This window comes from Seriola aureovittata, chromosome 17 (genome assembly GCF_021018895.1).
Source record: "Seriola aureovittata isolate HTS-2021-v1 ecotype China chromosome 17, ASM2101889v1, whole genome shotgun sequence".
Taxonomy (NCBI): domain Eukaryota; kingdom Metazoa; phylum Chordata; class Actinopteri; order Carangiformes; family Carangidae; genus Seriola; species Seriola aureovittata.
The window spans coordinates 7,855,036-7,927,124 of NC_079380.1; the positions used below are offsets into that span (position 1 = coordinate 7,855,036).

The 72,089-nt window shown below is 41.6% G+C and overlaps 1 protein-coding gene across 1 annotated transcript; it reads right to left on the reverse strand.

The window, feature by feature from the left end:
- Positions 1-15,941: 15,941 nt before the first annotated feature.
- mybpc2a (myosin binding protein Ca) lies at positions 15,942-44,654 on the reverse strand. The gene is made up of 26 exons (XM_056402468.1): positions 44,533-44,654; positions 44,264-44,412; positions 42,706-42,823; positions 42,417-42,465; positions 38,676-38,732; positions 38,431-38,600; positions 38,037-38,169; positions 34,773-34,897; positions 31,977-32,082; positions 30,706-30,875; positions 28,643-28,808; positions 28,021-28,127; positions 27,911-27,940; positions 27,053-27,192; positions 26,652-26,811; positions 25,598-25,702; positions 25,237-25,425; positions 24,965-25,099; positions 23,907-24,074; positions 23,409-23,497; positions 22,178-22,373; positions 20,872-21,011; positions 19,097-19,256; positions 17,698-17,834; positions 16,648-16,834; positions 15,942-16,329 (listed from the first exon to the last, which is right to left on the reverse strand). Exons 1-26 carry the CDS (start codon positions 44,588-44,590, stop codon positions 16,295-16,297), a joined length of 3,279 nt encoding a protein of 1,092 aa, XP_056258443.1. The 5' UTR covers positions 44,591-44,654; the 3' UTR covers positions 15,942-16,294.
- Positions 44,655-72,089: the final 27,435 nt, after the last annotated feature.

Genomic DNA, 72,089 nt, shown 5'->3' on the forward strand with positions numbered 1-72,089 from the left:
TGTAGAAAATTTCATAGCAAGCCATTAAATAGTTGTTGAGATATTTCAGTTTGGACCAAAGCGGCGGCCTGATCTACAGACTGACAAAGGAAAACATTCAAATGCTGTATCATTTGAATGGGTTTACATTCAGACCTGCGAGGTTTGCACATGACTATGCAATATGAAAAACTGATGACCTATCTTGGACTTTCTCGTGAGGACTTGATACTTATATTTGCTTCAAAAGACTTAAAAACAGCTCCGCTCTTACATCACTTCTCCGTCTTACCTAATGTATTCAATAATCCAAGGCATGATGATTTGTCCTTAGTTATTTTTTGCCATTTATATCACATCCATCTATAAACTGTACTGAACTATAACTATTTCAAACCATGCATATTGTTTTGCTGTAGTGTATTTCCCTTCAAGCAGCTTTTACATGTAAACCAGGAAGCATTTATTCTTTTTTTTTTCAAAGCTGGTAATCTAGCAATTTAGCTTTTCTATTTTTTTCTCCAAAAACTCAGTAAATTCTGTAATCAGATTATTGTAATCCAGTTACACATGTATTACTCCTCCAGCCTTTGTGTGGGTGTGTGCTTGAGAAGCAGCCGCAGCAAAAAAAAAGAAAGAAAAGAAAATGCAAACAAGCACTGTCCTCTTTTGCATGATGTCTCTGCACAATCAATGTTAAAGCGTACAAGTGTGAATTGCATGAACATCGTGCAATTTATTTTTTGTTTTTTTAAAGTGTGACATGTTCTCTGCATGGGTGCATGAGCTTGGGTGCATAGTAGAAGACCATCAGCGAGTGGAAAATGCAAGTGCTCTTTCTACAGGAGTGTTGGAACTTCAAAATGCTGATGCGACACCATCTCCATTCGCATACGTACATGCCATGCAGGCTGCAGTACGCAGTCGCACTGAGTAGATTATGCAAAACCACCTAACAATTCTCATTTTCACCTCACTGACACGAGTATGTACATGACTCAAGGGCAGAGCAGCAAGTACGTACTTAAGATTGGAACAGACTGCATGAAATCCGGGGCAATTTATAGGTGACAAAACAGTGAGGCTAAAGCACGCAGCTCAATCACGAGGCTCTATTCCTCTCTCAGCTCTAGTTATGTTAAAATAGTTGTGATTGAAGGGGGCGAAGGCGGGCAAGGTTGGCCGGGGGAACTGTGAGGGGAGAAATGCAAGCTGATGGAAGTTACAGGGATGGAGATTTGAGAAGGAGGAGGAGGGGGGGGAAAAGAGGGGGAAGGGAGTCCTAATGATGAGCGGCAAACAAGTTTCCGTTTTTCTGCCTCTCCTCCTCATGAAAAGGCCAATTCTTGCAGTTGGCTGGAATCTAAGTGATTTGCCCCCCCCCCCCCCCCCTCCTCCCCGCTTCTCCCCTTCTGGGGCCTGTCGCATGTCACTCTCCTCCTCGCTGCCATTTGTCTCTGGTTTTCTGCTCTGGTGCTCATGCTGGGTCGTCTTCGTCGTCGGTGTAGTTACTCTGCTTCGTCTGGAGGTCAAGGCTGGCATTAGTCCTGGATGTGAAGGTCAGAGCGAGAAAAAGGTGCCTCTGTCTTCTTTAATTCAGTCTGGTGTGATGAACGGTGCATGTCACCCTTCCACAGCCCCCACCCGCTCTTCCTCCACATCGCCACTCTCCCACTCTGCAGTGATACAGTTGTAAAGTGTAACCTTGGAGACAGGGGCTAATCATCCATCCCATAGCTACCCTTTCAATCCTTCTCCCTCCACCTCACCACCTCGCTGTCTCTTTACACCTCCCCTCCTCGCCTCCGCCTCCCACCTCCTTTCCACTTTTCCCCTCCTCCTCACCGCAACAGGCTTTCTTAGGTTTTTCATTGGGTTTACAGTATTTTCTCAATTATCTGCCTACCTCTTTACCTCCCTTCCCTCCTCCTTTACCCCCCCCGTCCTCCCCTCTCTTTATTTGTCCTGTGGAAGGACGTTTGTTTTCCTGTGGGGGTAGAGGGGAATCGACATCGAGAGATGAGTTATTGATTAGAAAGCAGGTTGCAGGGGAGAGGTAATGCGACTCGGAGAGAGAGAGAGAGTGAAGACAGAATGACACGTACAACCTATGACACATTCTGCATACTGTATCAAGGCAGCATACCCACGCATGCCGATGTAACATATGTGCAATGTGGCGTGTGCGCGCTGTTACAGGCACTAAATTAAAGGTGACACAAATCATCACTGTTGTGTGAAAGTGAATGTTTAACAGATTAATGGATATGTGTTTGTGGAGAAATCAAAAAATTAGATTTCGCTTCAGAGATACTGATCATGAAATCTTATTTTTTAATGGGTTTTAGTGATGTTAGTGGGAGGAGACCAAAATGACTTTGCAGGTGATTGGATTGCGCCTACTGACGTTCACTGAGACCTCAAAACGAACCATATTTAGATGAACATACCACGCACAGCCAGTCAGTGGTCTGTTCATCTAAAAGTGGTTCATTTTGAGAACCATCTATCCTTGGGTTTTTTTTTTTTGTTGTTTTTTTAAATAGGTTTAGCAAACTGAAAATTATGGCGGCTGTTCCTGAAATGTTGGCAAATCTCACCTAAGAATCAAACTCAAAACCCAATGCTGCCGGTTGTCGTTATCATAAAAAACACTTTCCATAATTTGACGATTTCTGTGGGTCTAAGCTGAGAGGCTCAATCTGTTCTCAGTGGAGGTTTTTCTGACTAAAATCTTGCTGCGAAAACCGAAATCACAAGATTCAGAGTGGCTTAGCGAAGAAAACAAGTCCGTTTATTTCAAATCCAGAGAGGCGGTACATTGGAGAAACCATTTTCCAGCTGACAATGACACATGTTAACCGCGCTGTTAAGCAGGGCCTCACATAATTGAAAACGTACACACTTTCAGCCACATGTGGCTCACGTACAAGGGCAGGTATGACACCAGCAGTTTGCAGTTAGACCAAGCAGAGAATATGTCATCCCAGGAGAAGGTCAAAAAAATCCAGCAAACAACACAAGATGTAATTTATAACAAGGATTTACCCAGGGACACTATTTCATGCACAGCTATCCATGAAGAGATGTCTTTTTTTTCCCTGAGAGCAGGCATATGTTCTGTCAGACACCGGTGGAGGCGTCAACGTAACACCAGTCCACCAGCCAAAGTGTGTGTGTGTGTGCAGTAAAAACAGCTCTTTAAGGAGGTGCCAGAGCTTCCTGTGTGGTGTGCAGTGTTTGCAGCATGTTGACTTTTGATATGACGCTATCATGCTCTCCAGTCTGGACCACTGCAATGGGCTTGCATCCACACACCCGTTTCCACTGAGCTAGTCAAACCTGAACATCTAACAGGACTCTGACAAAGGAGATGAAAGCGGTTCAGCCGGCCGGATAGCAGCCTGCTATCTCGGATAATTATCTCTGATATTCGCCATTCCAGACGAAAGCAGAACAACCGGGAGACAATCTGTACAAACAAACACGATGCGATTATGAATGCATTACCATCCAGCAGACAGGCAATCAACGCGCAATGACTTGTCACGCAACCCTGCAGAATTAAGAGTCCTCTCAGGTTTCTCACACATCAGGGAGGATTGACATGCAAACAGCAGAGCTGCGTAGTCTAGTCGGCCTCACCTCAATCGTCCCCCACCCCCCACCCCCCAACTTGCTCGTACTCTTCTCTCTGTGTCTCCTGGTTACATAAAGGTGCTGTGTTTGTTCCACCAAGGTGAACTGACTGGCTTGATGGCGTACACCGAGACACTCGTTGCACATCTCAAAAGCCGTCTACTCTCCGGCGTGTAACCTTCGCTTGTGCACATGGTCACCGCCGCTGCTGCCACTTCCTCCCATCCCTGTGCTGCAGTGCTAAACGATTCAAGTAGTTGCGGTAATGACTTGAGGCAAGGAGGCAATGGCTGAGGTGAATCTCTCCCTCTCCTTCTCTCTCAGTCTCATCAGCGTCTTCAATCCATCGATTAGCTACAGAGGAGTAGTGACAGGCAGGAGCCACTGCGGTCCTGCAGGATTGCCTGTGTGTGTGTGTGTGTGTGTGTTTGTGTGTGTCGGCCTGCGAGTGTGAACAACAGATAGGGATAGAGACAGCAGACACGGGGGCAGAGCCTGTAGTCGTGCACACCTATGCGTTGGAGTGCGAGAGCCTTATTTACTCCAGTACCTGGTTTATTGAGTCAACCCCCGCAGTCAGGCTCCAATGCAGCTGCCTGGCCCCTCGGCTCAGCTGCTTCTGCCACCGCTACGTGCTAAGTTACCAGGCTTTTGCTGCGTTCATGTGCCCCCCACCCCCCCACCCCCTTTCAGTTCATCCCAACCACAAAAGCACCACTCTTGTGCACATGCAAACGTCGTTTACCATGCAGGGGCACCCCACCTCTGCGCCCACGCCGCACACATCGGACCTATTTACGCATGGAGCGGCGGTGGCGGCAGTGGTGCCTAATGAGACAACATTATTTATAGTCCGGTGTGACAGCAGCGGCCTCGCCATTAGACTGATAATGAGTCATTGGGATATTGATGGATGCTTGTCTATACTGGTATTCACCAAGGAACCGTTGACACTTCTCTGGGTTGCCGTGGATACCAACGCTGCCTGCTAAATGACCCAATAATAATAATGATAACAATGACAGCACTATGTGGAGATTGAGTTTTAAAACCACAGGGAGAAGGACGCCGGCTGGAGCGTGAGAGTAATGAGGATGGAAAGAGAGCAATACAAATGAAAAGAGGGAAATAAATGTGTGTGTGTGTGTGTGTGTGGGGGGGGGGGGGGTTGTATCAGAGGTTTACATTCGGCTGGGTGGGTAGGGGGGCAGAGGGGGGGGCACACAATCGATGATCAGTGAAGTAGTATTAGCATTGTTCATACATCCCCCCCGACACACACACACCCCATCCACCCAACCACCCCCACGTCCCCACCACCCCCTTCCTCTTGCGGCCTCTTTCTTTCTTGCTGCAGCGTTGCCATGGCGACCGAGAAATGTGGGAATACCTCTGTCCTTCAGAGAGAGAGAGAGAGAGTAAAAGAGAGAGAAGAAAGAGATGGAATGAGACATAGGGCGTGAGGAAGGAAGGAAGGAGGGAAGAAGGGGGACAGGGGAACAGACATCACTCACTTGCTGAGCGCACATTAAAGCCTTGTTTAGCCCTTGAAGGAGCAGCTAAAGTATGAAACATCGTGATCTTACACACTCGTGTACACACATAAACAAATGTGCGTCAGAGTCGGCGCCCCGCTAATGCATTCAGCTCCCTTCACTGGCTCCGCTTCCATGAAAGAGAGTTAGTAGAAAGTGTTTTCAGTTGAGTTTGCGTGCGCAAACACACACACACATATACTTTGCTCTCTGACACACTCTTCTTTGCTTGCAATCTCTCCATCACACACAGAGACACACACACACAGGCGTGATTGTGATCGCACACATGTTAATCAGTGACCAGCCAGGCTCCTATGTATTTACCTGCTCTCGAGTTGTGAGGCTATGGTTACTATGGCGACCCATCCAGACTGAAATAGTCTCAGTGCCATTTGCTTTCCATTGCATGGCATGTTCCCCTCACCTTGTTTACCCTAAATTCTTCCCCTGAACCCCCCACCCCCACCCACCCCCGTCCTCATCCCATGCAGGTGAGTGGTCCATTAGGGAAACCAGAGAGGAGGCCCCCCACCCCCCAACCCCCCAATCTGTTGACGCTCCTGTCGTCCCCTTCTCCTGCATCGCGCTCACCTTCCTGCCAACCTGCTGCAAAGATCCTCCTCAAATTCATTTTATTGGCAGCTAGCATTTCCATGGAAACATCTCGAAACCATGGAAACTATTTGAACGGAGCCAAACGCTTTCAAAACTGCTGCACTCGTCCCCTCGCTCTACCTCTTTTCTCCCTCACACTATCCGTACTCTCTCCCTTTCCTCCCCCCCCAATATAGACAATACTGTTGTCGCAGTCTACCTATACATGTGTGTGTATATATACTATATATATATATATATATAGTATATATATGTAGGCTACTGTGTGTGTGTGTGTGAGATAGTCAAGTTTTTATGCAACCCAACATGCCATTACTCCTGGTTAAACCTACGTCATGCATGGATTTGAGTTTTGGCTGTGGGTCTGTGTGAGCCGATTGTCTTTAACACACGTGTGTGTGTGTGTGTGTGTGTGTGTGTGTGTGTGTGTGTGTGTGTGTGTGTGTGTGTGTGCATGTTTGCATCTGGGCCTTGTGCACTCTCTGCAAGAACCAAACATGATTATGGGCTAGTACCATGATGCCTAAGCCTCCTCTCCTCCTCCACCACTACTTACCTCCAGCTTGTCCTCTCAAGTGTTTCAGCTGCATGCCTGTCTGTCAACTTCAGACTCCTCCCCCGGGATGCAGCCTGATGATGTGAACTGGAGTAAAACTGAACTGACTGGGGGTCCAGTCACAGCAGCCCTCTCCTCACTGGGCTCCTGGCCGTTGCAGCCACCAGCCTCCAGCCAGATGAAAACCCCCACACCTAAATTTAGATTCTGGTTTCATTTTGAAGCTGCAGTGGGTATAGTGAGTATACGTAGTCCTGAAGATTATCCCAACTTCATTTGCAGTGTTTGTGCAAATTACGTTTTTTTATTATTTTTTTATTACCTATTTTTTTTTATTGTGTCCTAGAAAAAACATTGGTATAACATTACAAAATCAGATATTTGTGACAATTAAATTATATATACAACACAAAAAAAGTTTAAACCAGCAAAGAACAAGAAAACATAAATAAATACAAATACATAATGAAGCAAGTGTTTTTAATTTAAAGAGAGAGGACAAAAGAAAGAGATTTCAAAAAAGTGGATGTCAATAATCTCTATTAATAAACAAATTGGCCTGTCGAGGGTCCCAACTTAGTTTTGATGTTGCGCGTGTGCACAATTTTCCCCATTGAAAGAGAAGAAATTAGGTGAAGATGATTGTGCTATGTGTGTGTATAGACATGTTATATGATTTCTGGATATTTAACCTGATCAAAATCTAGTTGCCGAGTTCATCCTGCATGTTAAAGGTGCACTGTCTAGCATGCGAAATGTGTAGTTCCAGTGAAAGGCAACAGAACGCTGATGCAGACTGTCTAGTCAAACATATTTACTGCCTCATTTACTGACCCTGATAGATCCCTGTTCAGAGGAGACACGATAGCAGAGAGTCTAAACAGCGTGAAGCGTTCTGTAGCATGTGCCATGGTTTGTGTTTGTGTAATAATTCATTGGAGCTTTTCCAAAAGTAAAAGTTTGCTGAAAGGGCCTCACAACTTGACTGGCCTCCATGACTACAGTGAGCTGGATCTGACTTATCATCTAAGAGCTATTAAAAGTTGTTTATTTTTATTTTTTGAGGCACATATCAGAGCAGCTCCTTTAACACCGAGGCTTTTGAACGTGACATCGCTGACTGAGACAAGAGATGTGAAGAAAACATTTACACAAAAAATGCAACCAACAATGCTTTGTTTGACTTCTCTTGCGTGCCAAAGATGGAAGAAAGAAGAAGAAGAAAATAAAAAGTGCCATAACTGTGAAATTTAATCTGTCCTATTTTAGATCCGTCGGTAATAATTGATATCTCGCCACAGCTCTGATGCGTCAAACAGCTTTGATTTTATCTGAGAGATCTAATTGTAAGGCTGTGGTCATACAAGCGCAGGGAAACTAATAGCATCACTCTCAACACGAAACTGGGCAGATAAAATAATTCCCATCCTTAATGGTAGCGAATGAAGTACAGATATCCCTTCAATGTTGAGCTGCCCTTGTTGTCCTCATCAAAGAAACATATATAAAACATTAATCACTCTTCTTCTTGAGTCTTGTCTCCTCCCACACTTTCCCCTTCAGTTATTTTTTTATTTTTTTTATGTACTGTACTTTTCTCTCTGCTTGCAGTTTTTCCAACCCTAGATTCCTTAAAATAAAGCATTTCCGTTCTATTTTTTTCTTTTTTTTTCTCAGCAAGTAAAGTGAAATTAGCGTAATTGTTTTAATGGGAAGACCTCAAGGCATTTTTTTTTCCTCCACCCTGTGATAGCAGATGAGTCCCTCTCACCTGAAGTGTGAGGCTGGCCCCAAAATCAGAGAGAGGAAGCAGGAGAGAAAAACTCATGGTAAAAGCAGAAAAATATAACAAATAGTCCCTTTAAAAAAAAAAAAAAAAAAAAAAAAAAAAGCAAACAATACCCTAAAATAATAATACTATTACTAAACATAATGCAGATGAAAGCACAGGCACATATGCAATTTTATTCCCCAAAGACCTGCTCAGGATTTGCTCAGTGGGGGGAAAAAAAACAATTACAGTGCCATGAAATGAATAAAAGGTATATTCAGTTATCTGAGTCCTTTGAAGATGGGTGAGGACGAGTAAGCAAATCTAATTCAAGAGCGAGGGTTTTCCGTCGCAGAGGAGTCAACGAGAAGAAGGAGAAAAAAAAAACTCCCAAAGTGCAGAGATTAGTAGTTAGTGCTGCCAGTTTCTTCTTCTCTGGAGTTGTGTGTGTGTGAGTGTGTGTGTGTGTGTGTGTGTGTGTGTGTGTGTGTGTGTGTGTGTGTGTGTGTGTGTGTGTGTGTGTGTGTGTGTGTGTGTGTGTGTGTGTGTGTGTGAAGGAGGAGGGGGTGGGGGTGGGGAGTTGTAATGTAGACCGATCCGGTCTATGACAGACTGGGGAGACAACTTCAGCAGGTGCAGGATTGCTGGGAGTTAATGATGAGGAGCCAGCAGAGGTGAGGAACATTATGATCAAACACATGCAGAGAGAACAAAATGAACACATTGTGGGGGTGGGGGTGGGGGTGGGGCTGACAAAATGAAAGGAAGCGACCCCAACAATATGTGAATAACAAGGAGGACGACCACTCTGCTGCCTTCAGAGCAGCTCCAGTCCTCCCTGTGACGCTTTCATGCTGTTTCTTTGGACTGCGTGTGAAGAGATTGTTGGAGCCGGTTTTCAAGTGGGAAAACCTCTAGTTGTGCGAGGGAAGAGAAGAAGAGTCTTCATGTTTAGATCTCAGACGATGCTGAGACGATGAGACGATGCTGCCCTTCATGAAGCTTTCTTCAAAACGTGTTGTTTCCTCTGGCAGAAATGTCCACAGCTCTCTGAGTCATTGAAAATTCAAAATATTTTTATTTTCTCACAGAGTGTCATGTGGTGAGCACTGTCTGGCCTCCCACAGGGAAACAGACCCTCTAATTTTTTCTCAAAGTGCCATGAACTTTTTTCTGCCCTTGTTAAGAGCAGTCGGCGTCAACAGACACCCTTTCATCCACTTCAATTGATTTTAAACTAGATGTTTTCTTTGGTTTCTCATACAGTTGAACTGTCAAACTTTACGTCACTGTGATCAAGACTGCAGCCATACTTCTCCTATTTAGAGTGGCACAAGCTGCACATCCACTAATTATTATAGTATATAATTGTTAGAGTATGTTAACAATTTAGTCATTAGCTCAACGATGTATCCATTACTTTAGGACAACTGTTTTGACTGTCTAAGCCATTACTTGTAGGGAACTGTTATAGCTGTCACAATATGTTTTTTTAGTGTGTGTGTGTGTGTGTGTGTGTGTGTGTGTGTCTGTCCAAAAACCAGGAGCCTACTGTTCAGTCCTTGTGAGGTGCGACAGCTTTGTGTACACCAAAACTCTGGACCCCACCAGTTGAAATGGTGTTTGAGGGTTAAGACTTGGTCTCAGAGTTAGGGTTAGGTCAGGGTCGGGCATTCAGTTGTGATGCTTGAGGTCATGGTAAGGGGCTAGAGAATGCATTATGTCAATGACGTGTCCCCACAAATAGTAGTTAGAAAATGCTGTGTGTGTGTTTGTGTGATCTCTATTTCTTCAAATTATTTGAGCTACACACTCTTTCCACACACCTTGCAGAACTACCCTTTGTTTTTTGTGGACTGCGGTCCAATCCACACTGGCGTGCAGACTGATCCATCTGTGATATATGACCACAGATTACGTCTCAGTACTCAGTATTTACAAAGTCTTGTCATGCATTTGCCTTGTGTAGCTGTGTGTGTGTGTGGATGCAGTAGTGTCTTGTGGAGTGTGGAGACATTATGATGGAGCAGTGTTTGCACCCGAGGCTGCATCTGCCATTTGAAATGGCCTCATAGTCCTTGTCTGTTACATGACCATGCAGATCAATCATCAGACATTATTCCAGTGCATAACTGACCCGCAGTTGCTGTTGCAGATCCACCATCACGTCACAGTTGACAACAGATACCGGTCTGAAGGCATTCTCTGTCTTTCGCCAAGAGAAAGGGACAAAACAACAAACCAGAATCTTTTTTCTTTAATTACATTTTGTTTTCGTTAATCCTCCTTCTGAAGATTTGTCAAGATCACCATACGCTTTTCACTGGAGGAGTTCATTATGTGGTGAATTTTTAGGCTGTAGTGTCTAACTGTGCAGCAGCGATCTTATTAAGTGTCTGTCTCGTCCACTCTTCGTCTTTATCAGCGCAGTTTATCAGTGTTTTGCATATGTTTTCATTATCTTCAGACTGCTATTGCTTTCACACTGCGCAGATGGATTTACATACACAATATGCGGCTCAGTTGTGTGTGCCAACACATTATACACCTACACACATATGCGTGCATGTGCGCACCCACACACGCTACTTATAAAGAACCTTCTGCTGGCTATGTTTACTGCCTAAACCCGTATTCTCATCTCAACATAGCAACCAACTTTAAAGGGTTAAACTCTAAGTCCTAAATCCAGTCCTCATTCTAACACCTTTTTTCTATCATATTAATCAATACTGAACCAAATTTCTAATTCAGCAGACATGTTCATCACAGTGAGAGCAATCAGTGCTCTGGAGGAGGCTGGTGAGACTGTAAAGGGGAACAGTGAGGAATGAGACGCTCCATCACAAATCAGCTGCTACAACTTTGGTAAGAATAGTCAGACGTGTTACCAGTATATGTTAAACTCCAACAGGGTTGAGTCTGTCACACATCTGTTAGATTTTTTTTTTTTTTTTTAAATGCAGGTTTGATCTTCAGCACGTGAGTCATCTTTCTGTGCACAAATGCATTTTGAAAATCAGCTAAAGTTGGGGTCGGTCAAATCAAGAGGGGATCTTCCAAAGTTTTTTAATACAAAATTTCTTCTTTGAGTCTCCATGCTGAGCTGCAGTAGAACAAAATTAACAAAGAGATAATTTTGTGCAAAAAGAAAAAAAAGAAAGAGACTGAAGATGAATTTGATCAGACTAACTCGGACACTTGAAGCCTTTTAATAGCTTTGGGATTCATTTTTGTTTAAAGAGAGGACTGTAGCATCGTCCCCCTTCACTCACACTGAAATTGCTTTTGGAAGGGAAGATTACAGCACCTAATAACCCTTTCAATATACATACGTCTGTGTGAGTATTGTTTTAAGACAGGCTTACAAAAAACAAAGTGAACCTGTTGTTTAAAACGAGCTTCAGCATCTCCAGGAAACACGATGCTTCTGTCTGGTTTGGAGCAAGTTTTTTACAAGTGAAGAAGTTCCCGTGGTTTTTGATCATAAGTGAGGGTATTAGGTCATCAGGAGGTTGTTGTAGGAGCAGCAGTGGTAACGGTGTTGTATTAGATTGTCATGATGAAGAGGGAACTGACACAGAAAGCAAAGATTTGGATTAACTGGCTGACTTATGTTATACAGTCACGAGCTCTGGGTAGTGATCAAAACACAAAGAGCACAGACACAACCGTCTACAGTGAGTTGACTTCCTTAGGGGTCTGGGCTCAGCTTTGGGGACACGATGAAATAAAGTCTGATAAGAACTACTACTCCTTGCCACTGAAAGGAGCTAATTGAGGTGGTTTGGTTTACGTTTTCATTTAAAACGGCATTAAAAAAAACCCAAAAAACAAGCATTTTAGCCCTGTTTCAGAAACAATATCCGTCCACACTAACATCTGAAAACACATCACATTCACGAACACTGGGCATGTGCGTGCCCGTGTAAACAAGAAACAGATTATCTGCTTCACAATCGGTTAGTTGCAGAAAATACTATGAACAAGGAGCAAAGGCAGTTGCAGCGTTAAAATCTGAATATAAATGCGCGGGAGCGTGTCTATGTTCCCACAACCCTAACCCTAATTTTCAAAAATTTCTGTGAAAAAAAAGTTCTAAGAAATGTGGGAACATAGGGCTGACCCCAACTGCGCAACAGCTGCTAACAAAGACAACCGGGTCAGTAACACTTGTAATTCATTATTCCGTGTTGCATTAGCCACTCATCACTGATAAGACCCAATCAGGAGGCGAACGTGAGTGTCTGCGTCATCCTTTTCAAAAATCTGTGTTTCTGCCCGTCCAGACTCAAACACGACTCTGAGGTTTTGAAATTAAAACAGGGTCAGCAGCATTTCCAAAAGTCTCAGTTCGAGGGGTTTGAAAAATCCGGGGTAGTGTGGACGCCAGGTGTAACCGTAGCGGAAGTGATGCCTTTTAAAACTAAAACGTACTGTATTAGCGTGGATGTAGCCTGAAAGAGGAGACTCCCGAAAACACACATCCCATAATAATGCATCCCATCTGGGTTGAGAACACCTCGGGATACACCAGGAGGAGCTGAAAGCTGTGACTGGGGGAGAAGGATGTCTGGGCTGAATTGTTTAGCCTGCTTCCCCTGTGACCTGGACCGTGTTCAGTGCTGATATACTGAGAAAAATGCAGAAAAAATAGCAGACACAAACCTGATCCTTCGTCAGTTCTGCCTCATCCTAGAGCTCGGCATCATTTGCTTTGTTTCATTTTGAAAAAAGAAAACGTTTACATGTCGTTTTGTATTTAACTGCACTACGGCTTCAGTTTCTTGTTTATGTCATGTCTATCCAGGGACTGTATAAAAGCTAATAAACCAAGATCTGACAGGTTGTCCCTGTGGCCAATTGCGACGTCTGCGGTTCACCTCCGGCTAGGAACCACTGTTGCATCACCCTTGCTCTCTCATGTTTTTCCATCTACAGTATCAACTACTGCACAAAGGCAAAATGTTGAAAAGAAATTATGATTTTTTTATTTTTTTTATTTAATAGGATTTATTTAAGACTTCAAAACAAGCCCCTCCTCCAACCCAACGCCAATCCTAACCTTGACTATAATCCTGCCGACCCTGAGCAGCATCTTGCGAAAATGCCCTCCGCTCGACGACACCGAGCCTCCCTCAGCGTGGACGAAGCTGTCTGTTCCCATCAGCCGCACGCAATCCATGAAGTTGTCATTATTGTGAATTGTGAGGGCATCTCTCTCCTTTAACGCCTCCACCCCCTCAGAAACATTGTGCTCATTATATGGGCTGTGAGCTCAGGGAGGGTGTAGGCTCCTTAATCAATGAACACGATGACACATGGTATAAGTCACACAGGTATTCAATAGGGCACACCATGGCAACTGAAACAAAACAAAACAAAAAAAACCAAAAGCAGCGCAACAGGATGAAGACAAAAAGTCTGTGAAAATGTGGTGAAAGGTACAGTACTGCTCAAAGTAGGTGGATGGACGTTGTGTGCAGTGCAGGGAAAACAGGTAGACGGTCCCGTATATATATGTGTGTATTCTCCCTCTGTTTCATTTAGTTCTTATACTGTAATTACACGGATGAGACTCACTGCAAGGCTCTTTTCCTCCAGTGCTCTCCCTCTCTCCCTCTATCTCTTCCTCTCTCACTCCAAGTCTGTGATTTCATGTATAATTACTTGCATAATTATAGTTCCCTCCATCCTACTGTTTCAGGAGGTCTTTTTCTGTCTCTCTGGTATCTCTTGTCTTTCTTTTCCTAAACACACACTCACACACACACACACACACACTAGCACCCCACTGATTCTCCCTCCCTTTTCGCCTGGTGGTAAGACTCGTCTTGTCACTCTCTTTTGTCTCGTCTTTCGTCTGAGGCAGGCCTGTTCTAATATTGGAAAGACAGCAGAGAAGATACGGTGCGCGCGAAGAAGCCGTTTACTCCTGGCCTGCCATGCTTCCTTCATTAATTATTCATTCAGACATCACAAACTTAAAGAGCCTTAAGGTGTGTCACAGGGAATGAGGGGAAAACAAAATGCTCTATTATTATTATTTTTTTCTGGCTTACTACTTACAGCATTCTTAAACTGAGGAGACACACACACACACAGACAGACACACTCATACACACACAGACAGTAGCATTGCAAACCTGCACCTTCCCGTGTTTTTGAAAGTTCCTCAAGGCTTGCGGATGATGCCAGTAGATACAATTAGTTTGATTGCTTAGCAACTGAACATCACTTTTGAGAGCGGGAACAGAGGGTAGAGCTCAGGTGGAGTATCGAGTTTGCGCACTGTTTTTTTTTTTTTTTCTGAAGAAGAATCTGTTTTTCCCAAAACTTCCATGCAAAGTAGCATGCGGTGTACCTTCAGCGCCGCTTTCATGTGTCAATCAGCGGAGTAACACACCACGCTGTGTTTCAGGCTAACTGACAATAAGATTATATCAACACCACACATAATCCACGCACAAACACACACTCACTCGCGGTAGTCATTTACTGCTCGACAGGGTTCAAAATTTAAGCTTTGTGCTGCACTGCAGGTCTACTGTGCAACCAATCGTGGCCTACTTTCAGGTATCTGGAGGCTTTTCCCTGCTTTATCTGGGCACTTATGCCCTCACCCTGTTTCGACTCATCTTGAACTGCGTGCTGCAATGTAAAGGAGGCAATGTGATCTATTGTGCTCAAGAAGCGCCGAATGTTTCAAGGCGAGTGCCAAGCGTCAGGATCAGGCTGGCACGTGTCTTCTTGGACGCCTTCAGGTACGCAGCTCCACTCGGTGATGCGTTGGTAATGTAATAGCGTGCCACTCTCAATTACACCACAGACACTAATGATGGTCAGTCGTGGTCTTTGTCACTGTGCTCTTACCCCCTCTGCTGGAGAGACGTGAGACCAGGTCCTGATGTGGTCGGCGGTGGGACAGGCCTGGGGAGTGAAGCACCCACAGAGGAGGCCGGTGTATTTGCTCTGCAGCAGGAAACTCCACAAACTATTTGATGTGTTCAGACAGAACTTCTGCTTTTTGTCTCTAACTTGATCTTTCCTCAAATCTTCCTCTGTCAGATTGGTCGAATTAGGGGTGTGTGTGTGTGTGTGTGTGTGTGTGTGTGTGTAAGGGAGGGCGGGGTCACTTGGGACAGCGGTCTGGGTTGCAGCACATCGGTGAGGCTTTAATTTGGTGTGCGAGGCGAGCCGCGGCGGACTCTCCCAGCAGAGACGGTTCTGTGTTTGTTTTGCGGGTGTGTAAATTAGCGGTAATTCGTTTGCTCAGTAATGACGTGGGAGAGCTAATTAGGGCAGTGTTGATGGGTGCATTAATTAGTCTCTAGTGTGTGATGCTAATGAGACCCTGATTCGGGCTGTGTGTTTGCGTTTGCATGTGCATGAGTGTAAGCCATGTATCTGTAAAGGCCTACCACTATAGGTCATGCCATGAGGAGTGTAGTGCGAGAGCAAGCGGGAATGGGTAAAGAGAGGGAGTGTGTGTGTGTGTGTGTGTGTGTGTGTGTGTGTGTGTGTGTGTGTGTGTGAAGGACGCAGCAAGTCTTTATCTGCGCAGAAGAACCCCTTTAATCCTAGTGGCTCCATGATGCTGGCCATGCCTGGCTGAACAACGATCCCTCCGTTCAACCATCACAGGGCCGACAGGGCCCCCCCCACACACACACACACACACACACATCACACACACCTAACACCGCGGCGAAGGAGGCGGAGATGTGGAGCCGGTCGGTCACACTGCGCTGCGTGTCAGCGCTACAGCTGCATCACAATCATAAATTCATCCCAACCTATAAAAACGTCGCGGACACAAAACAGACCACACAGGAAGCCGTAATGGATGAAAGGCTGTTTTATAAGTGTGTTCAGTGACAGGTCCACTTCACAGATAAGAAGAATCCATCTGCGTGTGGTCACAGCGGGGCAGTGCTACTACACTACTCTGTGGCGTCTCTCAGTCAGGAAGTGACAAGGTGGCAGCTTGCTGTAAGAATTTATGGCATATTACTGATGTGGCATTCGTCATTGCAGCAGTGAAAGGCAAGCGTACTGGGGGGGGGGGCTGGGGGGGATTGGCTTTAGTGCCTCACCAGTGATCTATTCTAATCATATTTATTCATGACTATCCCGTTATACATAATCCATTACTATTCCTGTTCAACTGTATCCTCTGCTGTTTCGTGCTGTCGCTCATTTCTTCGCCTCCTGTCCTTTCTCTTGTATGGCTGCGGAGAAAAAGAGAAATTTTAATCGGCATGAGAGGCCGGTAGATCATCCTGTTGAAAGAGACTACAGCACTCAAGAGTCGTCTGTGGCTCTGAAACTTTAACTGACAAATACAATAAGGTGATTTATTTTTAGCGCAGGCAGGCTCGAATTTCAGCTGCGGTTTCACAAACAAGAGATCAGTCAAAGGGTTGAGGAGATGGAGATTTGTCATGCTGAGCTTTATTGAAGACTGTCAGAGAAAAAACCCAGGTCGCGCTCCAGTTCACTGCTTTTGGATCTGTGGCATTATGGGAAGAGAATTTCAGGCAGCGTACCTCGAACCTCCAGCTTGCACTCCACCTCGTCCTGCCCGAGATCGTTGATGGCCCTGCAGGAGTATCTGCCCCCGTCAAACAGGCTAGGCTTGCGGATGTTCAGAGTCAACACACCCTGGTTGTTCTGCATCAGGAACTTGGGATCTTCACCGATGATCATATTGTTCTTCATCCAAATGATCTTTGGCTGAGGAAACGGTGTGTTTGAGGAGGAGGAGGAGGAGGCAAAAATTAGTGGGATGGAGGAGAGAAAAAGGAGGAGGGAGTGTATAAACAGAGCGAGGGATGTTAGAGAGGAGGGGAGGAGAGGGAAGGAGGGAAGAGGGAAGGGGTGAAATTAGGTCAACATTTCGGCTTGACAAATCTTTGCCGATTCGGCGGGATATAAAAAAAAAAAAACGTGTGTTCAAAGATCTTTCTGCTCCACCTCTTGTTCTAGCTTCAGACATAAAAATACACTTCTGCTGCAAAGGCATCAATATCCTCTCTGACTGTTCCCCACTCACTGTTTGACACTTTAAACTTGCATGCTCGCTCTGAAAAACACAAAGCGTGAAATCTGTGGCGTACCCTCGCAGCAGAGCGACCAGGGGCCAATGTCGGTGAAGTGTATGCAGGCTGGGTGGAGCTAAAGTGCTGTAGTGTATATTTTGTATACAGCTGGGACATTGCGTCGTACTGTATAATACACAGCTTTCTAGGCTGAATCCTTTAGTTTTCTAATATTTGATATAATAATGGTCCATATTTTTCTATTCTTCAGATTCATATTTTATATAGTTATGTTTTTAAAAGTATAAACTGGATCTACATCTGGATCAGCAACAACATAAACATATTGAAATAATAAGAGTAAATAATTTGACAGTTTTCGTGAGGAGAGGTCCATGAACTAACTTTCAACCAAATTCCATTGAAATACGTGAAGTATTTTTTTTTTTTATATCGATTAATCAAAACATAGAAAATAATCTCCACTCAAAAGGCCAGAACTGGTTGAGAAAGAAATGGCTTCCCTGACACACACTTTTCCTGCAGAGACGTTCATACCTTGGGGTGGCCGCGGACGGCACAGCTGATGGCGGTGGTGTAACCCGCAACCACACTTCTGTCCACCAGGGGCGCTGTGAACTTGGGGGATCTGCTCATGTCCTTCTCCTTGAAGGGTGCAGGGTTATAGTCCAAACCTGGACAGGCGGAAAAGTGGTTCGTGTATTAACTTAATCTTAGGAACACAAAGCGAGGTGCAGACCAGCATGAGCTTCAAGTGCAAGTCTGTGAAAATTGAGAATTTAGTTTTTGGCTTCCATCAGGACGGCCTCTGAGGCTGTTTCCAGCTTCCTCATATGAAGCATGTGAGGTTGGAAGAATACAGAATTAGTTGCATTTTACATTTGCTCATTTAGATGCTTTTACCCAAAGGGACTTACAAGAGAGAGACAGCACTTAAGCTTCAGTGCAGAAGGAAACCTTGGTGGAAGTGCTAACTACTGCATCTATGCGATAAGTGCAAGGAGATCGGGTAAAGAAGTGCACCAAGAGTACGTACATATAGACATACATACAAGTGATAGTTAGGGTGTAAGTTTGCTTGTTTTAAGAATGGATATTAAACCTTTTTACCCCTTGATGGATTAAGATGAAAGATGCTTTGCACCATGGTCACTGATGTTTCTGTTCTGTATACGTGAAATCTCTGGTGATTTGTCAATAGTCTGTATAAGGAAAGCAGAAATGGCCTTAGACACCATTTGTTGAATGAAGCAAGGGTAGGACTAGGACTCTGTCGAAGAACTGAGTAAAACATTCAAATTCAAATGCTTAATTGATAACCTACTGTGTTGTTTTGCTTTTAATACCATACCACATTCTGTTACACTGGCAAATTGTTTTAATTTGGCGATCACGATTTTTAATTATCTGGAGAGAGGAAACGGACTTTTGCTTCATCCTGAGGTCAGGTGGGCGACTATGATCAACAATTCTCACAATTTTATAGGCCAGACTGCTCCTTGGAACACAAAAGAGATTGGCTGGTTGGCAAATCTTCTGGTGGAGTAAGCAAATGCAACAACACAACAACATTAGCAGCATTTGGCTGGTGGCAGGTGTTAATTTCCCAGCCTAGTTGCTTTCATAATCCGCGGCCAGTATTAAAATGTTATTAAACAGTCTGTCAAAGAATATTTCCGTTAAGCACAATCCCTGTGAATTCATTTTCTTTATATTATTTGTAAGTTGTTAATTACGACCAACAATTATGTTAAAAGTCATATAACATTCATTTTATCATGTGCATTGTTAACCACCATTCCTGACGACTTTCTTCTTATACTATATCTTAATAAATATATCGTGACCCACAGCTCAGCATGCGTCACATGTTCCTTGGCATCAAAAGCAGCAGTACCATGTTACGGAGCACGGTGCTCTGCAGGGGTCTCATTACCTGATTTGGTGATGATGGCGGTGTTCTTGCTGATGCCAGCGTCGTCGCTGAGGCCACAGATGTTTTCGCTGAACACTCGAAAGGAATACTCGTTCCCCATGACCAGGTCAGACACAGTGCAGCTGGGCCTGCGGTTGTGCTCATAGACCGTGAACCATTCCTGATGTGAGAGAGAGACAGAAAGAGAGAGAGAGAGAGAGAGAGAGAGGGGTGGGGGAGAAGCAGAGGTTCAGAGAGGCTTATGGCTGAGGCTGAGATCTGGATAAGCTGAAGAATCTTCTATCCCCAGCATCCATGTTCCTCTAGTCCACCGTCCAGTCGATTCATAACACATAATGACCATGACGGTACAGTCGGGCTTTGCAGCTACACGGCAAACCTCCAAGCAGGTACGGATAGAAGCGTCAAAAGGCATCGATGCAAGTGTTTATCTTTCCAGTCCATACTCCGGTTGCACCTTCTCTTCCTGTGTCTTGTATCTTCACTGCATACTACAAACCATCAGGCGGCTGTCCCTATTCATTTGAAATTTGAACATGGGTAAAATATTCAATCCATAATCAACTGTCCCTCTGAGCTAGTGCACACTGTGTTGCCCTGCCAGTCAACCAGGCTGTTGCTCTTTTCTCCAAAACACAAAATTGGAAACTAAAGGGCAAATAACCATCTGAAAAATAAAGCAAGGACACTGTTTGGATTTGACATCATAGTTGGAACAATCGTGGGTAAAAGTAAAGATGTTTGCTTGTTGAAGTGTAAAATGCAACTGCCTTAAACTGAAGTTATACTTGCACACAAGTGTTCGTACGTGTTTTTTTATACTTGTGCGGACAGGCCGTATAACGTACACGTTCACTAGCAAACAGGGTAACGTTTCGAAATGTTTTAAAATGTAGAACAAATCAGAATACCAAAACCCTTTGCATTTTATGTGTAATAATAATAATAATAATAATAATAATATAAATTCATAAACTTCATTTATATAGCACTTTTGTTAACAGGGGAATTTAAAAAACGGCAATTAAAAGAAAAGATCATAAAACAGAAGGTGATGAAATAAAGGAATATAATAATAATACACAAAAATATAATTGTGTATATAGTTGGAAAATCAAACACAAGAATATATCAAACATTCATAAAAGCTTTCATGTAAAAGAATGTTTTGAGTCTTGATGATGCTGCCCCGCTCACCTTTCATCACTTGCCGAGACGTAGGAATAACCAGCAGAGCTCCATCCACCGGTCTAAGTGAACACCCAGGCGCATATGGGGTTATTAAGTTTTGGATATAATTTGGAGCAAGACCATTTAATGTATCAGTGTGTTTCCGCAGGAGCTTACTTCCAGTTTACAGTGACGTTAACTGTCACAGCAACATTAATTCTATACTTTACATGAGATAAAATAATTCATTATCATTATAAATAATTAGAATAAGTCGAACTAATAGTGTGTAAATCGTGTAATATTTTTAGATTATTAACCGGCTCTCATGTTAGCTCCTGCTGGATACATTAACTAACGCTCGAGTCAACTGTGTTGTCAACACAGTTAGGGGATATTACTGAGCAGTTAGTTAAGACTAGTTAACAAATAGCAGGAAAGCATGCAGACCTAAAAGTGACAAACATTAACCTTTTTTTTCCTGTTAAGAAGCTTTACATAAAAAAAAAGAGACAGTGTTGCTCAGGCCTCCAATATGGCAGCCAGTGAGTTAAGTCGCCTGAACCCCTACATCGACACGCCCATGCATTTCTCGTCACGTGTACCTTCGTCGTCTTGTCAGACTTCTGAATGGTGTAGCCGATAATCTCACAGTTGCCGTCGTCTTTGGGCGGCTTCCAATCCAGCGCGGCGTTGAAACCCCACACGTCTGTGACATGTACTGCGATGGGAGGACCGGGCTTTTCTGGTGGGATCATGAGAGGAGACAGAGTTGGAGGATTTTGTGTGAAACTGTGAACGAGACAAGTTCATTAGGCAGTCATGAGCAGGAGAGAACATACTGTACAGCTGGTGGAGATAACTAACTCTTTCTCCCTGCCTGGGTAGAGATGCGGGGAAGCTTTTAGAGGTACAGAGATTGATAAACAGATCTGGAGTAGGGAAGTCCCGTGGAGAGAAAGAAGTCAACACTTGCAGCAGAAGAGATTTGGCAAAAATTGACAGATTAGCAGAGCAGAAGACAAAGGTTCAAGGAAAGTCGGTGATAGATGCATACATTACTGGGAAAACTGTGTTGGCATAGAGCTGGCAAACTGAGAAATAGCACTCTTTGTCTGCGCGGATTACAGAGCAGAAGAATGCAGTGTGTTTATCATCGATCCCTCTGTGTGGCCTGTGCTATACACAGCGGCGTACAGAAATACTGTACAACATAGTAATGTATTTGTCATTAATCTTGCTCTGCACGCGCTCCTCTGTGGAGTACAGTACAAACTGTGAGCAGTACAACTGTTTTTGCCTGTTAATCCTTCCTGCAATGTCTCCTGCTGAAAGAGTGTGGTGACACCTCAGTTGAGGGGGGTGGGGGTGGGGGGTGTGTGTGTGTGCGTGTGTGTGTGTGGGGGGGTGATCACAGGAGCTGCAGCCTCTCATTAGCTCAACCTTCTCAGCAGAGGAAGTGACAGAGTAGCCCTCAAAATCCAAACCTAATCCCAGTCTACACGCAAATAATCCTAGCGGAGCCCCGCCAAATAATCCACCCCCGGTACCCTGACCCGGGGAGACGAGCCGTAAGCTGAGGAATGAGCTGGCGGGCCACATGTAGCAGTGCAAGAGCAAGGATTACTCGAGAGAGGGGAATCAGCGCTTTGATGATTTGCTACTTTGAGTCACAGATCCTTAGGAGTATGAAATTAGGAATTATCATCAACTTTGAGAGAGGAAAAAAAAAAGAGAAACTCATGACATGTCACAGATTTGGCCTCAAGCCAACATCCCCCTCCAAACGGGTTATTAACAGTGAATGTGAAGCAGGATCCATGCACGGTGTTCTAATCTTAATGAGAGAACATGCAACAGGGAGCGTCAAGGTGGAGCTAAGAGGGTTGTCTTTGCCATGACGGGACTGACCTACGACCTGGATGTGTATGTCAGCGCTATCCGACATGTTCTCGATCTGGACAGACAGCGTGTAAATTCCAGAGTGGGTTCTCTCTGACGAGCGGATGAAGAGGATGCTGTCCACTTCACTGGTGCGAGTTCCCACCGTTTTGTCCTCCAGGGGAACGCCGTCTTTGAGCCAGTTCACGATGGGGCGAGGCTTACCCTGCAGTCACAGCGACAGGAAGGAATCAAGACAAAGAAATCTGTGAATTAGTCTTGTGATTAATGTCTCAAAGAACACTATTTTTAATTTTTTTGCGACAGAAAATTCATCATGTTTTGGCTGTGAACTGTTTTGTTGCGTCCTGTTCTGGTTAAACATGTCTCAGCCTTAGTTAGAAAACATATTCCATCATGAGTAGAGTCTGTCCACAGAGCCGTGGGTGCTCTTCTCTCCCAGGAGAGCGTCGTGAAGCCACGTCCTCTGTCTCCGAGTATGCTTTTCATCTTGCTTCTTCAAAAGCAAGCCGAGCTAAGGCTCACTTTCTCTTGTCTATTTTTATTTATAACAATGGCTTCCCCCTTTGCTACTTATGCTTCGCTTCTTTTCACCATTACAACAATTTGCAAGCTGCTGTCAAATGATGTGATGCTCCTTGTGCCCTTTGAGCTGCTGCTCCCTCTGCTACTTGCAGGGTTTACAGATCTGATTTGCATTTCAGAGGGAAAAAAACTGCCCTATCAGATTGCAGCAGAAGGGATGTCTTAAGCAGTTATTTGGTTATTTGCTCTCTCAAGAATACGCAAGTAAAGTTCATTTGGATATGTTACAGAAAACTATGGGCGACCGTAAATGAAAACAGGCTGTTTTAAACATATCTCTTGTCTGTGTTCTTGGCCCAGTTGAGTTTTTACTTCAAATAAACCACTCCAGACTTCACCTGAAACCCCTGTGCGATGACCTATTTTATGTGGATCATGGAGTGGCTTTTTAGGCTTCTGCTGCATTTTTGTCCATTTTTCAAATAAACCAAATTTAGAGTCTGATCTGGCCATTTAGCACAAGGTCAGTGGGAAAGCAACCTTGTAATCTTTAAGCACCTTGTATAGCAGAAGCTTGCCAGAACTGGTTTTACTCTGTTACTCTGTCTAATCTAGTCCGTATAATCAAAAGTCTGCTTTTAGACTGACAAAAAAATTAACAAAATACAAAGCAGGAGCAAAAAACCAGCAGGAGCTTGGCCAGATTTGGACTAACCTGGAAGGGGATGACCAAGTTCACCTTCTCGCCCACAACCGCGATGAGTTTGGTTCTCAGATGGCGAGGCAGACGGATCTTAGGATGCTCTGGGGGGTGGACACAGGACAGACGGCAAGTGGAGATGAGAGGAGTGGGGTTTGTGGGTGTGTGAGGGAGTGTAGCTGTATTAAATGTACAGCATGTACAGTTTGTATATTATGTGTTTGGTTATGACTGTGTGTGTACCATAAATATAAATTATTGAGACATGAAAATACATACATCCTTCTTAGATGTAGTATGTGGTTAAGAAACAATCTATGAGAAGGTTTACAGTAATTTTATTACAGATAAGTGGTAAACTTCATAATTAACTGTTGACTGTACTGGTACCAAAATAGGTTTCTGTTACAGCTTTAACAGATTTAATATGAACAATATGAAATATATCCATATATCAGTAAAATATATGTTGGATTTTAAAAAAAGGCAGACGAGTTAAAACATGTATCTCACCCATGATCTCTCTGATAGTGATGGCCTGGGAGAGAGTGGCGGGGGGGCTGCGCCCGGCGATGTTGACAGCCACCACTCTGAATAGCATCTTCTCCCCCACTGGGAGACCCTTCACCCTGTACTGGTTCTTTGACACTGGTTCCTCATTAGCCTGCACCCACTGGTCACCTGAGGGATGAGTCGGATCAGACAAGGAACAGACCAGAAAAAACAGAATCAGTCTGGTTTTCTGGTCTCAGGGTAATGTTGAGAAGATCATCAGGAATCAGGTGTGAATGTTGATCACTAATTGACTGTTTGCTAAACTCTGCTCCCCCAAGTTTCTGTTTCTACACCTGTCAAGCTTTACATCCTCACGTAGGATATTATGCTGTTTACAGTGATCAGACGTAAGTTGACAAAAATAGACTTCCCATTTCTACCTGGCAACTGTCAGGTTTGCCGAATGAAATGATGATTGTCAGTGACATATTTTATTAGCTGTAGCTGGTTAGCTCATTTAGCTGACATTAGCTTTAGGAGCTTGTTGAAAACGTCTATGGCTGACCTGAAAATGAGAATCTTGTAAAAGGGGGCTTAAATATGCACATGACATGAAATAATTGTGAAACACTGCGGCTAAGGTTAAAGCTAAAACACTGTAGATTTGCTAGGTGTCAAGTTGGGCTTTTTTTTTAACATACCCTGTGATTTAACAAACTAATGCATTATCATTTAATTGAATGGTTATTATTGTTGGTAGGAAAGTTAGACAGATGTGCCGACAACTTTTGGGTTTCTGAAAAATCTCGTCGGCTGGTGTATCCTCCTTCAGCGTGAATGCTAGCTAGCTAAAAAGGGTTTTCACAGCTAAAAAGATAAAGAAAGTTGTGCTGGAGAAGAATGGACATTAACCAAACGGATTTTTCCCACCTTAATTAACTAATAACCCAAAACTAATATAGATCTACATTGCATCAGTTTAATGCTTTATAGATTTAATGCCACCATTAGTTACAAATGATAAACCCTCAATAACACCTTAGTATTCAGTGGTGTCTATTTTTGCGTATATTTACTTCCTTCTTTGCAGTACTCAATGATGTAACCATCGATGCCGCCTGCTCCGATTTTCTCTGGAGGACGCCACTTGAGTGCGCAGGTAGTGTCTGTCACATCATCCACGATGAGACGAGTGGGCTCGCTGGTGGGGGCTGAGAGAGACAGGAGCTAATTAATACGTTAATACCCAGTGTAAATGGGATGGGAGGTAGGTTAAGCTGCCTCAATGAGCATTGTGTGCAAAACCTCTGTTAATTAACCATTCTGCTAATGACAAATGGCAACGCACCAATGGGCATGAAGGGCTTCGAGCTTGCACTGGGCTGAGAGACGCCGATGCCGTTGACTGCAAACACTCTCATCTCATAAAGAACGCCCTCAATCATCTTCTTCGCCTCGTACGTGGTGGACTCATAAACATCAAAGTTGAGCCTGGTCCATCTGGACGAGCCAATCTTTTTCCTCTCCATCAGGTACCCTGGAGGAGGCGATATCAACATACGGTGAAATCATTAAAAGTGGCTCAGTGGTTCTTTGGAAAGGAGTTCAAAAACATTGCACTGTAATAAACACAGAGGCTTGTAAACTGCTGTTTCCCCCTGGGAGGAAGACATCAGATGTGAACATTAGATGCTGTGTTTCAGGGGTACCTTTAACGGGAACTCCGCCGTCAACTGCAGGAGGGTCCCATGTGATCGTGGCAGAGTCCTCGCCAACTGACGTGCATTTGACATTCTCAGGAGGGTTGGGCACATCTGGAGAGGCAGGTTACAGTCGGAAATGGAAAATGAGGAGAGATGAAACAGAGAGTCAAATGAGAGAAGGCTTGGATGTGGGAGGAAGTGGGATTTTTAGGCAGTACGGTATGTAAGGAAGCATGCAGGTGAGAGTTGCAGAGTGAAATTATCCCATTTAAACCTATATATATGTTCAAAGCTTCTTCTTTTTTATTTTTTACCAAATCAAATAATTTTGACTTTTTGTCAAATGTGTATTTAAAATGTTGTATCAGCACGCCAAATCATGTATACTTCACCACTACTGCCAACCATATAGCAAAGCATAGTCTTTCAACGCATGCTGTAGTGTTTTAGATCTTTTAATATGTTTTAACAACATTCCAGTCGTTGGTTATTATTCATGTCCTGAATGAGCTTGAAGGCCATCACATTGAATATGCTCTCTGCCAATATTAGGGCCAAGATTATGGTATATAATTACTTTTTAAATTGTACATTTACACTACTGATGCGTTATCAATTTTAAAAACAAGCCATGCTCACAATGAACATGCTCTCTGCTTTTACAGGTATCACAGTTATGCAGTCATGATTACAGGGTAACACTCGCATTTATCTGCATTAATGCACAACAATAACCTAACCTACGATTATCTAGTTTTTTTTTTGAATTATGTGAAAATAAACGTAAAACTGCCATGAATATCTAAAAACATTCAAATATTCAGTACATGTACAGCATTTCTGAATACAGGTCTGGCTACAATATGCAACATTCATATGTTGCAGGGTTTCCTGCCAACAGTGGAACCAACAGTGGTAATTTGGGATTATTTTCACTCATTTTGCATCAATATTTTCCGACCATTACCCAGTCCCAGCTCAGAACCATCCCACTCTCAGCGAGCCAGGAAAAATAGGATGGGAGCAACAAAAGGCAGGAAAATTAGAAGAATCCACTGACCCACGATCTTGACAAAGAGTTCAGCCTTGTCCTCTCCAGCAGGGTTAGTCACGGTGATGGAGTAGTGGCCCTCATCTTCTTTCTCCGCCCCCTCTATTACAAAGCTGCTCAGGGTCTTCCTCGTCTCCACGCGGACCCGTCCCTCGGCCTCAGACAACACCTATCACACCGGGCAGGACAGAGACAGACAGAACAAAGCGCACTGTTGAAGAGAACGGTGTCGCACAGCTGCCACAATGAAAGGTGATGCAACCTCCCCACTCTAATTCATGTGTCATTCTTCTTTTGTACTGTGACTAACGGCTGGAGTCTCTGATTGACGCACAGAGGTAGAAAGTATCTGACGTGTGTTTGAGTGTGTATGAGGTGAGTGGTGAGAATCCCTCTGTGTTCTCCCTCACTTGGTCTCCTTTCATCCAGCACACGGTGGGCGCCGGCTCTCCTGTGATCTCGACGTCAAGGCGCAGTTTGTTTCCAGCCACCACTGTGATGGTGTTCTTGCTGCCAGTGCCGCTGGTGTCCAAGTGGATTTTGGGAGGATCTGTCATTAGAGGAGAAGATGGGAGGAAAGAGGTGAGTCAGGTTAGAAAAATAACTGCTCTGATGCTTCTGTTGTTTTCAGAGTAGATCACTCTGCTCTGGTAGAAAACTGAACTTTAGCATTTACATTGGGAGCAGCATCATGTCGAAGTGGGTGATGCTAAACAAGCAAGCTAGGGCGTGTGTCCACTAGGAGCCGAGGAGACTGTTACCAGCATTTTACCAGTTGAATAATTTATTTCATGTCATGCGCACTTTAAATCATTTTTGCGTTATCTCTTCAAAGACGGACACCTGCAGTATTGTGTCAGTGTTGCAGTTCATGATCGGAAAGAAGTTCAAAGAGCAACTTAATAGCAGCTGGAAGTCTTGTTTTTGCTGACTCCCGGTGATTTACCGCAGCCAGAAACTTAGTTTTACAGCATATTGATGTTTGTGGGAAAAAATTAGCACTTTCTTTTCAGGTAGATACCTAGTGCAAACATATCCTTACTTTAAATTTTTCAAAACTAACTTTTCCTCAACCCAGTTGGCAGGTTGAGCCACTGTTCACACAGGTGATTGAAAGATGGTGTCCGGAGTCACTGAACTTTTTCTGTGTTAAACCAGTCCACAATCTTTCCTTTAACCAAGTACTGCCAGTGCCCAAACATAACCGTAAACAATAAGATAAATGTAATATATGTAAATGTACATATTCTAGAGAAAACAAGACTTACCTTGTCGGGGAACATAGTCAATCTTGATCTCTGAGGGGAAAAATATATGTGGTTAGCTCATATTCCGTAAAAGCATCAGATGCCTATTTGTGTTTGCATGTCGCTCTCACCCAGGAAGTTGAGTTTTGCGGAGAGAGAAAGAGCGTAGCCGTCAGGGACAAACGTATAATCTCCAGCGTCTGAAGGCTTCACGTCATCAATCGTCAGCTTGTGGATCCTGGAGACATGTTACCAGATGTAACCAAGGAGACAACACTCGTTGTGACCCGCATATATGCAAAAGACAGTTGCCCTGGCAACATACTCCATGAGGCAATATCGCAGAGTGAGAAACATACTAAATGGCTTTCACCTTGTGTGACCGCTGTCGCCTTGGCATATCTCCTGCCATAGGCAGCTCTGAGCGAGGGATTACTGAAAGAAACATCAGACCCTAGGGGTGTGTGTGTGTGTGTGTGTGTGTGTGTGTGTGTGTGTGTGTGTGTGTTTTTAGAGGTTAGAGCTCTACAAAATCCAAGAAATGGGTCAAACAACTAGGAAAACCCTTTGGTAATAGTTTGCCAAGCAATGGGACAGACAGTGCTTATTGTGATAGCTCTATCATTGTGTGAGTCTGTGTGCTGTGTCTGCATGTGATTGTACGTGTAGCAGCACATGACAATTGGGACAGAGAGCTCAAAGCAACTGCTGCCTGACATTCAAACATGGAGCCACAGCAGTCTGATATAATACCTTCCAATGTGTGTCATTTTGATGCGATTGCTGGGGTGGACTTCGACGCCGTCCTTGAACCATTTCCCCGTCACTTTTTCATCAGACACTTCGCACTTGAATACAGCCTGTTCAGCAGCCTTCACTGTCAGGTCAGCTATGCTCTGCAGAACCTGCAGCTCCTTATCTGCAGCAAACACACCAACATAGATCACTACATATCGTAGCATTCAGATAAATACAGCCCGTGACTATAAGTTTTAAATGCACTGCAGTAATGCAGTAATTATTACTTGCCCAAATTCAGCATGCAAAGGGAGAAGAACTGAGCTTCACATATACTTCAGAAGTGTGAAGCACTGAAGAAATTAAAATCTAATCTAATCTAATCCACTGGTAATTCCTGATTTTTAAGGAATAGTTCAACATGTTGGAATATAAGCTTTCTCACTTTCTTGGAGTTAAATGAGATGATTGATGCCACCCCCATGTCTGTACAATCAATTTGTAGCTGGAGTTAGCCAGTGGTTAGCTTAGCTTAGCACAAAGTCTGGAAATGGGGAAACAACTAGCTTGTCTGTCCAAATGTACAAAAAACCGCCTACCAGCACCTCCACATTTTAGTCAGTTATGTAATTTCTCGTGAATTCACCAAAAAGTATAAAAATGGCTTTTTTTTGCTTTTTTTTTTACAATGGGGTGGGGGACCATTTGTTTATGTATTTTGGGTACTTAGCTGGTGAAAAACAACGTGCCAATTTCCCTCCAGGCTATGTTTTCTTGACTCCTGTGAATGTCAGCTACAACATGACTCACTGTGGGACACTACAATAATGAGGTGTTTCTCCATGATCTCGGCGTGCACCTTATGCAAGCAGTCTATTTAGCCATTTAGGTTGCAACACTATGTTCATATTGGCCACCTGGTGCACTCTAACTATGACTGGAGTGCCTAGTCTGGAGGAAGGCCAGACGTCTTCTTGCATTCGAATCAATTTAGGAGATTCGTCTGGCTTGCATTTAACAGTGACTGCCTGATATCTGAAGGGCAAGACGGGACCCAGCCATCGGTTTTGGAGGCGTAAAAGAAAATGAGCATGACGAATAGTGTGATGAACAACTGATACAAGAGATTAATGAAGTAATATTAATTATGACATGAGTAATGACTAATTTATTGCTTTTCATGCTTGTCAGAATGGAAAACATCAACATGCGCTGATGTGTAAATTTTCTTCAAGTTCCTAATTATAGAGCCATGTATGAAATACTTGTTAGTAAACTTTATACACCAGCTGATAGTCTGTAACTTACTGCTCTTGCTGCTAAGAGTACTGATTTTCTCATTTTAGCACACCCCTGATTACGTGTTGAAGCTTTTAACTATAGACAATACATTTAGGTTGTTTGATTTTAAAGGTCCCATGTTTTACACTATTCTGGTGTTTTATTTGAAGTGTTGATCCATAATGAGATATATTTGTGGTTTTAAATACCAAAAATAATCTCAATGTAGTTTTACATCTCCTCTGTCAGGCTTCTCTCTGGAGCTCTAGTAACAACAGGTCGGTGAGCCAATCAGAAGAGAGGAGGCTCTGAGCGTCTTCTGACTGAGTTAATAAAAATATAGCAGATTTCAGGTAAACACTCAGAGAAACCAAATCCTGCATGGTTGGATGCTGGGTTCAGGTGGGCCATGCTGGGGGCATAGCTGAGTGTGTTGACTGTTTCTTTGTGACATCACAATGTTACGAAAGTCCTGACAGCTCGTTTTAAGGTTCAGCTTCTGAATACAGGCTGTGTGCATTTTGTCCGTGGTTTGAGCACTTTGATGCTTTCACAGTATTCATATAGCACCTACAACCATTTTTTAATCATCTTACTTTCCACAAAATGGGACTTTTAATTGCTCATGTAGTTTTTTTCTTTATGAAGTAATCTTGGTTTGATGTAATTTCCCTGTTGCATTTCAGGTTGGTTTGTAATAGGCAGTTCAGTATAAAACCACAGAACTCACGCTAAGTTTTTACTTGTTTAGAAGAAATGTCACTGACTGGCAGTGACTCGAACAGAAGAAGAGTTACCTTCAACCTCCAGTTCTGCTTTCGACTCTCCACCATTGGTGAAGACGTGGTACATTCCAATATCTTCCTTAGTAGCTTCATTTATGATCAAAATGTGCCTCTTCCCATCTTTTTTAAACCTGTACTTTGAACCTGCAGTTTCTCTGTTCAGCTCAACTCCATCTTTCATCCTGAGGAGAAAACACACACACACACATAAACACATATGCTTTAGTGACACAAGAGAGGAAGAGCTGATTGACACATCTGCAATGTTCTACTTGGCTACAGCCTTCAGGGATCACAAGGTTTAGGAACATTTTAAAAACGGTGCAGAAGTCTAAGAGTTCTTCAAATATACTCTGTGCGCTGCAATCAAAGTAGCAAAAAAAATAGTTCAGAACATTTTTCAAAATAAAGTTTTATCCATCGCAGTACAACAGTAGTATGTTTTATATCATTTTGTTTGAAGATGTGAAAACGTGTGAATAGAATCATTAATTCTTAACAATAAAAACAAGGGACATTATCCAGTGAAAACAGTTTTCCAGTTCATGTAGCTTTGATTAATATTCTGTTTAAAATGGTTTTCCAACATAAAAAGTAAAAAAAAAAAAAAAAAGACTGAAAAGGGATTGAAAGCAGATCTGTGTTTACTTCCTTGGCCCCGGTTCAATTTAACCTCTGGTTAAATACTTATTTCTTTATTAAACTAGAATGGCACTCAGTAGGTCACCTACCTCTGCCATGGTTAAACAATCCTTCACAATTCTGTGATCTGCACCAAACTGTACAAAGTCACAGATGCCATCACCATTAATATGTCAGATTTTTTACATCAAGGTCCTAACATTATTTCCTGAGAAATTGATGAAAATGTTGAAAAATGCCCTATCACCCAGTGTTTTGGAAAGTGATTTAAAAAAACAAAAAAAAAAAAAACTGGATCAGCACCAAAATTCTGGCCAATGCCACATCCCTCCAGCAAGCTGCACATCAGTTCAGTACTTTTTGTATAATCTTGCTGACAAACCAACAAACAGACACAGGTAAAAACATAGCCAGAGGAAATAAAAGCAACATCTGAGGCTGACATAACATTGTACAATTTTGATGAGCTGTGCCAACATTTCCCATGAGACTTTTTACAGTTGTTTTACAGGTCCTGCAAATATTTGTAAGATGGCTATTAACCATTAGCAAGGTATGACCTCACTGATTACTAAATGACTAATGCATTTTGAGATATATTAATATGTGAACAAATTACATAACAAGCAATACTATCTTACCATATGACGTTGGCTCCTTCCTCAGACACTTCCACCTCAAACTCCACCTTCTCACCCACCACAGTGTGGACATCATCCAGCAGCTTGGTGATGGTGATTGGAGGCTCTGAGGACAAACAGAACGCTTTCAGTCAAACCCCAGAACAACAGTTGTGTATTGAGTCAGTTTTATTATGTAAATCACCCACTGTACACATCTAAACCACCAGTGTAATGGCCAGGAACATGAGTGGTGAATAAAAGAAGTACGGTGCACATGGAATAAACAGAGCTGGAAGGTATCAGTACTTGAGCAGAGTGAGTAACACGTTCATACAGTAAATGTTTGAGCCTGGGGCTAAAATCTGGCACATCCAAAAATCTTGATTTCCACTAATATATAGGCTTTCCAAGTCAAACACAGTTAAGTGGAAATTTGGATTAGTGAAATGAGTTGCTAGTGGGGTTGGTTGAAGTATCAGCCACAGTTAATGACTTCAAGCAAACTGTAATCAAAAACTAACCAGGTGAGATGGAGTTTTTGTTTTACATATGTAGTAATAATAATAAGTAATACATAGCAGTGAAATACAGTTAATTTAACATCAACATCAATTAGAATCAATCAGACCACCTTTAGTCAGAACAACAAAATGTTTTTATTTTAATATTTTTATTGGAAAAATGGTTTGTTTATATCTGTGATATTGATTTCAACCATATTGTACAGCCCCAGTAGCCAAAGCTTTATTATTTGGTAGTTTTTCTAAAAGCACTCTTTCCTCCTCTGCGTATGGGGGGTGGGTGGCATGTACGGTGGCGCTTTTCTCAATTAGCAGCAAACACACGTAACATGTGCAAGTCCTCTTTTGAATTTGAATAACAGCATAACATGATCCTTAATTCCTCATCAATGCCACCAAACACACCTGTCTCGTCGAGGTGGAAGATACCTCAAGTCTCCTGAGGTGACGGGACTCACATTGTGTAACCACATGTTGTGATGCTTGATGCTCTGCTAGCCTCAGCTATTTGTCATTGTCAGCATCCAGTGCCCCTCCGGACGTCTCACTTCTCTCCAACCTCAGCTGGAGAGCCCAGAAAGCCTCTGAACCACAGTCACAGCACCACAGACGATCGTACAGTCTGACTGCAGGCCTCACAAAAGTTTTGTGAAATGAGCTTGATGTCCTCAGTGTAATTCAGGGCTTTTCCACATAAAGAAACTGAGAGGAATTAATTTCCCTCAGGCATAACATGGAGGAGACACAACTAAAAAAGAAAGCAGGGGTTTGACCTGAGATGACCTAAATGCCTAACTCGTGAAATCTTTTCCAATATGAATGAAGTCATCATTTCAAATCTAAACATGCTTTCAAGCAACAACTACATTATAATTGTGTGTTTATTTTTTTTTTTAAATCATATATTTGGGGAAATTTGATTATTTGCTTTCTTGCTGAGCAGCAGCAGAGAAGATCAATACCACTCTCATATCTATACATTCAATATGAAGCTACAGCCAGCAACTTAGCAATGTTTAGCTTAGCACAAAGATTAAAAACAGGGGCAACCTGCTGCTTAGCTTAGTAGCTGAGCTAACCGGCTACTGGCCCTATACAGTATTTACTGTTTACATGATTGTGGTATCAAGCTCTTGGAAAGAAAGTAAAGAAGTGTATTTCCTAAGATGACAAACTTAATTTCAAAGGTATTATTATTAATAGAGGTTAACTAACTTATATTTTAGGAAAAGTGAAGCAAAGTAGGAACAAAATGAAGAAACTAGATAATGCAGGAACATAACAACAAATGAATCTAAATCTGACAGTTGCAACTCACTTCACAAAGCTTTGTGAGTGTTTGACGACATGGCGGAAACACAACAATGGCCCAACAATCATTTCACACCGCAACAGAGCAAAAGCCCGAGCTTTTGCCTAAGTACTTTATATCTAAGTAGTGTGACTGCTAGTTTTGACTGGCTGTCATTTGCTGAACTCCCCACTGCCCTCACTATGTCAAGATGAATCGGCAATAAAAGGCACTGATGTGGATGTTTGCAAACAGCAACACGAATGATATTTTTATGAAACACTCGCCCACACACGCACGGACACAGACTGTAGCTGCACGGGAGCGGTGTCTGTGGTGAAGAGCTTACCCTTTTGCCCGGCCTCTGATAATGTAAAAGCAGGATGTGCAGCAATGAGCACACAGTGTAAAGCATGGGATTAATATAGTAGCAGCAGACCCAATTACATCTATTAAAACCTCTCATACGCATTCACAAAAAAACGACACAGAGGAGGCCATCGAGATACAAGCACCAGAGTTAGATGAATACATCAATGACAACATGATGTGTTCTAAGAAGTTAGTTGGATTAAATAGCGTGGACCCTGCCCAGTCTAATATGTCATATAGCCTATAATATGATATAACATATAAAATCTACCAAAATAACAATATAAATAAATAAATTGGCCTTCAAAAACACAAATTTCAGTCAAGCTCTAATAAATATGACAACACATTAACATATACAGCACAAAGACAATGATACATGACAATAAACAAAACAAAAATTTCACACACCACGTACCCATTAAAAATGAGTGAGCAGTCTACAGAGCGCAGCATGCGACCATGAGGCATAAAAGCATTGAAATAAAACACATGACAAACACAGACACAAGAGGCGAGCAGAGCTGTCAAGCCTCTCAACACTCAAATGACAACATATTCTGAACCAAGCAGAAAAAACCCCTCTCCCGCCTGAAAGAAGGATTCCTCCAAAGACAGTGACTCATATACCTTTGACAAAAACCTCCGTGAAGCTCTTCTCCTCCCCAACCACGCACTCGTAAGCTGCGTCATCCGAAAGGTTGCACCTGTTGATAGTGAGTGTCCGCTTGTTGCCCACGCTCTCAAACACATACCTGGACGCACAGGGGATGATGGGGGAAGATTACACAAGGAGGATAAAGACCAAACCAGGAGAGAGAGAGAGACAAAGGGAGAGAGAGAAAGAAAAACTGCTTTCAGCAAATCCGAGACACAATCAGACTGAAAGGGCCGAAGACAATGGAGTGATTCACAGTTGTAAACAAAGAGAGACAAAGAATCCACGCATCCATGTAGACGCTGTGCATGCACACACACACACACACACACCAGCACATGCTCCCACTAACATACATTTGGGTTGTTGTACAAACATGGTGACAAATATCAGAGGACTATAGTAATGCCTCAATCTCATCACACGTAATAGAAGGTAGTCATGGGAAAGATTCCCATGGTTACGAGCTGCAAGTGTTTACATCATCAGACAACTCAAGGTAGCAACCGTCATAATCTGAATGAATCGTTACCTATTGTAAGGGCCGAGCTGCAGCTGAGGCAGAGTTATGAGTTTATGATCAAAATAGCGTTAAATTAGGATTTGCGTTCAGTTAATGAATGATGTTCGCTGCTGTGGGGCACCCATGTTTGTCTGCTATTCAGACACATGTAGGTCTTTATAAAACAGACATCCACTAATTAGGGCCTGAGCACCAAAGGGTGCGAGGACCCTATTGTAACTGTAGTGTTTATTATTATTTAGCATCCTTTTTGGACTTTTTTTCAATGTTGGAGTGAAGAAAAAAAAACTTGTCAAAACCTGGCACCTACTTTACCCACAATGCAACTCAACTGCCAGTAGCTGGGTCAGAGATGCAGGTGTTTTATACTAGAAGCAGCTAATGAAGCCTTGTGCTGCTAAGCCTGTAGCAGAGATGTCTGGTAAGCTTATTTAATAGGTGGGCTTCCATCCGCCTGTTTTTACAAAGTTGGATATCAATCAATAAAAATAAAATGCGTGCAAGTGCGATGGAAAGACTTACAGCAAATTAATCATAAGTGACATGACGCATGTGACGTAAACATCCACTGAAGAGACAAAAAAATGGCGGCAGACAAAAACAGACGTGTGAGGAACAATGAGGCGATTGTGACGTGAAACAGAACTGCCACATTTGTGTAATGTTTTCGTACATGTTTTTTTTTCACCGTTTTAGTTTTGACTGGTGCTCTTTTAATCAGATCATCTCGTTGCACCCTCTTCCTCTGTAGTGCTTTATTGGCACCCAGCTGGAAATATAGTGCCACCAACTGTTTACCTTGACAAACCGCCTCATATTCATGTAACGGCAGTGCACGCTGCATTTGGATGGAGACCCACTTATTTCTGACTCCACACCCCTAGATTTTTTTTCATTTTGAAACTTGTAGCCTTCAGCCCCAACCAGTCTATCCAACTTCACACACAGCTCCTTCTAGACAAAAGACGTTACACAACTTTTTTCACACATACAGTTGTGCTTTCCAAGAGCTGTAAAACAGACTTTGATGTGTAAAATCAGTCGAGCCCCTTTAAAGTAATAATCCACAATAATTAAATACATATGTTATTCCACTATATTAGTTGGTCTAGGTATCAAACCACTCCCAGCTCAATTCCCTGTTCATTTAGTTAGCTCATTAGTTTTCATTTCTGTCATACCAAACATTTGTTCCTTATCACATGGGACTATAAACATCTTCCAGTGACAATAACTTACTCTAAATCAAAAGAGAATATTATATATATTATACATACTTTCAGATACGTATTTGTACACTGAATAGCAGAAGAAAAAATGAAATACTATGAGCCTAAAGTTGTCCTGACGCAGGGTTCTTTTTCCTCGTCACCCAGGTTTTCTCTCAGGAACAAGCTAACTTAAATGATCTGTATGTGAACAGACAACTGAGTCTTAAAAAATCAATTTCTGTTTTTATCTTACTAAGTATTGCCTGTTTCCCAGTACAAATGACAATGGAAAACAAAATGAAACAAATTTTCTATGTACACAGTACACAAATCCACTTTCATTCTTTCAGCCTGACATATGACCAGTTTCAACGCTAAGTGGTAAAATACTTGGGCTTAACTGACCGTAGTAAAATCTTTGCTTCAAATGTAATCATAATTTTCTGTACCATATTCATAGTTTATTATCCTAAATGTACACAAAGCCAGATGTGGTTTGTTTGAAATGAAACAAAGAAGACTGGGATTGTAGCAGGCTGTCTCTTTAGGAAAGGAAATCCTAATTCCACTGGCTCTGAGTCTGTAACCTAAGACATTTGATTTGTGAGAGCTCTATGTGCACAGTGCACAGCCTGGAAGAACCTCCTGAGAGGCTCTGTTCAGGGCAAATAGTCCCTCTTTCATTGTAACAGCCTTAATCAAAAGAGGAAGAGGGCTGCCATCCTTTCATTGAACAGCATGAAGCTACTCAAAATGGCAGATGGTGGAGTTCAGGGTTCGACATAACTGATGGCCTGATGGCCTGATAGCCCGGGGGCCAGGAGAAGTTTTTGCAGCACAAGTCGAATGACCAGTCACTGGCCCGGATGGATCAGTGATGGTTGTGGCCAGTCTCGGTGGGGTTTACAGTCAATGTCGTGGCGTATTGACGCAGACCGTCCTGAACAGCCACTGTACTCAACTGTAGTCTAACCAACTGCCAGTTGCTCTTGATGATAATTGCCTTGAACAGTCGCAAGGTAAGATTAGCTTGCTAACACCTTCCTTAGTAACCAATGCAATCTAATGCCAAGCATGGTTAACTATTAGCCTGTGAGCCAGCATTAACATTATTTCAATAGCAGCAGTCATTGCTTGTAAAATAACGGGTTACCGATTCCGAAGTCCTGGGTTCAACCAACATTTGTAACTTTGATAAAAGCCCAGCGTTGGAACAGATCTTTTCTCAACACTACGTCATGAGACTTGCTTCATATGTTTAGATAAGAACGGTAGTTTTTGGAAAACAATATGTGATATTATATATTTGTTTATTCAGTATTGTAGGGAGCAGTCAAAGCCAAAGCACCTCATCATGGAGGGGACTTGATTCCATCTCCAACAAAGCACACCAGTACACCTTAATACTATTCCTTAACATCACCAGTACACACACACATCTCACACATACACAGATACATATACTGTACAGCGCACCCCCAAAATAGAAGTAATTGGCTCACTTGGCTGATGGTTTGATTTCCTGTCCGTTTTTGAGCCACTTGACTTGAGCGTTGGCGTCAGTCAGTTCCACGCTGAGCTGGATCCTCTTGCCCTTGTCCACTGAGTAGGCTGAATCCAGCTTCCTCAGGAAAGCTGACAATAAAGCATCCTGTTAGTAGAGTTCAACCACTGCTTTAATAGCCAAATAATCCATAAGTGCCAACCAGCAGCAAGCATATGCTAGCACACATTCCACCTGCCGTCCCAGCTATATGACTTGTCCCCCCGAGGCCTTTAAACACTGCTGGTATTTACAGCCTTACAGCATTACAAAGCTCGTTTCCTGCCTGCCGCCTCACTCCCAGTCCACTCACTGCTTTTGCCTCGTAACCCCTCTCTTATCTTGCCCCTCACCGTCACTCTTCTTGGGCTCCACCTTCTTCATCTTCTTCAGCCTCTTCAGCATGCCCCTCAGGTCTGTGATGCCATACTGAAAGGCAATCTTCTCGTAGTCGCAGGGCTTGGCCTCCTTTAAGATTTCCCATACATCCACTTCCTCTTTGGGCCCCTCTTGTTTCTTCTCCCTGATTATGTGCAAGAGTGATTGCGGATTCAACCAAAGTTAAGACAGTTGAAGATGGGAGATGCATCTCTCTTACCGTTTCTTGAGCAGCGCACTGAAGTCTAGATCACCAGCATCCTCACCTGCATCGCCGCTGGAGTTAAAATAAAAGAGATTTGGGGGATTATCATGGTATGTTTATAAACCTGTGCTATTTACAACACTGGTGAATTGGATAGCGAGAAAACAGCATTAGTAATTTTCACTAACAAATCCACTTTTCTTCCATATTACACAGAACCATAAATAGGCACAGAAATTACAAGACATAATTACAATCCTAACAAAGACAACATGAGCAAATACAACAGCACAGAGTGGACTTCTAATGAATTAGTGCCTCAAGTTAAAGCTTACCCTTTTTTCATCCTGCGCTCAGATAGACGCAAAAATAGGATGTGTGAGAACATAAAGCACAGCATTTGACGAGGATTACGAGTTACCATCATGTCCTAAATTCAAGTGACAGAAATCACAATGGACAAGCAACATGTAATTGCAACAGACATAGCAGAAATAAGCCATAAGCAACATTGCATAGTGTTCAAACAGAAACATTACACATATCACAGGAAATGAAAGTAAAAAGCAATTAAGTACAAGATATACAAGGGAAATTTAAAACAAGCTTTTCCTCATGAAGAGAGTTAAATAAGAAAATACCATTTGATTATGGTAATCACGTATAACTAAAGGTGATGTTATATGTGTATCAGTGAATGGAAGTACACATTTGAGATTCAAGAAAAAAGAGTAATATGTTGAGAAAAAATATGGTTGTGTTTCACTCCATAAACCCTTTATTACTCCTCACGTGCACATTTGCAAGTGATGGAAAAAAGTCACGTGGCCTTGAATCATCAGTCACCCTCTTGTACTCAACAAGGTGACAAGTACTATATGTGGCACACGCCAATAAATGTCTACAGGCTCGAGTGCTTGTTGGTTTCCCACTGTGAATGCTTTTGGCAGCTCCTTTACAGTATGGAGTGTATTTTCCTGGCATGGTCGAGGCTCATTGAACCCCAGCGGAAAGCAAGATAAACGCCAATAAATTCAAAGCCATTCCGGGTGATCATGTTTGTCCTATGGATGAATGGTTCATCCGAGGATGACATCCATCCATGTTATCCTTGCCACCCTGAAGGGAGTAAATTCTCCCGGGGTGATAATGCCCTTGTTCACAGGGCACACGTGATCATAAAATGGTTGGGTGAACATGAAAATAGTGTTAGTCATGTACTGCGGCCATAACAATTGCTAGAGCTCAACCTACTTCTGCACTTTTGAAAGACACCACATTATCAAACAAGGATGTTCCATGAAGATTGAGGAAGTGTCGCAGGATTTGTTGTTTTCTTTGAAAAGCATTTTTAAAAAAAAATGTTTTTCACACTGATGTGAAAAACTGCTTAATGAACACTGAGCACAAAATGCTGATCTAACATTAGACTATATTATCACATTTCATGTGAAAAATGTGCCTTTTTCATGCTGCTGCAGCTGCAACTGTATTTGCATGAAGGTACAGTTGATGCTGAAGCATAGACTGAAATGCAAACCTAGTCTTCTACCAAGTTTCCAAGTGTCAGTGAAGCAAACTTGAAAAGTACAGAACTGAGGCTGAAATTTCTCTACTGCAAGTGTTCAACCTTTCTTGACTCGAATTGGAAAAATCCAGGATACCAGGTTCCCCTTGCCAATACACTTTTAAGTCCTTTTTTTTGTCTCCATGTTGCAGCGATGAATGTTTTAAATTCTTGTTTACGGTCAATTTCAGTTTCAGTTGTCTACACATTGGCCCCACATGATTATCACTTGGTGTTTCCTTTATTTTGGCATTCATCTCTGTGTAACACTGTCATGACACACAGTCCAAATGTATGTTTCCTAACATGCTTGTACACATTTCCTCGTCACAAATAAATATACGCTTGCATAACATGAATGCAAGCTGGAAATACATCCCCACACCGTGTGAGAAACTGAAATGTACTCCACAGAATCTTTTCTGTTTCCCTTTGAAGCCTTTTCAGCCGGCCAACCAGTCAGCGGAACGTCAACATGAAGAAGAAAAAAAATAGCCTAATATGCCCTGGGCATAAGATGGGGAGCTTGAGCCATTTCAGACATGAAACATACATTAAAGTCTGAAATTTAAAAAAAAAAAAACTCCAGAGAAAATGAGTGAATAGGAGTGAGTATATAAAGCAGCGGTTCCCAACCTTTTTTGTCTGATGTACTCAGAGGAACTATTTCTACTGCTGATCCATACGTTCAACCAATCATTTTAGTTAACTATTTCAACCATTTATCTGTTACATTAGCGAGCTGTTTCATCTTGGCTAACTATTTCAACTACTCATCTGCTACTTTTAGCTAACTATAGCAACAATTTATCCGTTATTTTTAGCTAACTTTTTCAACCATTATCTATACTTTTAGCTCTGTCTCTTTAAACCATTTATCCATCACCTTTAGCCAACCATTGTCCATTGCTTTTAGCTGTACAAGTTTCAACCATTTATCCTTTTTTTAGCTAACCATTTCAAATGTTTATCTGTTACTTTTAGCTAACTACTTACAGTTTATCCAGTACCTTTACATTTCAACCATTTATCTATTACTTTTAGCTTTCCATCATATATACATTTTTTTAATCTATTTGTGTCACTAGCTATCTACTATCCACTCTGTCTTTGAGCTATTTATCTATAACTATTAGCTAATGTAATATGTGAATATATCTTTTTAATTAAATCATACTTTGTCACATTAGTAGAGCACTTTCCACATACCCCCTGGCAACTGCGGAAGTACCCCTGGGGTACAAATACCCCTGGTTGGGAATCACTATCCTAAAGAATGGTGACACACCACATGTATTTAGTTGTGCTGCTGTAATACATGTAAAGAGAAACACACAGATGAGTAACAAATTGGAAATGACATCCTCTATACTTACCTTCTGGAGGCTGAGCTGCGTGATCTCCACATAACAAGATGTTAAACACACTCATCCATTCTCTCCAGCAACATATAGGAATTTTAACCAACTTTTCACTTTTCATTTATCACACCAACCGTTCCCCCTCACCCTCTCTCTCCCTCATATCAGCATTCTGCAAATAAGCACACTGACATCCTGTCTAAAGCTCAATAAGATGCTGTCTTTCTGCACATTGTGTTTCTCATCTTACCTGTGCCTTTCTGCTCGAGCTCTAATGAGGAAAGGAAATTATATTTTTAAACACATATTACAAATATGGAGACTCAAGGTGTCAGTGCGAAGGTGTCGGCTGATTTACGATCACACAGCACACATACAGTACACAGGATGAGAATAGCTGGAATAAAGAAAAAATCATTAAAAAAAAAAGCTACACAGTCACAGGATGCATACATACACTTCACGCAGGAAGAAACGGAGACAGAAATAGACAGTGTGGGAAAAACATATATAAAAAAAAAAAGAAAAAGGTCCCTTCAGAGACTGTCACTGAGACGTGATGAAATACATGAGATGCTAAACCATGAGGGACTCCAGGTGAAGCAAAACAGCAAGGCAGCAGACGCACTGAGATGTGACAGAAAGAGAAAGATGGCAGACAGACTGACTCAGACAAAGTCCGCTACAACTGAGGGATAGACAGACACACGGGCAGAGAACCTCTTTGAGACTGACAGACACCCAGAGGCAGTGATCTACAGAGGAGCATATGGGAGATAGTGTGATGGGTGACATGTTGACTAGACCCTCGCCAACGCTGACACTCACGATCGCTTAAACGCCTCCAAGATGTTGTCCTGCTGCTCCTCTTGTACAGCTGGAACCACACAGAAGGAGGAAAGACAGGTGAGAGCTCAACTAGGTTAATTCATTACACAGTGAGCTTGAGCAGCAAAGGAATAATGGACTGATGACCTCGCTGGGCCACTAAATGATAGGACCTAATGTGTATCGCACTCACTGAGTTATTGGCTGACAAAGCCAGTTACATAGTAATGGTGGATATGCTGAATGGAAGATGACAATAATGTGATTAAGTGTCTGTCTCAGGACCCACCCTGCACGGAGACTTCGAATGTGCAGCTGTCGCACTTGTCTTTGGAGGTGACCTCGCAGCGGTAGCCACCTGCGTCTCCGTCCACCACTTTGATGATGCTCATCTCGTAAGTGTAGATCTGACAGAAAGGGAGGGTTTGATAGGCTAGCAACACACACAATTAAATGAACAACCGTGTGTGCGCACACACACATACACACACACACACACACACACACACGCACGTACATGCAGCGATATGCAGTACGTGCTCACAAACACACTCAGAGTATATCGTTTTGCTGATGCAGCCATAGGGCCGATATTGGCCATTATTAGAAAATGGCTCAGACAATGGATGGTCAGTGCGGTTTGTTTGATTACATATTTCTCATCCTCCAGTTTTTATTAACCATTCAGCACAGAATTCAATGCAACGCAGTTCAGGAAAATGTAAAATATTAGTGTTTATGTCATTTTGTTAAATACAAGTTGTGCATCCGTCTTAACTTGCACAACAAAGGTATCAAGGGGAGGAGGAAATGTGAAATCCATTGAATCAGGAAGTTGTGATATAAAATACTGCGAGTGCAGTGAAGCTCCTGCAGTCTCACAAATGTATTTAAAAGTAGAGAGTCAGTGTTGTACTCCCTCATGCATGCACACACAAACACACACACACACACACACACACACACACACACACACACACTGACACAAAACAAAATGGCTGGAAACAGAGTATCTTTTGGTTTGGTTTGAGAATCTATGGCTCTGCCATCAAAAAATCAATTATTTTGTTTGTGAGACTCATTTGTTGTACAGTTCATACTATATTAGTTGTCTCAGAAAGTCCTTTTTTCTTTTATTGATTCCCATTTTCTTTTTTCATTTTGATTAAATTCTACACAGGCATATATAAATGTGTTCATTATGAGCAGTATTCGAATTCCCTACAGGTTATAATGAAGAACTCTAATGTGCCATGGAGTAAATGTGGTTTCAGAGGCTTTTTCTTATGCTCACAACAATTACACGGACATTTTTGCAATTTGGTCAAGTGTAAATATGCTGAAAGATAAAGAGTCTACAGCCATGCTTGCAGCTCTATGAGACTGTATGGTTCATGATGCTAACATTATGAACACACGTGTCCAGTCTTAAACCAAAGTAATGGACAAGTTAATATTTTGACCTGATGGTGGCATTAGGCGAAGAGTCAGGTAATCATCAGTCTTTAGAATTTATCCGCATGGGACCTTCAGTATCTGATGCAAATTTCACAGCACTGAGTCCAATAGCTGTCAAACCATTTGACTGAATGGTGCAAAATTTGACCTGCTGGTGGCGCCAAATAAAAGGTGAGCAGATCACCAAAGTCAGTAGGAAACATCCTCTGGGTCCAAAAGTGTTTCAGTCTGGACCAAAGTGGGGAACCAGTTGATCTGCTGACGGACTAACACAGCCATTCATAGAGCGGCTAGCATGACAAAGCATCTGTGTGTGTGTGTGTGTGTGTGTGTGTGTAGCAACGAATGCACAAAGGTTATACTGACACATACAGTGTGAACATACACACCTTGGTGTTCCTGTCATAGGACTCTTTGAACTGCAGGTGCTTCCCAGCTTTGCTAACCAGGTCAAGCCACTTCCCCTTCAGCCATTTCATGGTCGGCTTCCTTGTTAAGTTTGAGGAGTCCACTTTAGCCACAAACATGACGTCCTTACCTGTGAGGAACAGGGACGAAAGTCAGTGATTACAAAAAGAGATTAACAGTCTGTATTCCACTCCTTTCATTGTAGTCCAGGATTTTTTTTTTTTTTTACGGCAGATGATTTTTTCCAGACCTTTTGTTGCCGTGACACTCTCCGGCTTCACCACAAACAGGCCAGTCAGCTCAGACATCTGAGGATCCTCTCCTGGTACATGCTCTGTGATGTGTGTTATATGAAGGGATCACAGAGGACAGATTAAAACATAGAACACATGATCCGGGCACCACCCAGATAAAGACGCGACAAACAGATGGTAGACAACAACAGGAGACAAGGTGACCAAGCAAACCACCAAATCAGCAGTCTTTTTAATCCTGGTGCTTTTACAGTGAAGCACGTATTTATTGATCATTCAGGAAACTTCATAAGTGTAATTTGATGATCGGGAGTCTCAAATCTGTAAAGTCCACCCTCTGAGCACAGGGATCTATTCATATTGTACGTTTATTTAGCACTGAAACTGAGCAACAGTCTTTCTATGAGGCAGAACCAGTCAGCGCGTTTGCGTAATGCCTTTGCTGTTTCACTGCATAAACCATATGGGACCGTGTTTTGACAAATGACAGGCGACCAAGGAGCCCCCCGGTGCAGACTGGCCCCAGGGAATAAAGAAATTCCTCAGATCACCTCTGAAGACATCACATTAGGTTTGACTCTGCAATCTTCTGCCACCCTGACAGAACATAAGCCGAAGCTGTACGCTCTTATCTCTGCGATAAAAAATGAGCTGCTCTTTTATCCGCTCGCTTGTTTCTTTTGCAAGTAAATTGATGTAACCTCTGTAAGGTGTTTGCTTGTCAGTTGATACGCTTTACAGAGACGCTAACGTAATCATTTCTCTTACCATCAGGAGGCAACTCTGCATCAGAGGGGGGAAAAAAGAAAGAGAGAGCGGAGAACACGTCAGTCTGTACAGTATCTGTGCTGTGCTGTTCAACACAAGCGTTAATTGGCCCAATGATAATCTTGACTTCAGGTGAGGAACACTCACACATTGAATCAACGTGCTCACACATTCCAACAAGCACATCTTTCTTTCTCTGGAATTACCAAGTCCTGCTTTTTGTTTTACTTTTACAAAACAAAAAAAAACACACAACTGTTAATTGGTTATGTTTTCAACAATCAAGTTCAGAAGTCACTTTATTTCTGCTGAAGTCAGGAGGTTGTTAACTGTTCATAATGTACTTTTCAGTTGTTTCTTTCACAGTCTGAGTCAGACGTACAGTAAGTTTCACAGGAAAGGGTTTATGGACAAGCAATGGGTAAAAATAAAGCAACCAATCAAGTAGAGTGAGTATTGCCCCGGGTGGGCATCCATTGGACAAGAGCAGTTGCTGAGAGAATGGATCCAGGGTCACGTGTCAAATAAGGTCATGCGCCTCCATAAATTCAGAGAGCCACACCGTCGGCGCCTCTTCCTCCCTCCCTCTCTCTCTCTCTCTCTCTCTCTCTCTCTCTCTCTCTCTGCTTTTATGGGCTCAGTTAATTTGATCTTTTAATCAAAAGTGCCCCTGAGGACAGATCCAAGTTCAGATGTTCAGGATGATTTAAAAGGTCTCAGTTAGAATGCTAAGTGGGTAAAGTTGATCCTGGAATGGCACCCAGGGGACACTTTTGAATGTTTACACTCTTATTTATTTATGTCACACTGGACACTAGCTGTGTTTGGGATGAGGGTTGCTAAGTGAGATTAACTCCAGACACTGTCCTTGGCTCTGAGAAGACTTGGGTTTTGGACAAATGCCCACTGGGACTAATTGACTGAAGCCCTGTTCTCCTTTGGATGATTTGTAACAACCCACATTCGAAAGATGGTGAAATTTGGTCTTTTATTTCTGGGTCCATTATTTCCTAATCCTTCCTACAAACCCTCTTGGAAATAATAAGTAATTTGGTCTTGGTTGTGGAAATTTGGACCTCCCAAGAAGAACAACAGTATCAGTCATTTCAGAAAATGCCCAAAACATATGTTGACGATCAAGTGACAGAAACTTCTAACGGCCGTAGGAATTATGGCTCTTGCCCGTCAGGCAAAAAAGTGGCAGTCAGGCAAAATTATTTTAGAGCCACAAGTCCATGTAGGGATAAGGTAAGTGTCAGCTGAATCTTTAATGGACACAATGGAAGATGTTGACCCACAACAAAGTAACCCTAGGGAAAAGTCATGTTTAGTTAAGTAAAGCTACTTAACACTCAATTGAGTTTAGTGCCAAAAAAAAAACAATTTATGGGAAAATGCAAGGAACGTCAGCTTTGGTTTTGTATATAATAATGAAGTATGTAGTATGGCCGTGGGGATTCTTCCTCAGGCTGAGATTCAGGAGGTTTATCTACGATGTCTCTGTGTGAGCACTGAGCAACACCTGCCCATGGCACATGTACTACACAAAGGTCAAGTGTGTGGTGGTGACTGCCTGACAAATGCATTGCCTTGGTATGTCTTCGCAGCAGTCAGGGCTGCTCAAAGGGAGTTCAGTTACAGTAGACAAGCGGTGGTGAAATAAAAATAAAAAAATCATTCCTTTCCTTTTATGGCCCAAAATCATTTTGTAGTGTCAGTAGCTAACTACACAAAAATAGCAAAAAAGTAATTTAACTACTTGAATCACTATGCACATATGAATGTAGTGGAAACACCAGCAAGCCACTGAAAAATTTAGTTAAACTACGAGTTTAATTCACTGCTCCCCAACACACCAGGTCCTCTACCCTGAATGAAATAGTCATTAAAATCCAAACCACCATGTTTCCCTAGTGCCGAATTACGTAGCTATTTCTGGTAGCCTTCCAAGGAAATTATTAGGAAATGATCAGGAATTTATGGACCCGTAAATGCAGTTAAATAAGAGGTTATCTAATGTCCTATCCCAAACTGCTTATTACTATATTAAAATAGTAACATATCTATCAGTTCCATCCATGAAAAATTGTTCTATACATAGAACGTATAGTAATGTAATTTCACAGTTATTACTTATTCAGTATATTATCAATTTATCATCAGAGCACCAGCAGACAGAACACACAGTGTCTCAGATCCCTTCAGCCCCGTGTTGTATATATACTGTCAAGGAATGAACCACAGTTAGGTTATGAATGATGAGCAAAAGAATCAGCAGTCTTACCCTGCACTGTAATGTTCTCCGACAGTAGTATGATGTAGTATATCTACATATCACACACAAACATGATATATACCCAGCAGAAGTTCAGACAGGATATATCACCTTAAACCAGACCTCATCAGTTCATCTCACTTTTAAAACACTCAAACGTTCTCTCGGATGCTTTGGTGAAACCGATCTAATCACTTTACTTTTAATCACTTTGAAAGAATTTTTTGTGCAAGACACTGTCATAAGATTTTCCTCTTTATTTACTTATTTAACGTTGACGCGTTTCATCTGACAGTTTATCTGATGAATTCTCTGTGACTTGAGTTGCTTTTAAGTTGTGTCTTTGCATTGTCTTCATCCTTTTGTTTCACATCCCTTCATCTGTTTGCTCTGAGGCGCTTTGTCACTTTTGTTTGTTACAAAAATAACGTTAATTTTGTGATTATTTTTCTCATTACACTCCAGATGTCCAGAAATGTTCAAGCCTAACCTATATCCCTGCCAAAGTGATTATCTTCACACATATGATATCTGAGTACTGTGGCCATCACCAGAGCAGTCCCAGGCTGACAGACACCCTGACGCACAAGTTGGTTTCCACAAAGCAAGCACAAAAATGGAAAGCACAAGCAGGCTGGGAAATAATGTGTTGTGTCTTTTCCTTACCATCCCTAGGTTCATTGTTCGCTGAATGAAAAGAAACAGTTGGTACATGGAAATTAGTCATGTGGACAATGAAGGGTTAAAACACTTCCCATAGTACTGCTGTGGTCTCCTCAGACTGCAGAGATGAGAGATGTGTGCGTGTGTGTGTGTGTGTGTGTGTGTGTGTGTGTGTGTGTGATTATGAATGAAAAAGATCGGATTAAAGACAATGTATAAGCCTATTCACTACAATACTACAATATCTTCACACGGGCTGGGACTGCACACACAAACACACACACATATACAGTACAAACAATAACACACACACACAGACACACACACATATACAGTACAAACAATAACACACACACACAAACACACACACATATACAGTACAAACAATAACACACACACACAAACACACTAATGACGAAGCAAAGCGCTTACCTACAGCAGGCTGCACATCTGTTAATGAAGAATAAGCAGAGGTTAAGCAGATGAACTGGACCAAATTAACGGTAATGCAGATTTAATGTTCTACGATCATTTCATACTTATGCATGCTGCTCATAAACACACACACAAGTATGACACAATAACGCTGAGCTTCATCAGCTAGCAATGAGTTACATTGATCATTTTGGAGATAAATCGATGTGTTTAATTTAACAGATGAGTAAAGCCACAATGATCACGCACAGAACTATTTAGCCAAGACAGTGCTTACCCTCTACAGCAGGCTGCATTTCTGCCAATGAAAGTGACATAATTACGTAATGTGAAGGGGAACAGCAGCCATTTTGAAAAATTTAATTGCCGAGCAACATGGCAATGAAATAAATCCAAATGATGTGGTTTTGTCACAGTGAGTTAGTGGTACAAGTGATTTTTTTTTTCATGCCATGCAAAGAGCCATTAGGAATAGAGGTTTTAATAGCTCCACTGATAAGTGCGCTCACTTTTAACCCTTTAACGCCTTTTAACCCTTTCTTTTATTTCCAACTCCACACACCCAGGTTTTGTGTGACATTAGGACATTTATTAGACCGGATCTGGTCTGACATCCCCAGATCTATTTGAGCTGGGTCTGACTGTCCTGTGGATCGGGTCTCTTCGTGGCAGCACACGGACATTTACAAAAAGGTGAGCTAACGTAATAATCAAATGCTATGGATGAAACACCTGATCTTGGACCTGGCTGAAATTTGACTAAAATGAATACACATTTTCACCATAAGACTGAAGGTTAGTCAAAATAAAATGAAAACAAACAAAACACATTCATCAAATGCCTAAAACAGACTAGCTTAATTTCATTGTTGTGATATCTTGTTAGCATAGTTTATGAACATGTTTAGTTCTTCTGTAATCAGCTAACCAGCTAGCCCCGGCCTAGTTAGACTGTCCTACCGCTTTCTGATACCGAGTCACTGCAGCGTCCAGTCTGCCCTGAAGAAGTAGCTGCTCCAAGGACATATTATAACCTCTTGTCTTGTAAATGCAAAGTTGGTTGAAGCTCTTGCTGAGACTGGTAAGTAAACAGCTTTTAATGTTAACCCTGGCTGAGTAACAGTAGCAAAACTTACAAATGGCTCGTTTAAAAGTCTGGCATGTCACAGTCTGTATTATATCTAGTAGCCGTGATCATCTGAAGCCGACAGTAACACCAACCCTGTCTCCTAGAATTACATATATAAATTGCAACAGCAAATGTGTTTTGTAGGAAATGTAATTGCAACCAGATTACATTTTCTATTACAGTAATGAAGATATGTTGTTAATTTACGAATCTGGCAAGTTTAAAATACGTTGTACCGGCAATCAATAAAATGTTCACAGACAACATATTCGTTTTCTGCCAAAACATCCAATCTTGCAGCACAATATGCATTTGTAGTAACTGCAGCATTCTTAAACTGTTTTATGGTTATGTTCAGAGCACTTTGTTAAGGTTAGGGAAAGATCGAGGTCTTAATACAGAGAAAATTCACAGTGACTTCAGACACAACGTGTTTATTTACATTTAACCAAAACTACCATCTTTGTGTGTCTGTCTCAGTGTCTGAACTACAACCACCATCCCCATGAATCTGAAGCTGTTGAGGATTTGTTAATGCACTAAATTTTCCAAAAAAGTGCCTGTTTAGGGCTTCATTGGAGTATGAGATATGTCAGCTATATTACATTTTGCTTTTCCACTGATATTTGGTCGTAATAAATGATTCTGGGGGATGTTACTGTGAGTTTTGCCGGTGTTGCCCTTCAAACACAGCGTTTGGGCAGAAATGAGTTTCAGTAGGCTGTTAGTATAACTCACAACTCTACCTCATCATTGCACCTGCAGACACGCACACACAAATTAAATCACTCTCAGTGAGCCACAGAAAGTTTATGCAATAATTCATCTCAAATGACTGACAGTGACGGCACATACACGCTGAAATATACACACACACACAAGCACACACAGAAACACATGTACAATATTCTTGCGCACACCTTCTATTACAGTTGCTCCAAGGTATAAATTGAGATTTAATCCAACAAGGTGAATTGAAAGTGTACACATTCACAAATAAACTCAACACATAAATATACAACATGCTACGTTTAATTCTCAGGGGACTTGTTACTTATTACTTTCTAAGAGCTTCTGGCGGAGGAAATCTCCATAAACACACATTGTGTATTCTCATGCTTGACAAATAAAAACATGCCATACTGCAGCACAGTGCATGATTCCTCCTGATCCATACACACTTACACACACACACACACACACACATAAACATACACATGATGCATACAGCTCACATATCATGTAGCTTCTCTGCTGTGGGCTATAAACCCACACACAATTATTTCACGCATTTAGCTGCATGCGTTACCCTCAGCTATGGATTGGTTTTGAGAGGTCAGGTTTTTCAGGCACATGGGGAAGTGAAATGAGAGGAACAATCTGCCATCGTCAATCTGCCTCAGACTTCCTTCAGAACAGTATCAGGATCATCTTCTCAACAAACAGCAGGTTGAGAAACACACACTGACACTCACTGACTCACTGATCATGAAGCAATTATCTACAAAATACTATCGCTGCATACCGTAAACAGATACATGTGTACAAATAACCCAATCATATAATATCACATTAACAGGGATCATCCTTACTTTACTTTAGGTACATTTTCTAGGTACAAAAAAAATGAGTTAGGTAGAAAAAAAAAAACAGTTTCTAGTTGTAGTTTGTGTTTGATTTCTTACTGTATGATTTACACTAAGCACAGAACATTGAGACTATAAAGAAACTGCTGCTATTTGACTGAAAGGAAAAGACATCAAAACATGATGTTTCGACTCTTACTGATGTTGTAGATAAAGATTATTTTCCTTTAACTTGTCTAAAATATTTTACAGCGGATTTGTCCTCCAAGACACTGGAGTTAAGATCAGTTAATTAAATCAGTTTGTCACTCATATATATGATGCAAACTTCGATTCTTATCATAAAGCTTTATGGAAAACTGAGAAGGTGAGTAAAAAGTACTGTGAGTTTTTTTTTTTCTTGCATTACATTGTCTCAATGTGATAAACAACTTCTTTTAAAATAGACTTTTATCTGACTAAGAACTGCACTGGCTAAAAACCCTGAGCTGTAGTCAGCACCCATAAGGTCTAAATGAGGAATGCTAACACTGATAACAAGCAGCGTTTACAGTGGCAGCTGAAGGACAAATGTGAAAGATTCGTTTGTATGTGCTGTATGCATTCACAGAGGTAAGTATACCCAGGCTGAAATAGGAAAGTCAAATACACACATACACAGTCAGTGCACACGCATATGCATACATACAGTGTGATGCTTACCCCATGAATTAAACACCTTCTATTTTGCTCCTAACACCTAATTTAATTATCATCTCTGCTGCTTAAAATAAACTCATAACATGTCCTCAGTGCTAATAAAAGAATATCAAAGTGTGTGTGTGTGTGTGTGTGTGTGTGTGTGTGTGTGTGTGTGTGTGTGTGTGTGTGTGTGTGTGCGCGTATGTGCGTGTGTGGTTATGTGTGTATGTAGCAGCGGCACAGTGGGGATCATGCATCTCCACACTCAGTTCCATCACCACAGAAGTTCACTGCTTCTGTGTTTGTCTCATCTTTAACTCTTACCCTCCTCCTCTGCTGGCTTCTCTGAATGAGGGGAAAGACACACATTATTTTGCAGATGATGGTGATGGTGATGATGATGATGATGATGATGATGATGATGATGATGATGTATGGGACACAGACAAACAAACACTGAATGTGGTGTGTTTCTTCTTACCCTTCTTGTCTGAAAAAGAGAGAAAAATGAAACAATCTTTATGAGAGGCTTTTATTTAAATATTTGTTTTTCGGTGGCTGCTGTAGTTTAACTGTATAATAGCTGATTCCTGTATGTGTAACTCAAAAATAAATTGGATGTTTGGAGCACAGCTTGTGGGCTCAGATTAGATGTCATGAAGACACTTACCAGCAGGGGCTGCTGCAGCCTTATCGCCCTTGGCTGCTGCAATTAAACAACAATTATGTAAATTAATTTGTACATCCTCATTATTTCATATCATACAACACCAGCAGCACAGTGTTTGGAAAGTCACAGCTTTAGACTCAGTAAACTGTTTAAAGAGCTGCAGCTTATGATCTGAATCCTCAGGAGGCAGTAACTAATAATAATTTCTGTCCATATCTGAGGGCACTTGTTCATCACTCTATTTATCTACAATGCAATGTATCATGTTTTATATATACATATGTATATATGCATTGGTGTCCACATTGTGGAGATAAGATAATCTGAGGGACCACACGGCAGATACACACTCTGCATTTCTAGAAACCGACATCTTTATAAACATACAAAACTGCACAAAATATACACTTTAAAATAATCTGTTTTCATTTTAATGACATAAACACACATTCACGAGTACCCTGCACATGGAAACTACATTCAGGCAACCTTGCTTTGTGCACATCTTCTTGATTTCTGCAGGGTTTGCCTCTGGCAGAAGAGAGAATATTGGATTTCTATGGGGGAAAAGTGCATGATCCAGATGAGGCATGGTTTACAGAAACAGTGAGGCTGAGATAAATATAAGCAAGTTTTTTCAGAGATCATGAGGAATAATTGGGCTTAAAAATTCTGAAAGGGGCGGCCTCAAGACAAAAATGCTTTTGATAGGATAAGTACATCAAAGTTCCAGGATCCCAGATCTAGGTTACTTTAGAAGCTGGAGGGCGTCTAATGAGATGGCAGATTAGGCATGAGTTTCTGTCTGCCAGACAAACTAAAGCACACGGCTACACAGCAATAATTCAACTTTGGCAGCATTCATGTCTTAACCTTCTATTTCATTCATTTCTCAGGTGTGTTCCCTCATTAGGGCCCCTGGTTGAATGTAAAAAAAAAAAGGTTTCAGCGCCTTATTTTGCCAGGGAGGCACAGGCAGCAAAGCCAACTAAAGGGCTGAGCCCGGCAAATGAATGAGGAGATCATCTTGACAACTATCATCGCTCCAAACCACCAACAACAAGCCACAACCGGCACTGCAGAGCAAGTGTCCCATGAGCCTACTTAACAGTGGGTCTAAGATATCAAGGCTCGGCCTTGGCACTCTGCTTGTGCTCAAGGCTGGCACACTATGTCTGGCATACTGGTGGGGGGGGCAACACTTCTATTTTGGATAAGGTTTGTTTTTCAGGCAGCAATCTGTTAATGCCTCTCTCAGCACTTCAGTCCAAGAGGGGATCCGTGACGCACCAGGCAGTAAAAACTTTCTTTAGATTCCCGCTGAAGCATCTATCCCACCCCTCCACTGTAAATCTGAGGAGAGTCAGTCACTGAACTTCAGATTACTGAAGTGTTCTTCAGGTCCTCAGCTTTTTCATGGCTGTTTTACCTTGATGTCAAGGAGTTTGCAAGCAGTATTTGATCTCTGACTCATCATGATATAACAGAAGACAGGAGGAGGGTTTGTTTTCTCAGAAACAATCCTCACCCTGAGAGACAACTGGGGCTTTAAATAAATGTCATAAAATCACCATGGAAACAGATGCCTGCTGTTTCAGATATGTGTGATTAATAATATAACCGTTTTACCAAAAAAAAAAAAAAAAGCGACCTGAAATTCAAAAAGTCTGTGCTAAAGGAGCAGTCCCATCGGTGTCTCGCTGATCCAACAGGAATATTACGGCTTCTGAGTGGAAATTTTCATATAAAAGGCTGTTAATAAACGCAAGTAAAACCCCTCACCATGACAGCGAAGTAGAATAAAATGTATCTGCTCAAAGATCAGCCCTGCGTCTCAAAAATTCTATTACCTCCGACTAGACCTTTTTTGCATTTTGAGTTTATTTTTGAATCTTGGAAACAATACAAACGTGAGGACGGTTTGCTCTGTTTGACTGAGCACATCCCTTCATCTCCTGTTATCAGTGATGAGACGCAACACACCTGTAATGTTATACTAATATAGATCAGCATGAATATGGAAAGAAGGAAGAGGTGAGTATGACATTACAATGACACTGTTTGATGGTGACAGCATTTCCTTACAAGAAAAAACATATATGAAGTTTTCTTAGATGTAAAAGTTTCCATTGTCATTCTATGAATACTCAGTCAGAGTCTCATTTATTGTCAGTGGAGCGGCTGCACATCGATATAAGAATCTCAAATGAAAGTTGTGGTTCGCCGGTGTGAAGATTTGATAGAGAGATATTGATGCTCAGAACCTCTGATGTGACTGTCTTGAACCTTAGGGGTGGTATATGTGTTGTGACATTTTAAACAACTCTAACAGTGTTGATTAAAGGTGGCGTCGTGGCTGCTGCAAAAATCCTGCAGTCTCGAAACTTGTGTGTGAGCTCTCCTAAACAGTACATGAATAAAACAAATATTTTAGTCACGCGATAAATTGGAAAAACACCTTGAAGAGCTGGTGGAGATTAGACTTGCTAATTTCTGAGAGATGTTAAAAAATGAAAAATAAAAGCCTTATTCATATTCCAACTGACAACTTCTTTCTTTACATCATAACTTGAAAATATCATCACAAAACATCATAGGCCGACTTTAACAAATACAAGATATAATATCTTTTTACCCTGCAGCGGCATGCTGTCTCACTGTAAAGATTCTCAGCTGTCACTGTGCAGTTTCCTCTCTTACTCCCAGCAACATTGTGTATGCAGTAAATTGAGTTTCCACAAAAGAATTTTTACACCGTCAAGGTCACTGCTACCTCCTCTACAGATGATTACATTGGGATTTTATACATGTTATCAGGCTCATCCTTTCATATCTAATTTATAAGCTTTTCACTGCTCAGTATTGCCTATTTTTTTCATATTTAGGTAGTTAACGTGAGGTTGGGTATCTGGAGAGTGCTTTTGAATTTTTCTCTATGTCCCTGGAGAAAGACTTTATGCAGATGATCAGAGAAAAAAAGATGCTAAGTTTTACGCCACATCAAAAATACCACACAGAAAAAATATTTGAAGATGTTCCAGACACATATAAAGTTGGAAGCTCCAAGTGACAATGAGTGGTAAGTGTCGTATATGTACCGTATATGTTGATGCTAATACTTGTGTACTTATGAATGTAGGAATTTTATTTAACCATAACAGAATATTTTCAGACTAAAAAACATGAATATTTCTTCCACCACCAAAACCAAAAATGTCAACCTGATGGTTTATCCTCTACGAACCATGAATGTCTGTAACAAATTTTGATACAATCTATCGAGAATATGTTGAGATATTTCTGTAGATAAGTAATAAGTGGAAAATTCATGGCACCACCAAAATCAGTAGGGTCCAACTTCTGGGGATCATGGAAACCTGTACTGAATTTAAGGACAATCCCTCCAATAGTTAAGCAAAATATTTCACTCAGACCTCAAACCTGCTGTTGGTGCTCAAGGAAAAATCAGAGGATCACCAAAGTCAGTAGGATTCATCCTTCCTGTGGGGATCATGAACTGACCAAAAGGCCGACATTGCCATCCATGGAGTCAATCTTAGTAGCATGGCTAAACATGACCAGTATTTCAGGAAAAGATGGGAAGCTATGATCTTGTCTTTTTTTTGTTTTTTTTAAATGGCATGGCTCATATTTATCTGGGCAAATCTACAGCATCTCAATTGGTGAAGGTGTGACGTTGTTCTCTACTGCAGCTCCACTTTGTGATTAAGCCTTATAAGATGGGAGTTTAAAAAGAAACTATTTCCCCCCCTCTAATTATCCATGAATTACCTGTTCCTCCTTCAGTCCATTTTTTACAAGGTCCTCTCTGTTCCTCTGCCACAGGCCGGTCTGTCCTGCTCGGTGGTAAAAACTGTGAGCAAGCCGCTAAGTCACAACCAGAACAACTGTGACCCTTGGACCTCCATGCTGAGGGTAACGCACAGCCGATGAACACTCTGTCTGCGTGGATGCATCTCCGCTCTCATTACCGTTAACGCTTCGTCTACGGTCCTTTCTGGCCTAGATAATTTCACTCTTCAGCCGTCTGTTTCTGCTGTCTTCCAGGTATCTGTTAAATGGATAATGTCTTTTGCGGTCTCCATTGCTTCTCCCTATTCACTTAATCCAAATCCCTACTCTCAGCACTTTTTTGTCCCACCATTTCTTTGTCCTACTTAAAAAATTTTCTGAGAGGAAAAAAAAAAGAGTTAGGCTAAGTAAGATGGAGTGAGAGGAGGTGGAAACTAAAACGGGGCGAGAGAAGAAGAATGAGCCGGGCCAACATGGGATCGAGGATGGCGTGAAGCCCCACGTTAAGAGCCAGAGGATTGGGTTCTTCAGTGGGGGAGATGAGATCTACACCATTTATATTTAACAAATCATGTGAGGTGCTTGTTGAAAGAGGATTTATTTACTCAGTTTTCGCTGACCCTGTCACTGTCAATACTTCCTTTAAATACACACATTACTTGATGCTCTGGGCATCATAATTATAGGCCATTTTTACTTCCAAAAGCTTATCACTGGCATCAGTTTAAGCTCTCGAGGACTTCGGTGCCTAGCAAAATGGTTCGGACTATAAACTGATATAGATTAAGTTGATGTAATGATACGTATAAGCTGAGACATAGAGGGATCTTTGTGTGTAAAACGGGCATGTGTCGGCTTTTAAAGCTCAGCTGGTAGAACAGCACTAACAGCATCTGGGCTGGGGATTTCTTTCTGACCATGGCTACTAAAAGATGTATGCATTCTTGACTCTTCAAGGCTCGTACAACATAAGCACTCACTAAATAGCATGTAATGTTTCATATATATTGCACTGGGTTACAAGGTTATATATAGTATATGTATTATTCACAATTTTTACATTTTCCCAAACCTGAACTAAGTGATTTTTTTGCCACTTGGGGGAAGCAGCAGAAACTGTAAACACAGCACTGATTGCTGATATAGTGAACTTATTAGCAACCAGTTGTCTCTTTACACACTTAGCAGACACAAAGCAAGATTAGCTATCATTTGGAGTCCTGTCTCTGGCCATTTTTTCTTTCTTTTTGCTCTTTCTTTTGGTCTCTACCAACTCTTAAGGAAATGTATCCGGCTCTTTAGCAGCTAAATGCTTTATAATGTTCATCTGCTTGTCTACAGCTGCGTGCTGCAGCTGCAGCTGAAGCCATGTTATAAAAGCAGTGAGAGTGAACCACACTACAGTTGTGGGCTTGAAAACCAAAACAATGAGCTGAAAGATGTTACAACGCTCCGAAGAGCTGAGAGGAGGTCCTGAATCACACAAACAAACATAGATGTGATACATTATTGATATAAAAATATTGATTATAGCCACTTCAGCCACTCATTGAGCTGCAGTAAGAGTTGTACCAATCCAATTCAGTTTCATTTGTGTAGCGCTAAAAACTCCCCTTTAACAGGAAGTAACCTCCAACAGAACCAGACTCAGGGCGGGCCACCGTCTGCCTTGACTCATTGACCCTAATTTCCCATGATTTTCTGTTGATCAGGTTTGAGTTTGATCAGACGTGGTGGTTAGATGTGGGCTATGCCACAAAATTTGGTTTAAATCCAATACCAAGTAGTACAAGAACTAAATGATTTTTTTTTAAAGGAAAAAAAGAAAAGGTAAATAACAAAAATGTCCACTGAAAGAATTCTTTGAATTAACAAGGTAATCACTGTGTGGATGTACACAGCAGCAGCAGAGAAGCATATGACCACAATGGGAGGTGGTTGTTTGTTTGCTGGATGTAGTATTACAGTAAGACTCAAAGCAAGACTTAGTATCAGTAGTATTGATGTTTTTGGTATTGATCTGCCCAGGACTTGTGGTGGCTATTGGCTGCTGAGTCTATCAGTAACGGAGACAGAGAGTTTCTATGTCTCCTTCACAAACTGGAGACATTACAGTATACATCAAGAGAGAGAGAGAGAGGATCTATTCATACATGAACATGCCATATATTATTGTAATGAGACCGAACAGCCTGTATGATTTTATACATGGACTATTTTAATATGAAAACAAATATCATCATCACTTGATGATACTGAAAAACAATGAGTAGATTAGCATTGATGTGCTCATCCTCCACACAGTGTGCCTCCGACTCTCTCTCTCTCTGTCTCTCTCTCTCTCTCTTCTCGTTTTGCTTTTGAAGGGTAACCTCTGTGGAATGTACTTCGTTAATCTCTCTTGACATTTCCCTGTCTTCCTTTGCAGCGTACGTCTCCTGCTTGTTCATTCGGTTGAGCCAAAGGAGTCAGGCCAAGCCAAACATTTGAATCTTTAAATCTTTCTCTCTCATCGCTGAACAAAGCCAAAAAGGGCACAAATTCCTCATCTGCATTTGTCTGAATGTGTATTTTGATGCTAGATGCAGAGCAGCTGTCTCTTTAAACCCGGAGTGATACATTTAATGCTGCTGCTGAGGAATGCACCACTTAAGTGGTTTTGTTTCTGCCGGAGCCTGATGTTGGAGGACTGCTGAATACATTGAGTCACTTAAGCGTGTCTACAACCGTAAGCTATGGCAACAGCAGACGTGTTAACTAGAGACTGGGGCCCACGCGGCCTCCACTCTGACTGAGCGCAACGCCATTTGGTGGTAACATATTCCCACTGTTCATACTTTGTTAATGCCGCCTGGTGCCCTTTTACACAGCACCGCACTTGCACCCATCTGCACTGGACAATGTGTCAGTCACAGGAGAAACTATAAGCTTGTGTTTCCATGTGTGTTTGTTAGCACGTAACTGTATACATGCAGATCCGGCAAGTAGCGGGTTGCAGTATCACCTACGTTTTGGAAATCAAACCCGCTCTCACTTCGACCAAAGAATCTTTCTCATAATACATCCATGTATTACTTCATCAGTCATGAGACATAATATAATATTTCCATAAGGCGCTAAAAGTTTATCTATCCGCAGATGGCAACTCAGAAAACCGGGATGAAGGGAAGCCTCGCTGAAAAAGTGCAGATCCGCTTCAACCACCAAAGAAACATCTGTGCATCTTCACTGACCGACTTCAACTACATGAAGCCAAAACCATCTCATGGGAATATGTGTTTACATTCTGTAAAAGTTTCTTCACTCCAAGATAATTTGTTTTCCCCACAGACACAGAATCAACTTTCGGGTCTTGGATATTCAGGTGTTAAAACTGAAGAAAACTATGTTTACATGGAGCTAAATACTCTGATTATAATCGGTTTAAACGCTCTAACAGAATAAAAATGCTCCATGTAAAAACCTCACTCAGAACAAAGAGACTGACCAAAGTGATTGAAATGTCAAGCAGTTGCAGAGGCCTGGTTTAAACCTTTTCATGAACTGATCAAAAGAAAAATTGTACAACATGTCACACAGCTGTTCGAGGCGTTGGCGCATGTGCACACCTATTAAATCACAACAGTTGAGCCAAAATCTTCAATCAGAATGAAAAAACATGTGCATGCACCTGCAGCTACTGAAGCCCAATGAACAAGAAAAGCCATGAGAAGGGATTATATTTAAAGGCGCACTCCAGCAATTTTACACATCATGATTAGTTTACTCATCACGGGGAGTACTACTCAGCCTATAAATATAGTTATAAGCTGTAAAACTATCTCCAAGTTCTCTGGAGCAAGATTGCATAGGTTGGCTTTGCCTCCGTGGAGCTGGAAAGACATAAAGGTTTACTAGGCAGGGAGAATCTGACGAAAGATATTATAGAGTTGCATTATGGGAAGTGTAGGATGCCGCATGTTTTGGAGTTTGATCCAAAAGTAAATGCTGCAGTTTGACTTTGGTGATCCTCTGATTTTTCCTTTAGCACCAACAGCAGGTTGACATTTGTGGGTCTGAGTGAAATATTTTGCTTAACTATTGGAGGGATTGTCCTTAAATTCAGTACAGGTTTCCATGATCCCTGGAAACAGTTTTGATCATTCTGTCTTAAATGTCTTTTATGAGTCCTTCAGTCTTATGGAAATGCAATACTAGACAGAGTTCCGGTTAAAGCCTAGAAGTTTTGGTGCAATTTAGCCATAAACAGTTTAAATTTACTCATCTTAACCATGAAATTTAATTTGTTTATCAATTTAATAACGAATTTCGACATTGAAAACTGCACATCTTTGACTCTACATGCATAGATTAAATTCAGCCAATCATATTACTCCTCCTTTAAGCGCTGCTCTGCTTCTGAGTGATGTTTTTAGTAACTGAAACTCCAATCCGCTCCAATTTATACGCATATTTGCCGCTGCAATCCAACAGGGAAATTCCTCAATGCCTTAAAAGCACCTTAATCCCACTTAAAAAGCAATTCATTCCATTATTATACCGCGATCACACTAGGCCAAGCCACTGCTACTGTACTTAAAACCACATGATGGTGTGACTGAGAGGTGTTTTTGTATTTGCATAATATTCAAATATACATCAAAATGGGGGAATATTGGCAGCGGAGTATAAAGAGAAGATTAATATTCAAACAATCTATTTATAAACCTGAGTGTGTGGATGAGTATCAATGGTATCACTGGCACTTGGCTGGCATCCACGCTGGGGGCAGAGCGTGACTGATGGAGTTTCACCATTTTATGATGAGGATGGAGAGCGGTGCTGTCGGCAGAGTCGGGGTACACTTAAGCCTCTGCCTTCCCAATCACTCAATCATTTGCCAAGTTAATTTGACAGTCTTGATGATCTGACTTGCAGCTATATCGTGTGCTGAATAGAGCGTCACCCCCTGTAGGAGGAGAGGGTAAATAGATAAACTGAGGGTAACGATTAAATAGTAGCTTGACATGCAGATTAGCGATGGGTGTTGTAAAAACCAGCGTCAGAGGACAGATATTCCAGTAATTCCAGCGACTGTCAGCGTTGCAATCGTCACATCAAATATAATAACCACACAAAGGCGCTTTGAGTATTTTCTCGTAAGTCTCACCGCAGTGTAGCTTTCTGCAAAATCAATTTTTAACAGCATTTAAAAATCAGGTCACCTTAAAAGTTTGAAGCATCCAGTTATGAGCATTACATTTTCTCATATTTCTTAAGTTTGTAAGACAATTCATTCTATTTTTTGTCGTACCACAAGTTGCCATGTTTCCAAAAAGACGAGTGACAAAATTACATTCATTATTTAAACATGTCATAAGATGTAGTTCTATACCAGGAAACCAGTTGAATTTAGTACTGAGGTAGTTGTGAGGCGCGACACACAGAAACTACTTCCAGAAGTTGTTGAATTGACCAAATGTCAATCTTCATCTTGTTTGTGACCTTTCACCTGTAACTCAAGTCGTCAGCTGGTTGTTCTTCATGGTGGATAAGAGCTCGCAGTTTTAAACACACTGACCATGAATGGAGCAGGAGAGACGTTCGCATATTTGGATGACCTACTTTTTGTTTTTGCCTGCTGAGCTTCAGCTACTAGGGTAAAAAAAAATGTAATGTTTTTAATATTTTAAAGGATTTCATTTTTACAAACCTGTGTGAGAACTTGCTAACGGTGCTTGGAATAAGATTTAGAGGACAATAAGATTCTTCTCCAGCATGTGTGCTCTGTCCTGCATGGATTAGCAGAGATATTATAATAACAGTTGTTTCTGATCTTTGCTTTAAATTATTTTATATAAATTACCCCCAAAACAAACAAACAAAACAAACAAAAACAAAAACAAATTTTAGATCTGGTCAAACATTTAAGATCAAATTATAATTACTGTATTTGAAAATATTTTGCGTCATTTCAATCTGAATACTGTTTCGTCAATTAATGAAACAAGCATAAAAGATTATTAACTATATTTATAATCATTTTAGTCATTTTTCAAGCGTCCAGCTTCTCAAATGTGACTATTTGCTGATTTTCTTTCCCGTCTTTAAACGTCTATCATGGTAACATGGGTATATTTAGATTTTGGTTGGACAAAATGTGATGGAAGTTTTTGCAGTGCCGGAATAAGTCCTCAGATCTTTTAATTAAGTAAAACTACTAATTCCACATTGTAAATATACTTTTATTTGCAAAAAAAAGTTCTGCTTCAAACTCCCACTCCTTCTTGACTCCTAGTCAAAGTTCAGAAGAATCAATTGTTAGATAAGAAAAAACTAAATTTGAATGGGAATGAAGGATTCATTGAAATATTATGGAAATCACAACAATCAACCAAGTGCAATATCCAAATCACAGGAGCTGCAGCTTTTTTTATAGAGGTCCAATGTGTCACAACATACCATAAAAGAAGTGTTGTGGTGCTACAGAGACGACCCAGCCTACAAATCATATTCTCCAGATGTATAAAGGAATGTCCTTGTTTCGTACAAGCCCCGATAAAAATCACATTTTTATATTTCTTTCAGTGAAAATAAAAAACAAAAAATGGCCATCCCAACTGAAATCGTAGTTTTTTATATTTTGCATATTATTCAGCCCTAATTCCTACACATTTGTAGTCATTTACCTTTAGACTTTTCTCAGATGTTTGCTTGGAGGAGAAAATGTTCCTCTTTGGGTCTCAAACTGTTTTTTAAACCCAAGAAGAAGTTTAGAGGGAAATTATAATTTGGTGCTGTCAACTCACTGATATTTTAGAGGTCACAAGTCAAAAAAGTTGGGAACCAATGGTTTAATCTTTAACAATGTATTGTATTTTTTAAGCTTATCATACAATATGTTTCTAACTAGTAACGACTCCTGTCAAAAAATATATTTGCTCTCAAATGTAGTGGAGTTGAAGAACCATCAAACAGAAATACACAAGCAGAGATTCTGTAGGAAATAATCCGTCAATGATTGTTACACAACAACAAACCCTCTGTTATAGTTGCTGTTGGTTTGGTCTCAAGATGATTGTACTGTCATCTTTTTAGAAGTGAAATATTTAGTGGCCATTTTGTGTTGTTTTATTATTGAAGTAAAGATACGATTCAAAATTTATACGACGACGTACGATCTAATCCCGTTTTCCTCTGAGTTTCATTTGATCTCAGCCGCACACACCAAGCTCCACCGAGACCTTTTATACAAAGAAAAAGGTCACTAATGATGTTTCTCCCGCTGAGACGAGTTGATAAACCTTTAAAGGTGCTGACGTTCCTGTGTTATTTCGTCTGCATGCATGCTGTAACGGTCATGCTTTAAGCCTGTTGTGGCTGAGGACTGAGGGATTAGACACATGAGCCTGTGGAGGGAATGTGAGGGATGGCAGGGCTGTATATAACACTGGGTTATAGTGATGATGATAAGAATTATGACTTGTTTGGATTCCACCAGTGATGTCTTTCTCCCCCTCCTCTCCCCTCTCCTTCCCTCTCCTCATTGCAGCACGTGAGGATGAAGATTTATGGATGAACAAGGGGGGGGGGGGGGGGGGAGAAAGGGAAGGATTTGGTAATAGGGTTGGAGGAGGAATAAAAGGCGTATGAAACTGAAGATTAGATTTTATGGCACTGCTGTAAACTTTCTTGACGATTTCAATGAACTGTTATTATGTGAATAAAGCAGTCTCAACACAGGAAAACAATTGCTAAATGCAACACTAATTTGGGGATGAGGAATCTGTGGTGTTCGGTAAACAAAGGCAGCTTTAAATACCGTATTAAGCTGTCATCCACTTCAGCTTTCCATTCATTTCCTTTTGTCTTCCAGCTCACAACAACACAGCCCGCGCTCCAAATAGGCCAAGGCCTTTCTCAGATCACAGAGGAAGCTTTTAGAATAAGGGATAAAGTCTGGCTGTGTATCCTCTGAGCAACACACCGCTGGGGCCGTGTTTAGAGAGTCTTTGTTAATGATATATCAGGGCTCAGTTAACTTTTCACACTCTGTTTGTGGGACCTCATGGCGCAGTCGCTTGACTCTGCATCTGTCTGTAATCCATCAAGCAGCGGGCGCATACCTGTGGGAACTTGATGATGGCCTTGGTATGAGGTAATGCTACACGGGACCAGTTGTGAGACGTGCGGTTTGGTGGGGGTGGGGGGGGGGGGGGGGGGGGGGGGGGTGGGGGGGGGGTGACAGGATGTTAGCCTCCTTCTACCCTGCAGCCTATAGAGGTGACAGGAGGTTTAACCTTCCACTAAACAACTGCTACACTGCAAAAACAAGAAGACAGACTCATAGATGTTCAGTATCCTGGAGCCAGTTCCACGAAGATAGACTTCAGCTGTGGCTTTGATCAAAGTAACAGTCAGACTTCAGATAGATATTTAATTGCACAAAGTTGTCAGTTTCTTGAGCAGTCTTAATAAGAACTAATTTGCCATGAATTCTGGGTAACTTAAGGCTTTTTCTTATAATTAAAAAACATGGCTAACCAAACAACTGTCATTCCACTCAGCACCAATCACTCCAGCAGAAAATATTTAATAGTCACAAGGATATTTTAGTGGCAAAATCTGTGAGGAAGGTAACAGCTCAAAAAACTTCCAGTAGCATAAAATCTAAACACAGTGTAGACCTGTAGCAGAGCTGAGTTGCTGTGGTTTCTTATCATTGCAGGGCTCTCAGGATGTTTCTGACTCGCCAGTCAAGCTCAGGATAATGTCTTTGGCCAAATAAAAACGACTGATGTTGTCCACACTGCTGTATATTTCGAGCGGGTTACAGCAGTATCTTAAAACTCTTTCCATTCTACTCACTCCACAACATTGTTTAAAACCACAAGACATTTTGTCAGTGGTCGGCAGGTGTTACTGTTACTATGGAAACATGGCTAACTAGTTCGAAGTTAAGGTCTGGATACACAATAAAAAAGGTAAAATTTTGCAAAAAACAAAAAAAAATTATGACCGTTGATTGCTGAGGGGAAGAAGTCCAAAATAGAGGACGCTATCATAGCATAGTAGCATATTAGCTTGTTGTACCTCCACTATTGGAGTAAAAATAGCACCACAAAAGAGCATTGGTTTGCAGACAGTTATGAAACCACAGTTGATGGTACTTTAGATTAAACTGTGTGAATTTATTGTGATATTCACACCAGAGTTAAGCTAACAAGCTAAAAAGTTATTGAAGAGGAAAATTAGCCAATGAGCTAAGAGCAGAATTATGACTGGCCCAATACTACAGACAAGTCTAAAACATCTTATTATTATTATAATTATTAATTTAGCTCTTTAATGCAAGTTAGACAGTTTCACAAAAAAAATAAGGACTGACTTTTTTTATTTTTAGTTATTTTTTGGCTACAGTAAGTTACTTGGTTAACCATGTTGTACATTTTATCTTAATTTACTCAGAATTCATGGCAATTAGTCAAGAACTAGACTGTCTTTGTGCAACAGATGACTTTATACATCCATTTGCATCTGACTATCACTTTGATCAAAGTCATGATTAAAGTCTATCTTTTTTTAAAACTGGCCTCTGCTCTGCCCTGTCCTAAGAGGGGAGGGAAGGTTGTTTGGGTGGTGATAATGGCCTCTGGCAGTGTTACTGGTGATTAAAAATTGGGTTGTTATTTCTGCACACACTCAGCAATGGAGCAGCGCCAGAGAACCGGCGCTCTGGCACCCTGCAACTGCAGCATCAACACTGGTGCACAGGGTCTAATTATTCTGTAACTGTTCATTCCAAAGAGCCCACCGCCTCATCAGACAAAATAAGTCAAGATTGCATAGCTTTTGTGAGAAACAATGATCCTGCCAAGCTGTAGTGTTTTTCCAAATGTGGGTCACACAGGGCTAAGTGGACACAACCCTCCCTTCCCAGAGGCGCCTTTCCCTTCGTGGCTCCACAAGGCCACACTAGGCACTCTTATACGTGAGAACTATTCTTGTGGCTGTTTATTGGGATGCGTGCTTCTTCCAGATCCCCACAGCTTCTTGATTCCCTGGGCAGCCTTAACCGTTGAGAGCAGTACACCACCAGTGCAGTCACATGAGCTGTAACCAGCTGATAGACAGGGGCAGAGGGGCTCCAAAGTTGAGAAAGTGCGATGAAGTTCAAGAGAGGGGCAACGATTTGGGATGGGTGGAAACACAGGAACAAGAGGAGCCTGAGAGAAGGTAGTAATGTAGTGTTGGGAATATGATATGTATGATGTCAGGACGCTGGATTGGCGACACATTGGTAAGATATAATGAAATGTACGGATGGAATTACTGCACGATGGAGAATAAAAAGGGAAAGGGTATAAACTGCTCCGGAGGGGAAAGATTTCAGTTCTATCAGATGCTCTCATGAATATATTTTATCACACGCCAACACTGACATGCATCTCCAAATGTGGACTTTTAAGGAACCAATGAAGGACTCATTTTGTTTTTAGGAAAAAATCTGCTTATAGAAGAAGCTCTATGAACAGAAGAGATCACAGAGTTTTTATCAACACACGATGGAAAATGTGATACCTCGACTGAAATCCAGAAAGAAAGAAAAAGAAAGAAAGATGGGAGTTCTGACTTTTTCACACAATAACAGCGATATGGTGAACTTCCTGCAGATTGGCGGGGGGAGATGGATGCCAGCGGAGGAGACAGCGTAACAGAATGAGGGAGGCAATCAGGGTCAGATAGATTAGGTGTCTGCGGTGCAGAGATACGACGCAAGGTAGTTACACCTGACTTGGCAGAGGTCCCTCTAACAAATCATCCCGCTCATCTCTTCACTTTTATCTGTTGCCTCCTCCTTTCCCTCCTGCCTCCCTTCCCTCCTTTCCTCACGCGCGCATTTGTTTCTCGGGTTTCAGTCTACCTGCTGATTTACGGCGCTTTGAAGTCGCTGTTGACAAAGGCAACAGAGCATATTTTAAACCCCACGTCTGATACAAACATTACAACAGACACTGCAGCGCTGTGGGGTTTAATGTCACACATTACAGCGCTATATTAATGCTCGGTTAATGCTTCAGTGCGTAGGTTATTAAATGTTATACCACATATATGGCAAGGTTATGCTACGCTGCTGGAATCCCGTACGCGCAGTTTATGGTGCAGTGAAAGGTCTTATTATCAGTGATGAAACCAGGCATTTACTGTCCTTTTCACACCCTGTTTTTCATTTTGTCGATTAAAGAACTTCAATTTATGATTTTCCATTTCTTTAGTGTAACAAAAATCTTCAATATGGTTTTTGCAGTGTTCATCAACATTCAGGTCCATTGGTTTCATTTTTGCATAAATGGGTTTACACATGTTTTCACAACCTTTTAGATGATATAAACACAATGCTTTGAATGAAACAAAATCACATTAAAAAATTACAGATAGTAATTAATTTCCTCAGTCATAACCTTGAACCTTATGTCTGACATTACTGTAAGTGTGCTGACTTTTGTCCTTTAACTATTCCTGCTTTCCTCAGTCTAATAAACTTGAAGGACCCAAACACACAAAACACATTTGTCCCCATAAGTGACTCAAAGGTCCATCATCACTACCATCAGTGGCTCCTTTCTCCAGCATTTTCTTTAGTTTTGTCTCACTTTACATTTATTTAATAACACAAATTCTAAGTGGCCAATAAAATCAACCACATTATATCATGTAAAAATATTGTAGACATTGGTTTTTAAAATAGAAAAGTTAAACAGAGAACTAAACGGATTTCAGGTATTTTGTCCCTGTGTGTTAACACGCACACAGATATAGTCCTACTGCAGCTCGAGAACATCGTCAGTGGAACAGAAAGCGACGCAGGGACACTGAAGGCCAGTTTATGGGGAAACAAGCTTGTAACTAACAAATGAAATCTGAAGCTCATACCACAGATTACTGAGTCATGTTTAACAGTTTTAATTCACATGCACACATTGCACGTTAAGTGATATCTTGACTGTATTAGAAGTAACACTTATGATCCTTTTATGGTTTCCCTGAATCTGGTGCTTGTAATCTTTATAGAAACCCAACCATGATGCATCATGATGCGATGATATTATATAAAGTCAAGCATTTTTTTTTATCAATAAGGGTTAAAATTATGGGAAAAAAATTCTTTGTTATTCCATTTTTCACTCATCTGAATATTTCACCGCATCATCAGCTTCCGCCTTTGTTTTTGATCAGTGAGTTTTCTATTATAATCCCACAGGTCGGACCAGCTTACCCGGCTTCTTGGGCGCAGGCATGTCTGTGTCTGTTTATAGTGATTCCTCAGAAAGCGTCTTCCTCGCTCCTTGTCTGTGGATCTGCCTACATTTCCTCCTCCATCCCTTTTTATCACCTCATCACCACCCACCCCCACCCCCCTCAAACACACACATAATCTCAGTACCACTGCCAGTCACTGCATCCTCCCCCAAAGAAGTGGAACAAGGAAGGAGGAGAGTGACAGAATGGGTGTTACTTGAAACCTTGGCAGGAGCTACAGAGCAGGGGAGGAGAAGGAAGACACCATGAGGGGTAAAAGCGGTTCAGAGCCATAAAGGAAAGTCCAGCCCTCGGGAAAACCTGCCAGCTGATTAACTCATTAGGCCCTGGAGGCAGAACGTTAACAAACTGACTGATGCTAATCAGCTCTGACTGACAATTTGATTGAGTGATGCTAAGTGGCCAGGGTTTAACTGAGCTGAAAAGGGGACAGTATCAAAATTATTAGGGGGAGAGGGTGGGGTTAGAAAAGGGGGAGGGGTTATGTATCTTTTTTCATTTTGCTTAGGGGAGGGGGGTCTGAAATTTTAGGAATAGAAAGGGAGGTTAACTGTTCCATATCCCAAACGTAAACTTTATTACATCATTTTCTTGTAGGATTTGGAAAAAATTAATAAATAAAAGGCCCCCACCTTCCTACATAACAGTGAGACCACAGATTGAAAGAGACATGTGTCACACATTTGTGTCTTTGTGGTTGTTTTGTGTCTCTCTGTGGTCATTGTGTGTTTCTCTGTGGTTCTTTGACGCTTCTTTTTACTCGTTTTGTCTGTTTGTAGTTGTTTGATTGAGCTTCCAACAAGAAGTGTTAACAGTCGCTTCATGCAGAGGTCCTGGTCCAGGGCCCTGACCGACTGGGCCCCTGGACCTGTACACCTGTTCAATAATCCATGGGGCCAACTTGCCTGTTCTGAGAAACAGCAGATGTGGATCTTAATAGTTTGAAGCGATTGAACATAACCTTAACCCATCCTGTTAAACACTAATGGCTAAAGCATAAACATTAGTGAAGGTGGGGATAACTGTTCATTTAGCTCTTGGTTATGGAGGGTGTTGCTTTTTTTTTTTAAAGTCAAACCTAAGCTTCAGCCCCCCTCCCCAGCCCAGTAATTTTCACGCAGTCCCTGGGTGAAGAGGATGAGTTCAGAACAAAGTCGGAGATGAAAATGAGAGCAAAGCAGCAGCAGCAGCAGCAGCAGCAGCAGCAGCCTTGCAATCCCACAGGCTCTGACAATCCCATTTGTTCTCCAGTAGCTGAAGCTGTCAGCAGGGTGTATTTTATGGGACTGGAAGCCCTCGCACAGGGATGTGAGGACCAAGGTCAAAGACAGTGGAGGGAGGTCGCTGACCTTATGAGTTCCTGGAGAGGTATGAATTTCTGTACACACCCATACATGTTTCTATGCTGAGGACTTGGCACAGATTTGACATGTGCTGTGGAATAATATAGCCTATATATTCATTATACATTAAAAAGCAAAGATTATGCACATGTGAGTGACAGAAGCATGACTGTGGTCTTTATCCTCCTTCCACTGATTCTAAATGACAATGCAGACCGAATATGGATATTATAAACATCAGTGTTAAATTGTGCATTTAAGCCGCTTTTCATTTTCCATTCAGTCATCCCTTTTTTGAATTCTGCGCTTGTCGTCTCGCTCGCCTAAATTGCCCAGGCAGCTATAACCTTGACTATAACAATAAACATTCTTTGAGACTTTAATTTTGGAGAGAGAACTTAAGTCAGAAAGAGAGGCAGAGATTGAAGAACAGCTATTTAAGGCAAGTGCAACTTGAGATTCAGATGTTCAAGGAGAACAAAATACCCTCGAGGAAGATTATGGAGGGCTGTTTGAATAGGACATAAAAGGTCCTTGAGCCTACTGTATTTTCTGACTTTACATTACAGACTTGTGTGTAATAAATCTTTCTGATGCGTTCACAGCTCATCAGTGGTGATTTATACTGTGATTGCACTCTCTGAATGGATCTAGATTATTCATATATCGTGGATTTAAAGTGGATACAGGAGACTAACTATAGGTGTCCTACATGATCCAGTGAGCCGCTGTGGAGGATGACACCAGAGTTATTTAACGCTTGCATTAGTTAAGCCTCACTGAAGTACACGTTAAGCCAACTGAAGCAGGTCCTCTCCACCTTTACAGCCACTTTCCCATGACTGCAAGAGATTAAAGCTGTCAGTGGGCAGCATGTGCCATCAAAACTCCATATATTCGAACATGATTTTTTTTTCAGCCATTTTCTGAGGATTTTTATTTCTTTATTAGCAGCAGCAGAGACAGACAGGAAGTTGAGGAAGAGAAGAGGGGAATGACATACAGCAAATGGTCCGGCCGGCCAGAGAACCAGGGACTCACTGCTCGGGGCAATTGAGCCCAGGTGTTTTCTCCCTAACCATTCAGCTACCAGATCATCCAAATATGGTTATTTTTAAGACAAAAATAATTGACTGCTTGGCAGGTTTTTTTATGGATTACTGCAATGAAAAGAAAGAAAAATTATCTAAATGGTGCACTAAACTTTTCTCAGTGTTTTAGCAAAGAATCAGGTCTGATGTGTTCAATCCAAACCTGACAAACTGCATAATATGCTACGTGATCCTCACGGTTGTTTTGATGCCATCTCCCATCAAAACATGTTAATGAGATTTTAGTCTGTTTTCTGCTTCAGAGTGATCTGTTATTGTAACATGACATCTACTTTTTAAGAGCTGGGTGAACTGCGTATATACTGAATAGGACAAACTCACTGATATGTATTTGGCTGTATGTTAAAATATTGAGTACAGCCAAAACAATAAAGTGTCAAAGAAACAATCTAAAAAAAAAAAATCAAATGAACCACTTTGACAAATTCCTCCTTTCTGTTTAAGTCGGATCCACTTTAAATGATTACAAATGTTGTACCTGTATTTGGTAAAATGATCCTTGATGTATGACTAATGGAAAGAATCACTGGGGTTTTGTGATGTGATTTGTGTTGGCACATCAACTAGAGAGGGTCGAGCGATAAGTGGAGGAGGTATCCTTCAGACATTTCAGATTGATGACAGTTTCTTACTCTACTGCAACATGTTCTGTCTAAACGTGTCACAGCCCTCGGTGTGTGCAGTTTGTCCCTCATACTGTAACTCAGCCGTTCCCAACCTTTTCCAACTCACGGCAAATCAAAAATCACATATCGATTCATCATCTTTCTCTTGACTC

What these genes read in the sequence shown, in the direction of transcription:
- mybpc2a (XM_056402468.1), bottom strand. Translation starts at nt 44,590, where the DNA reads ATGTCTGAGCTGACTGGCCTGTTTGTGGTGAAGCCGGAGAGTGTCACG. An exon ending in TTGGAGGCGTTTAAGCGATC is followed by an intron (nt 38,733 to 42,416) that starts GTGAGTGTCAGC and finishes TTTTAACTCCAG; the next exon opens with CGGCGATGCAGGTGAGGATG. An exon ending in CGCCATCATCACCAAATCAG is followed by an intron (nt 17,835 to 19,096) that starts GTAATGAGACCC and finishes CCGCCTGTCCAG; the next exon opens with GTTTGGACTATAACCCTGCA.